A 72,089-nucleotide genomic window follows, 5' to 3' on the forward strand; every position below is an offset into this window, starting at 1 on the left:
TAATGTACTACAACTTACCTCATTGTTTTGACTTTCCCTATTATTGGGCATTTAGGTGGTTGAATTTCTGTTACTATAGAGAATGCTCTGGTGAAGAGCCTCATACCTAGGGATTGCCTTCCTTGTGAATTAGCTCCTCCACCTAAATCACAATGAATGAAATTATTAGGTCAAGGTGTGGACAGTTTTAGAGTTCTTAGCACATAGTATCAAGTTCCTGTTTTATATCCACTGTCAGAAAGGTATGAGCACATCAGTTTAATTGCAAACTCTGGCACCAGTATCACTATTACCTTCTTTGCCAAGTTAATAGATATAAAAATATATCTCATTGTTTATTTGAGTTTTGTTATGTCCTGAATATTTTCCCATTTGCTCATTACCAGCATTTCATTCTATTTGTGTCACTTGCTCATAGGGCAAATTTATGATATTTTTATATATCAGAGTAAACTCTTATATATTATGCATAATAATCCATTTCTGGGGACACCTGGGTGGCTCAGCGGTTGAGCATCTTGCCTTCGGCTCAAGGCGTGATCCTGGGGTCCAGGATCCAGTCCCATATCGGGCTCCCTGCGGGAAGCCTGCTTCTCCCTCTGCCTGTGTCTCTGCCTCTCTCTCTCTGTCTCTCATGAATAAATAAATAAAATCTTTAAAAAATAATAATCCGGGTGCCTGAGTTTTGAACTGCTCTGCTGAGTGTAGGGTACGCGTCCTCTGCGAGGTCGCCTGGATGCAGCTCGCCATGGCCATACCCTCCCTTGAGGAGCTTGACTCCTTCAAGTATAGCAACCTGCAGAACTTGGCCAAGAGTCTGGGCCTCCGGGCTGACCTGAGGGCAGACAAGTTGTTAAAAGCCTTGAAAGCCTACCTTAAAGACGAGCAAAAAAACTGAGAGTCAGAATGGAAGTCCAACTTCTGCATCCTCTTGGGATGCGACTGAGATGCAGATCAGCAGCCAGGAACAAGCTAAGAGGGAGCCAGTTGGCCACATCACCAAAACAAGGAGAAGGTGCAAGAACCCTGACTCCCAGCAGGATCGTTCAGAGATGAAAATAAGTGATCACACTGAATTCCAAAATCAAGAGAAGCAGGAAAACCAGGATCTCAGAACTGTTGGAGAAGTTCGTTCACCACTAGATGAGAACCAAGGAGAGGAGAATGCAGTTTCCACAGGAAAAAGAAGAATAAATGATAATAAAGATTCAAAGGTACCTGCAGAAAGAAAGAAGCCTCTCTACGCAGATAGGTTTTCCAAACCTGGAAAAAGTAAAAGAACTATAAGCACTACTCCAAACTTTAAGAAGCTTCATGAGGCTCGTTTTAAGGAAATGAAGACCATTGATCAATATATTGAGAGGAAAAAGAAACATTTTGAAGAACACAACTCATTTAATGAACTGAAGAAGCAGCTGGTCACCAAAGAAGTGGTGATGACTCCAGTTCCTCTCCCTGGAAGGCTCCCTGAGGCTCGAACTCCCTCCAGCCAGCGCTGCTCACAGGGCCAGCCCCTGGGCCCTACAGGCCAGAGCACCTTGTGTGGGAAAAGGTCCGCCAAGTGTTCCATTCTATTGGCAACTAAAATGAATGTCAGGTTTTCAGCTGCTACCAAAGATAATGAACATAAGCGTTCACTGACCAAGACTCCAGCCAGAAAGTCTCCACATGTGACCGCATGTGGGAGTACTCCAAAAGGCCAGGCTGTGCTGGGAACATGCAAGTTAAAGACAGCAAAGGGGAATTCTGCTTCTGTTGTTACCCCATTCAGGCCAACAACGGAGGCAGCACAGACTCCAGTCTCCAACAAGAAACTGGTGTTTGATCTCAAAGCAAGCCTGTCTTGTCCCCTCAACCATGAGCCACACAAAGGCAAACTGAAACTATGGGGTCAACCTAAAGAAAATAATTCTCTCAAGCAACATGTCAACAGAGTTAGCTTCCACAAGAAAACTTACAAACAAACTCCTCTCCAGACGGGGAGGAACAACGGAAGCAAGATGAACAAAGACGAAAGGAGAAGAAAGCAAAGGTTTTGGGAGCTCGAAGAGGCCTCATTATGGCTGAAGATTAATTTTTTAGCATCCCGTAAATATTACTTCATTCTGAACCCTTTCTTTAATGTAAATATTTTTCTGTCTTCCTCACTTGAGTCAAGACTTCCTTCTGCTGTTTGTTGTTCACTATGTAGTTGGTGGGTTCTTCACATGCTGCATCTCTGAAAAGCCTTTATTAACCTTAACGCTCACAAATCCTTTGAAATGGTTTTTATGTAAGTGTCTGTACAATTCAGTTTTCTGAGACTCATCCTATATATAACCTTGACCTAGATTTTTAATGTCCAGTTTCCTCTGCTGAATCCTCTTCTAGACAGACAGAAGCATTTACCTGACGGTAGGTAATTCTACAAGCTTTAGTAGAACTTGGACCAATAAAAAGCTGAGACAGCCCCCCCTTCCTCCTCTAGAGAACCACGTAGTCTTACTGAAATGGGGAGCCATACACGTTGGTACTGGCATATTCTACCTATGTGATGTGTTTTATTACCTATGCAGGTCTGCTCAGATCACTTGATGTAATCGCCATCTATCACTCAATACATTCTTAAAAACTCAAATAATAATAATAATAATCCACTTCTCTAACATTTAAAACAAATATTTTTCCTGCTTTTTAAAATTTGACTGTGACTAGTTTGTTCTTATATAGAAGTTAGGTATGAGCTTTCCATTCATGAATTTTCAAAGATTCATTCAGATACTATATCTAAACCTGTAAAAACTCTCAATTTACTTCGTAAAGTATATGACCACTGAGTTATATAATAAAGTTGTAATTTTTAAGTATACATCTTGAGTATAACTTGATGTTTCCCCAAACTGGTAACCCTGTGGCAGTTTAGGAATCTATATGTGAGAGATTTGCAGAGCAGTGTTGTTCAAAGGGAAGACAGGCTCCTTGTCTTGAAACTGTTGTGCTCAAGATTGCGAATCCGAGAAACCTCCAAGGAGCCGACACCAGTGCAAACACACGAGGGTTTATTTACAAGCTCGAGCTTGGGTCCAAGTATACCCAGCATAGCAGAGCAGGGACTTGGACCCCGAGGTGGGTTTCAGCTTAGTTTTAAGGACTGGTCTAGGGGACCTCCAGAAGGGGTGGAGCAATTCCTCAAGTTCTGTTTACATTTTGATATGGGGCCTTCAAGGACATTGAGCTCTGTTCTCATTCTAATAGGGGCTTCCTGCCCTTGGCTTGGGCTGTTTTTATTCTAATATGGGGCTTTCTAGGACGTTAAGCTGTAAACTGTTTTCTTCCTGTAACTGAAGTAAGGTAAAGTTCAGCTCTTATTCACGGGCCTGGGATGGCTGTACTTGTGATAACGCTGAACTTAAAGTGGAATGGCCTTAATTTTCTCAGCCTCCACAAAACTACATTGCAGCATTATAGCAAGCACATTGTTTGGCTTTTTAACTGTTATTCAAGTATAATTAACACACAGTGTTATATTAGTTTCAGGTGTACAAGATGACTAACAATTCCATACATTCTCAGTGCTCATCAAGGGAAGTGTACACTTAATCCCTTTTTTCGGGCAGCCTGGGTTGCCCAGCGGTTTAGCGTGGCCTTCAGCCCAGGGCGTGATCCTGGAGACCAGGAATCGAGTCCCACATTGGGTTCCCAGCATGAAGCCTGCTTCTCTCTCTGCCTATGTCTCTGCCTCTCTGTGTGTATGTGTCTCTCACGAATAAATAAATAAAATCTTAAGAAAAAAAATCCCTTTTTTCTTTTTCACCCATCCCCCTATCCATCTCCCCTCTAGCAACCACAATTTGTTCTTTAGAGTCTGGCTTTTTTTGTTTGTCTGTTTTTTTCTGTCTATTCATTTGGTTTATTAAGTTCCACACCTGAGTTAAATCATGTGATACTTGTCTTTCTCAGACTGATTTATTTCACTTAGCAAAATACCCTCTAGATCCATCCAATTGTTGCAAATGGCAAGATTTCATTCTCTGTTATGGCCAGGTCATATTCCATTGTGTATATATACCACATCTTCTTTATCCATTCATGTCTCAGTGGGCACTTAGGTTGCTTCCATATCTTGGCTATTGTACATAATGCTGCAATAAACATAGAGGTGCATAAAGCTCTTCAAATTAGTGTTTTCATATCCTTTATGTAAATACCCAGTAGTGGACTTACTGGATCATATGATAGTTCTATTTTTAATTTTTGAGGAACCTCCATACACTTTTCCACAGTGACTGCACCATATTGCATTCCCACCAACAGTGCATGAAGGTTTCTTTTTCTCCTCACCAACACTTGTTTCTCATTTTTGTCATTCTGTCAGGTGTAAAGTGATATCTCCTTGTGGTTTTAATTTGCATTTCCCTGATAGTGATGTTGAGCATCTTTTCATGTGTCTAGCCATTTGCATGTCTTCTTTGTAAAAATGCCTATTTAGGCCTTCTGTCTATTTTTAATTGGATTATTTGTGTCTTTGGTGTTGAATTATATAAGTTCTTTTTATATTTTGGATATTACCACCATATCAAATATGTCTTCTCCACTTTAGGTTGCGTTTTTGTTTTGTTAATGATTTCTTTCACTGTGCAAAAGTTTTCTATTTTGATGTAGTCTCCACAGCTTAATTTTGCTTTTGTTTCCCTTGACAGAGGGGAACATATCTAGAAAAATGTTTTCATGGCCAATGTCAAAGAAATTACCACCTATGTGTTCTAAGAATTTTATGGTTTCAGGCCTCACATCTAGGTCTTTAATTCATTTTGAGTTTATTTTTGTACATGGTGAAAGTGGTCCCATTTCATTCTTTGCAGTAGCTGTCCAGTTTTCCCAACACCATTTGTTGAAGAGATTGTCTTTTTTCCCACTGCATATTCTTGCTTCCTTTCTTGTAGATGAATTGACCCTAAAAGTAGGGGTTTATTTCTGGGTTCTCTATTCTGTTCCATTGATTCATCTGTCTATTTTTGTGCCAGGACCATGCTGTTTTGATTAATACAGCTTTGTGGTATATCTTGAAATCTGGAATTGTGATACCTCTAAGCTTTGTTTTTCTTTTTCAAGATTTCTTTGGCTGTTCAGGGTCTTAAGTGTACCATTTGATGAGTTTTGACAAACACGTACACCTATGAAACATAAATTTCTATCAAGACACAGGACATCACCATTATGCCAAAATGTTGCTTCATGCCTCTTTCCATCAAACCCTGTCCCTAAAACCTGCCCTCATCCCAAAGGCAACTGCTGTTTTCAGTCTTTTATTTTTTTTTTAATTTTTATTTATTTATGATAGAGAGAGAGAGAGAGAGAGAGAGGCAGAGACACAGGCAGAGGGAGAAGCAGGCTCCATGCACCGGGAGCCCGATGTGGGATTCGATCCCAGGTCTCCAGGATCGCGCCCTGGGCCAAAGGCAGGCACCAAACCGCTGCGCCACCCAGGGATCCCTCTTCTCCCTTTTATTGCTGAGCTGTATCCCATGGCATGAATATACCACAGGTGTTTATTGATTCTCCTGTTGATAGACACCTGAGCTGTGTTCAGCTGTCTTTTCTGAGCAAAGTTGCTATGAATTCAGAGTTGTTTTATTTTGCTTTTATTATAAAGAATAAGGCTATGCACTTTCATTCTTTAACAGTTGTTAATTCATTTTTAATGACATATATTTACACATGCCCTTTGTTTAATAATTTCTTATAATTTCTAACTTTTTAAAAACATTTAAAAAAATTTTAAAGAGTAAAAGTTTTCTTTATAACATTCTTACTTGTAGTTTGGCATTAAACTATTTTCATAATTTTTATTTTGGCAGTGCTGGCCAATCCTTACAAAACTAGTTTAAAATAGAGGTTCTAGGGACGCCTGGGTGACTCAGTGGCTTAGCACCTGCCTTCAGCCCAGGGCCTGATCCTGGAGTCCCACCCACATTGGGCTCCCTGCAATGGAGCCTGCCTCTCTCTCTCTGTCTGTGTCTCTCATGAATAAATAAATAAAATCTTTTAAAAAAATAAAATAAAAAATAAAGGTTCTATTTTATAATATATTCTAAAATAATCTGAAAGGGCTAATGATATCTATTTTAAGCAAATTTTGTTCTATTTGGAAATTTAACATCATTATCACAGGAACACACAAACACACAACTTGATAGAGACAAAATAAGTGGTTTAACTTTGATTTGATTTAATTTTTCTTAAAGAGTTTATTTATTGATTCACGAGAGACATACAGAGAGAGGCAGAGACATAGGCAGGGGGAGAAGCAGGCTCCCTATAGGGAGCCTGATGTGAGACTCGATCCCAGGACCCCGGGATCACAACCTGAGCCAAAGGCAGACACTAAACCACTGAGCCACCCAGGTGTCCCTTAATTTTTATTTTATTTTTTTTATTTTTTATTTTTTTTAAGATTTTATTTATTTATTCATGATAGACATAGAGAGAGAGAGAGGCAGAGACAGAAGCAGACTCCATGCCGGGAGCGCAATGCAGGACTCGATCCCAGGACTCCAGGATCACACCCTGGGCCAAAGGCAGGCGCCAAACCACTGAGCCACTCAGGATCCCCTAATTTTTTTTTAAAGGTTTTATTTATTCATGATAGACATAGAGAGAGAGAGGCAGAGACACAGGCAGAGGGAGAAGCAGGCTCCATGCAAGGAGCCCGATGTGGGACTCAATCCCAGAACCCCAGGATCGCACCCTGAGCCAAAGGCAGGCACCAAACCGCTGAGCCACCGAGGGATCCCCAGGACCCCCTAATTTTGATTTTAAATTTATGTATAAGTTCTAGGCAATCGCTAGGTTCATAGCTAAGAGCCTTTTATGAAATTCTAAATTTGAGTAAAATATCAAGTAGGCAAAAATACATGTTTTTTAAAGATTTTTATTTTATTTATTCATGAGAGAGACATAGACATAGAAAAGCATCAGGGAGCCTGATGTGAGATTCATCCCTGGACCACGATCATGCCCTGAGCCAAAAGGCAGACACTCTACCGCTGAGCCACCCAGGTGTTCCAAAAATACATTTTTTTCAAAGTTTCATTTCCCCTAAGATAATAGTCAGTGAAATATTATATTTCAGAGCTCAGGTTAAAATACTGCTTTGGGATCATCTCACATGTGAGCAAGACAATATTTTTCTAAACCTGGCCCTTTCTCTATCTTGGCAGGATTTGAAGAGCTCTAATTAACTGAAGCATTCTAAACTATACAGAGATTATAGTTTTGGGAGGATAGAGCCAAAAGCCTTCTATCAAAGGCCCTATTCAGAAGGAAAGTAGAAAGAAAATGAAATGGTTGCTAGTCTGTTGTATATTAGGGTATGATCAGAGAGAAATGTGGCAGTTGTCCTCCAGAAGACAACAAATCCAGACTCCAGGTAGCAGGGTATCCATGTGGGAACTCTTAGTAATCCGGCAGCGTGTTAGGAAAAAATCCAGTTTTCCTCATGCATCTCTTTTTTTTTTTTTTTTTTGGTATTTTTTTAATTGGAGCTTGATTTGCCAACATATTCATGCATCTCCTTTACTCTCACACTACTACCACACTCAAAACACTTCTGACATCAGCTGTGTGAGGGTTTTCCCCCACCAAACTATTATCTGCAACACCAGCTGGGTGGCCTACAATTTAGTTCTGATGCTACCTACCTGAAGATAGTGTCTGAGCACCCAGGTTAAGGGCTTAGTCCCATAAGAGTGCATGGGCCTCCACTCTGGAAACCCATCACAAGTTCTAGATCCTTAGCTTACCCACAATTTCTGTCTGACTTGGCTACAAATCAGTCTCATCAGGATCCTCTCCTCAGCTTCAATTAGTTAGCTAGTGTGGTTCACAGAACTCAGGGAAACCTACTTACCATTTTATGAAAAGAGATGATAAAGGAACCAGATAAAGAGCCATATGAAAAGATACCTAAACCGAGGAAAAAATAATAAAGCCCCTTCCCTTCCACCAAGGCAGTTGTTGTGCAAGACAACACTGATTCTCCTCAGAACCCAACCCTACCTCCCCTCTTTGCTTCCAGGCCTCTAACTAGACTCAAGTTCTAGCAGATCCTGAAAAGTGAGGTACAAAGTATGACCCAGGGGCAGGTGCACTACACTCCAAAAGAATTACTTGAGTTTTCTAATTTATACAAGCAGAATATGTGCGGGAATGGATATTAAGAGTGTGAGATAAGAATGGAAGGAGCAGGGGCAGCCCTGATGGCTCAGTGGGTTTAGTGCCACCTTCAGTCCAGGGTGTGATCCTGGAGACCCGGGATCGAGTCCCACATCAGGCTCCCTGCATGGAGCCTGCTTCTCCCTCTGCCTGTGTCTCTGCCTCTCTCTCTCTCTCTCTTTCTGTGACTATCATAAATAAATAAATTTAAAAAAAAATTTTTTTTTAAAGGCTCTAATAGTTTGTTTAGTTGGCTGAGACACAGGCCAAAAGATCATCCATCATGAGTGAACTGGAAATGTTTGACCTCCCTTGCTTTAATGCAGTGTAAGGAATTCCAGAGGCTTAAGGGAATTGGAATGCTAGAGTGAATTGGTCATTTAAAACAACCTCAGTCAGTCAGTTATGTCCAGATGACATAACTTTCACCAACATTGTGAGAAATTAATTCCTAGGGAGGCCTAGCATCCTTGAAGAGCTCTGTGGTTGTTCTTCTCTGTAGGCCAGACCTTACTGTGGAACTGCAGTCACTCAATTGAGAAACCTAAATGTGGGGAAGGTGATTGGATCACAGGGTGACAGGAGCCATGTGATGGCACTCACCACCCCAAACAAAGTGCATATGGTTACTATAATGGACAACAGAGTCAAAGCAGCAATCAAAATAGTCTGACTTACTCAGACTTATGGCATTACTTAGTTTATCATGGAATTCCTGGAAGCAGGAGATAGGAAGCCTACCAAACTCTTACTTGATCTGGATAAGCAGAAAAGTTTTAGATCATGTTAACATAAATCTAATTTGAGTAATGAAAATAGAATCATGGACCCTCAATCAATTTCAATCATTTCTCAGAGTTGAGACAGTTTAGGGACCAAGAACCCTTTGAATGAAAGTCCTTGAGGAAGGACTGTGGTACACTACCAAAAATTCATACTGCTAATCTTTTTCCAGCCTTCCTCAAGAGACCTACATACAGCCTTTTACCAGCATAGCTGTACATTGAAGAAAAAGAAATAATCTGATCTTTTAGAGACTCCTGGATACTGGCTCCAACTGACTCCAAATCCAGGGGACCTGGAATGTCACTGTGGCCCTGCAGTCAGTATAGGCTTGTAGAGGTCAGGTGATCAATGGAGTTTTAGCTCAGGTCCATTTAAAATGGGTCCAGTGAGTCTCTGAACCCATTCTGTGGTTATTTCCCCATTTCCAGAGCTTATAATTGGAGTAGACATACTTAGACCTAGCAGAATCCCCACCTTGGTTTCTTGAATTGCGGAGTAAGGACTACTATAATAGGAAAGGCCAAGTGAAAATCATCAGAACAGCCTCTACCTAGAAAAATAATAAATCAAATGCAATACTGCATCCTTGGAGGGATTATGGAGACTAGTGCCACCATCAAGGACTTGAAAGATACAAGACTGGTGATGTCACACATCCCTATTCAGTTTTCCTATTTGGATGGTATAGAAAACACATGGTCTTAGAGAATGACAGTGGATTACAATAATCTTAACCAGCCAGTGACTCCAACTGTTGTTGCTGCACCATCTACTCATGCTCTCTGACACAGATAATCCTGTTCTTGGACTTTGGACTCAGACTTATACCACCAGATTGCCAGTTCCTCAGGGCTTCAGACCCAAATTAAATTATATCACCAGCTTTCCTGGTTCCCCAGTGTGCAGAGAATACATCATGGGTCTTCTCAGCCTCCATAATCACATAACTCAATTCCTATAATACATCTCCTCTTATAATTACACATCTCTATATTTTTGTCTCTATCTCTAAATCTAAATCCTACTGGTCCTGTTTCCCTGGAGAACCCTGACTAATAAGCTTAATAATTCTACATTCGGAAATCTACACAAAGAAAATTATCCCAAACATAGAGAACCAGTATGAAGGAAGATATTCATCATAGTATTTATATAGCTTTACCACAGGGACATTTTGGAAACTTGACTATAAACCTAATTCTCGATTGTGTTCTAAAGATAGCAACACATAAATACAATGCCCACAAGCTAAAACTTGAGACCAAAAATGAGATACTTACATTCTTTGAATTGTTAAACTTTAAAGAATGGATTGTTATACCCATTTTCCTTTTTCTTCCCACCTGGCACTCAATGTCCCACAGAAGATCAGTAAGTTGAGTAGAATTTCAGTAAAACTTGCAATGAACATAATCCTGGGGAATAAGTCCCTGGGAATAAACTAGTTCTATACCCCAGATTTCAGTTTTTGACCTTCAACACTGGTCATACTTCTTGTGGTATATACCTGCTTACAGAACTTTTCTTTACTTCAGAAAACTGTCATGGGCTATCTATTTGTGATTATTTGACTGATGTTTGCATTTTTCTAATAGACTGTAAATCCCAGGAAGGTGGGGGCCATGACTGATTCTGTTCACTGTTACATCCCTAGCAACTAATCTAGTAGGTGCTAAATAATTTTGTGATGAATAACAGAAGGAACATATGGCAAGTCCAGAGACCAGATTTCTGGTTGTGTTGGTGTTGTCTTGTATGACCTTGAATAGAACATTACACTTCCTCTGAGTCTCAGATACCATATTTGGAAGAGGGTCCTCAATAAAATGGTCATAAAGGATTCTTCCACTTTAGACTTCTAGTCTATTTAAATATAAGAAAAGAAGAGAAGATGTCAAGATTAGAGGATGGTTCAGAAGGGAGCTGGAGGAGACACAGTGTCAGGGGTGGTCAGCTAAGCATCCCCAGGACCTGGCAGGAATGATTCCTGGGAGAACTGTGATCTCTCCACAGCTGTCTAGACTTTGGGAATATTGTGAAAGGAAGAAGTTTCCCATTCCTGTTTCTACATACCACTTCGTCATTGAAACCATCATTTGTGGACTCTACTTCCCAGGGTCAGGACTAGGGTGAGGCAGGTGAGGCATTTTCTTTGGGAGCAAAATTTAAGGGAGCACCAAAAAAGCTCCATAATCAAGAAAATACTTTAAAGTAACACTTCAAAATCTAAATTAATGCAAAAAGTCCATGACAAACAAGATATCAAAATTTTGGCTCATTCATTAGAGGATGCAACTCTTGATCTTGGGGTCATGAAATTTGAGCCCAAGGTTGGGTATAGAGTTTGCATTTTAAAAAAAGAAAGAGAGAGAGGAGCACCTAGGTGGCTTAGTGATTGAGTGTCTGCCTTTGGCTCAGGGGTCCTGGGATCCTGGGATCAAGTCCCACATCAGGCTACCTGCATGGAGCCTGCTTCTCCCTTTCCCTGTGTTTCTGCCTCTCTTTGTGTGTCTCTCATGAATAAATAAATAATTAAAAAAAAAAAAAAACAGAGAGAGACATCAAATTTTGAAACTCAAGGTCAGTATCTTCTTTGGCCTCAGATTCCAATATGGCTCACCCCATCAGTACTTCCTCTGACTCTCACTCCTTCCCGTTTTGATAAAACACAGGTGTTAGTGCACATACTGGAATGTGCAGAAAAAACACATTTGTGCTGGTTGCCAACACTGTACACCAGGGGAAACACATCAGGTGAGAAGCCAGGACTCAGGCCAGAGTTGTAGCCATCCAAGAACTGGCAGGGAGCCCTCAAGATAGTCATCTGGCACTGTCCTCAGAATGAGCCCTGGAGGGACTGTTTCCAAAGGCCAAGAAAGAGGCTCTTGCTCCAGCAAAGCAACACTGTCCTCTCTTGAGGCGGTTACTGTTCCATGCACAGAAGTGTCAGAGCTGCATACTGGGTTTTCACATTTCCCCAGGCATCCATTCAATCCTGCAAACTAAAGATGGAATCCCTGCCATGAAACAATAGAATCTTTATTTTCTGTCCCACCCAACATCCTTGTCATTAAAAAAAAAAAAAAAAAAAAAAAAACATAGACAAACTTTATTGATCATTTTCAATCACTCAAGGAGAAAATGCAGGGAGGAACAAAGTGAGCTATTTTTCTCTGCTGAGCAGTCAGAAAACATGATAAATGGTGACAAGGAAGGATCTATGTTCTGAGGGACGTTTAATGATTCCTGAGGACCACCCCCCTCTACCATTACTATCTCCCAAGAGGTGTGTGGGTGAAGGAGGAAGCATCTCATTAGTGCTGTTAGCCTGTCAGACTGCTGTCAGGATTCCAGTTATCGGCTGCGAATATAACAGGAGAATGCCAAAGAAGAAATGCTTCTTACTTTAGGTGAATGGAAAGTTATTTTTGAAATGAAGGTTAATACTTTAAAAAAATAAATGATGTGAAGGGACTATTCTTTAACTAACTACCTATACTGTGTAATAGTTGTAGCCAGCCCAGACACTGCACCCCTGATGTTGAGAGAAGCAGGCAGGGCTGATGTCAGTCATCCTGCAGGTGATATTCCACTGCTGCTGATGCCCTGGCATCACAGTATACCCCTCCTGCAGTCCCAACGCCCATCTTTAGTCACCTTCATTGGCTTTTGGTAAGACATTGAGGATAAAGTTTAGCAATGATCTCCCCCCACCCTCCATTTCACTAGAAGATTCTTGATTACTAAGAATTTTAAGTAATCTCTAAATAATATATCAGGCATTTGTAATAGGCAATTGGTAAATAATCGGTGGCTGGAGATCCTATGAAACACCCATTTCAAAAACAATTTTTTAAGGTTATCTATGTGAGAGAGAGAGAATACGACCAGGGGGGAGGCACAAAGAAGGAGAAACAGACTCTCCACTGAGCAGCGAGCCCAATGCAGGGCTCGATCCCAGGACCCTGAGATCATGACCTGAGGCAAAATCAAGAGTCAGATGCTCAATTGACTGAGCCACCCAGGTGCCCCAAAATACCTCATTTCAATATGTAGATATTCCATACCTGGAGATCCTTCAAAATAGATCTTCAGACCCTAGGGATACCCACATATCAATCAGTGAGCTCAAATCAAAACAATTAGGATACCAAGTAGTTGGCTTTATCTCCATGTATTTGCATAAGAAATACAGAAGTGAGAAATTGGAAATACTCTGAGGATAGGGCTTGCTTCATATATGAGGACATGTACTATTTTTTTTTTTTAAGGTTTTATTCCTTTATTCATAAGAGACGGAGAGAGACAGAGAGAGAGAGAGAGAGAGGCAGAGGGAGAAGCAGGCTCCCTGCAAGGAGCTGGATGCGGGACTGGATCCCAGATTCCGGAATCACACCCTGAGCCAAAGGCAGATGCTCAACCGCTGAGCCACCCAAGTGTCCCAAAGACATGTACTCTTGATATTCTCTTTGGAAGATTTCCCCCCAGATTTCCCTAAGGCTTGCCTCCTGTGGTAAGCAGAATGCTCCTTCCCCCTCATATGGCCACAACCTATGGATAAGGTTAGGTTTCATGGCAAGGGGGAATAAGGTTGCAGATGGAAATAAGGTTGCTTAACAGGTGACTGTGGGATGGAAAGATTACCTGGATTTTCCAGAAAGGCTCGATACAACCACAAGAGTCTTTATAAGTAGAAGAGGAAGGCAGAAGGGAATCAGATCCAATGTGAAGACAGCCTGATGTTGCTGGCTTTGAAGATGGAAGAATGGGGAAACAAATCAAAGAAAGTGGAGCAGTTGGAAAAGGAAGGAAACTGGTTTGTAGAGCCTCTAGAAGGAATGCAGCCATATGAACACCTAGTATTTAGCCCAGGAAGACCCATTTTGGACTTCTGAGTTCAAAAACTGTAAAATTGTAAATTTTTGTGTGTACATTTTAAGCCACTGTCTGTGGTAATTTGTTATAGCCAGCAGCAGGAAACTAATACACCTCTTTATCATGTGATCTAAGCTCAAATGTCATTTTCTTGGAGACACTTCTTGACATCTCTCACCCACTAAAGTATCTTACCATATACTCATTTCATTTGATCATAATTATCTAAAACTATTTTGTTTATTCCTCTTCCTTTTTACAAGAATGTAAATTCTAGGAGGGTGGAGATTTTTTTGCCTTTCACCTATGTATCTCCATTGCTTAGAATACCACCACATGACAGACATCCAATAAGTATTTGTCTTGTCGTATCAATGAGCTTTAAGCTAAAGAGGACAACACTCTTGCCACTGCTAATCACAGCTAAAGGGTAGCTGTTAGAATGAGTCCCATGCCTGGGTAGATCCTATTTTGCAAGGAACTGCTCAATAGTAAACAGGAATAGGAACAAATACAACATGGGAATTCCCAAATAAGCAATCAGGTAATTTAACAAGCTTGAATAGTAAGTACTGATGTGATTTGGAGTAGTGTGGTTGGGGTCTGGAGCCCAGCCAAGAACCCTGGGATTGTGAGGAGCAACTGATTATATACATGGTTGGGGGAAGTTACAGGTAGGGAAGTTCCAAAAGGATATTCATATGCTAAAGAAGACTCACAGGATACCTGAGGCCTTGCTATTGTCAAACCTCTAGCAAGGCATTAACATTAAGGCAATTGGGAACTTCCTAGAGGAATGTTGTACTTCCCCGCCTCAGGTATTTGTCCTTGGGCTGCAGGTTAGAAGGACATTTAATTTTATCAGCACTTCCTTCTGCCTTTGTTTCCCACATCATTCCCCTGTGAACAACTCTGACCCTTAAATCTTTAAGGTTGTAGAGGGTGAAAGGTCATATCTTCTGTAATTTCTTCCTGCTGAACAGGCACAGAGATGTCCTTACCTGTGGGTCAACATTGGTCAGTTACCAAAGGCAGAAGCAGTCAATCCAAGGTAAACAACATATATGAACCTCCTTGAGTAGAAAGGGTCATCTGTCAGCTGGAAACTATGGCAGTGAAGGAGGCTTGGAATCAAGCAGGGAGACACCAGAAAAGACAACAAAAGAAGGTCAGTATTATGATAAGAAAAACTCTTAATAAAAAGACCCTTGATAGTTAACTAAAATTTTCCTCCAGGCTTCCAGTCCTTTATTGTCATTTGAAGAGGAATTTGAAGTCTTCCATGGGTTCACAGGAATAAGAAGGCATGTTAGTTTGCTCATTGGCTTCCTGTGAAGGAGATGCAGTTTTTATTCTAGATATATGGGTCCATGAAGAGTAGGCTTCTAATTGTATTGCAGGGGGAATACAAAATAACACCGGGTAGGGGCCTTTCCATTTTGCAGTTAAATCCCCTCCTGGATTGGACTTCCAATCCTTTAAATAAACCATTCTCTATGGTTTATATGGGGTGGGTTGCCAGTGACTATGAGATCAGGTTTAAGAAGGATATGGTTTACATATTCATTTAGATTTATGAATTAACCTGGCCTCCAGTGAATAATTTAACAAAGCATTATAGTCTCCATCTATTGATAGGTCTACAGTGAGAAAAGGTTTTCTATATAGTAACTTAAAGGGCTTCGGACCTCACCTATATTCCAAAACTTCATCAATTTGAGTGTTAGAACTTTCAGTCCTGTCCCCTGGAGCTCCAGGAAGTGGAGTTGGGTTAAAACTGAATCAGTGATGGCCAATGATTTACTCAATCATGCTTATATAATGAGGCTTCTGTGAAAACTCAAAAAGAGTTCAGGAATCTCCAGGCTGATGAGCTTGTGTGCAGGGAGAGTACCACCTGGACAGGGCATGGAGCCTCCCAACTCCCTATGCATGCATTCCTTCCATCTGGCTGTTCCTGAGTTACATCCTGTTATAATAACCAGTAATCTATTAAGTACAATGTTTCTCTGACTTTGTAAGCCACTCTCAAATTAATCAAACCAAAGGAAGCAATTATTGGAACTTCTGACTTATGACTGGTGGGTCAGAAGTTCAGGTGACAGTGATGAGGGAGCAGAAGGCTAGCTGAGAATAAAGAACAAGCTGATACCCTGCAACCTCCCAGCCTCCCACTCCTGGATAGGATATGTGACATTCCTCCAGGAAGCTACCAACTGTCTTAATGCTAAGGCCTTGCTAGAGAGGAAAACAACTTTAATTTCAAAATGGCAAGGCCTCCATTGTATCTTGTAGGTCCTCTTTAGCATGTGAAAGTTCTTTTGAAAATCTCGTTTTCCTGACCTCCCTCAATTCCCAAGTATATAAATCAGTCACTCCTCACAATCCCAGTGCAGCCACTCTTCCTGCCCATGGGTCCTGTCCCCGTGCTTTAAGAATAAAACTACCATTTTGCACCAAAGACATCTTAAGAATTCTTTCTTGGTTGTCGGCTCTGGACCTCACCTATATTCTAAAACCTCATCAGAGATAGCCAAATTAGGAGTAATTCTTTGTAAAACAAGTCTAATTTTAACAAAGTTGGCCTAATGATTTACATAAGCTCAGCAAGAGTAGTGATTGATCATATAGATATTTTAGAATCTGCTTTGCTGGAACTTTTTATAAGGAATCTCTAGACTGAACTTGTTAGTACCCTCTCCAGGCCAGAAGTCAAGCCAAGTGTTTGCCATCAGAAATACCTGGAATTGAGGGAACCTGGGTGTCTCAATGGTTGAGTGTCTGCCTTCCTCCCAGGACATGATCCTGGGATCTAGTCCCACATCAGGCTCCCCAAGGGAGCCTGCTTCTCCCTTTGCCTATGTCTCTGCGTCTCTCATGAATACATAAAATCTTAAAAAAACAAAAAACAAAACAAAACAAAAACACCTGGAATTACCTGTAGATTTGGGCAAATTTGTCTTCTGGAGGACCTCAGAGTATCCTGAGATTCCTGCATCTGCCAGGAACTGACATTCTTTACTCACTTGGTAAGACTGCTGGGAACTCTGTATCAGGCTAAACATTTCCAAAGGGCTTTAGTGGATTCATGCTTCATAAAGTCAACCTTAGTTCCTCAAGGCTGTGTGGTCATATCCGAGTCTATGTATGTCTCTAATATGGCATTCTAGTCAAAGCCTTGGTAAAATAACCAATGTTTCCAATGGTGTCCTGTTACAAGGAGAACACACTCTTTTTGAATTTATGCAAATGACTGCAATTGCCATGAAATAAATGATATTTATGGAGAACTTTTGAATTTCAAGAGGGTTCAGGTAGAAAAATGAGTCTTCAATTTGTTCTCATCGGAATATTTTATCTTATTTTCTATATCATAGCTATCTTAAGAGAAAGTTTCCTTAGTCTGGAAGAGCAAATATTAGAGAACCAGCAGTGTTTTTGTGGAGGCCGAGAAAAATTAAGGCCATCCCATCTAAAGTTTAGCATTAGCACAAGTACAGCCATCTTAGGCCTCTGTGAATAAGAGCTGAACTTTATGGGAAAAACTTCAGAATGTCCTCAATGTCCTTGGCAGGGAATCCCATATCAGAAAGACAACAGAGCCCACGCCCATGGTAGAAAGTCCCATATTAGAATGAGAACAGAGCTCAATGCCCTTAAGCCCCATATCAGAATGTAAACAGAACTTGAGAAATTCCTCCACCCCTTCTGAAAATCCCCTAGACCAGTCTATAAAAAACCCAGCTGTAACCCGCTTCAGGGTGCAAGTCCCTGCTCCGCTGTGTCGGGTATACTTGGACCCAAGCTCGAGCTTGCTAATAAACCCTCGTGCGCTTGCATCGGTGTCAGCTCCTTGGTGGTTTCTCAGATTCGCAATCTTGGGCACAACATCTTAAACAAGAGTCACAAAAACTATCAGTTCTTTAGTTTAGTTCTGGAAATTCTTACCAGTTTTAGTTTTAGGATTTTAAAGATATAAAAACTGTATTTGTCAAAAGTCTTTTTAAAATCTGGAAGATAGGGGATCCCTGGATGGCTCAGCGGTTTAGCGCCTGCCTTTGGCCCAGGGCGTGATCCTGGAGTCCCGGGATGGAGTCCCATGTTGGGCTCCCGGCATGGAGCCTGCTTCTCCCTCCTCCTGTGTCTCTGCCTCTCTCTCTCTATGCCTCATAAATAAATAAATAAATCTTAAAAAAAAATAAAATAAAATCTGGAAGATGAAAAAATTAAAAATAAAAAAAATCTGGAAGATGAAACAGGTTTTGCAAGAGAATATGAACAATAATTACATAAATAAGTAACAAAAAGACTCAAAAATGGACATAAAGGTCTGATGAGAGGTTATAATAGAGCTGACAAGGAAATCTGGTTATTTATGTGACATGTCACACTTCAAAAAACAGAATTTTAAGTGATGGCCTTATATCAGAACATGTTAAAACTTTAGGAACTGCGTATCATCTCTAGAATAGTTACAGCATTTACCCAAGCAATATAACCTAAGGCTTATCTTATTATTTAACGGTGCTTCCAGAGTAACTTAACATACCAAATAAAAAGGCCTTAAGATTCAGAGACTTCATTTACAATTTAAATCTTTCGAAGTTGTTTTTTTTTTTTTTTTTTTAAGATTTTATTTATTCATGAGAGGCACAGAAAGAGAAAGGCCGAGACAGGCAGAGGGGAAAAGCAGGCTCCCTGTAGGGGGCCTGACACGGGACTTGACCCCGGGTCTCCAGGATTACATCCCGGACCAAGGCGGCGCTAAACCGCTGAGCTACCCGGGCTGCCCATCTTTGGAAGTTTAAAAAAAAAGAAAAAAGAAAACCCTCAAAGTTATAACATGTGCCTGAATAGGATTACAGATAATTACTGTCAGGTTTAATCTGATCGGCAGTGAAATGGAATAGAGAGGCCGGGCAAAAGTTGGTGGAAACAGGCTTTTATTGGGACGCCCTCCCGGGGGAGGTTCCGCAGTCGCAGGGGAGGGAGAGAGGGGAGAAATCGCTCCCAGGCAAACCTTAGGGGTAAAGTTTTCCGCGGGAAGATGGGGGCAGGGCGGCATTCCGATTAGGGCAAGGGTTACACGTCTTTGTGTGCTAAATTAGGGTAGGGCGGCAAGGCGGCCTTATTGGGAGGTTGCTAGCCTGGGGTCTGCCCTTTTGAGGTCCCAGTCTCGCCAGCCCAACAATTACAAAACTTCTTTATTTAACCAAGGTGACAATAAGAGATTCCAAAGGCAAATATGTAGTGTTATATAGTTGTTAGTAAAACTTAGCTCCTTTAATATTGAGAAGATTTAACCAAGTGATCAAAGACTTGATAAAGATAAAACCTAAAACCTGCCTGGTTTTCCAGGCAGACAAAAGAAAAATATTTGTTTATATTTTCTTATCAAGTACAGACCAACAATTCCAAAAAACTTTATAGTCTTTTTAACAGAGAGAAAAGCAGAATTTTTTACCCATCCATTTCAACTTGAGTCCTGACCCACATATAAAATTCCTTTCCAAAGATTTTCCTTTGTAAACTTATAATTTTTTCATTCAAAGTTGCTTCCCTTATTCCCATCAGTCTTATATTTAGCAGAATTTCAACTCTTCAGGGTGCTGAGCAGTTGAGTGTCTGCCTTCGGATCAGGGCATGATCCAGAATCTGGGATCAGGTCCCGCATCGGGCTCGCTGCAAGGAGCCTGCTTCTCCCTCTGCCTGTGTCTCTGCCTCTCTCTCTCTGTGTCTCTCATGAATAAATAAATAAATATTTAAAAACATTTTTTTCTACTCTTTGAAACCTCAGTATCCAGTGAAAACTAAGTTGTAACCAATTATGAACTGTCAAGAATTCTTTAGATGGCAAAATTATGAATCAGTTAAGTACAAAGAATGTTTTCAAACAGATACAGAAATCCTTAGTTTCTTTGCAATAAGAAGTCTAAAGCACAAACCTACACCAGCAATCAATGTGTTAGTATTTTATCACATTTGGGAAAACTCTAGATGTCCAAGAATTCAGTCCCATTTATTATCTAAGGAAGACTTTAATGTTTCAGGTTACCAAACACTTTGAACATTATCTTTAACAATTACCCATGAAAACTTAAGACAGACAAAATTAACTATCATTTTAAGTCATCTTTTTGCTAACAAATTGCAACAGAGATAACATGAGCTTATTTGACTTTTAGTAAATCTTGGTAGAATAAAGTTTCAATTAGCTTAAATACCGAATTATGTTCCACCTGGACTCACTTTAAAGTCAATTAATTTGATCCCCTTTGTCAGTTTTTACCGGCAACCCTGGTGGGGAAATCTGAAGTTAGTTAGTGTTAAGTCTGAGGGGGTTCTCTCTACTTCTGGACAGTGAGGGTAGGAGGGGGAGCAATGGTGCAGAAACAGGAGGTGAGGACAGGAGAGATCAAATGCCTCAAGTAAGGCCAAAGGCAGATAAAAGCCTAGAGTGCAGAGGTAGAGGTCCTAAAATCTGTCAGCTCAGATGAGCAGATACAGATTCTCTTTCCTTAAATGTTGCTACTGAACTGTTTCCAGTGGGTTAAAAGTCATCCAAGTAAAAGTCCTTGGGGACTGAAGAGAAATGGTCCATTCCCCCCAACTCTCAGAAGTGCACCTAACAGGATGGATCAGGGGTTCCCGGTGTCAAAGGGACCCAAGACATCCCTCAAATGAAATCACTAGGATCACAGCCTGTGTAAAGGCCCAGCAGGAGGGAGGCCTCTGCCCTACTCTCAGCTTTTCTGTCACATTTTAGACTACAGTGGGTGCTGGCATATGGACCGAGTTTGCCTTGCTGTGAAGGCCACAAAGAACTAGCCATTTTTGACCCATGGAAAACACTAGAAAAGTTTTACAAGAGGAACCTGCCCAATTTTGTAACTTAAGTAGTTAGTAGAGGACATTGGGAGAAAATAGTAGAAGTCCATCGTGATATAAGTGACATTCCAACACATATAGTCTTTATAGCCAACTTTGTTAGGAAACAATCCCCAGGCAAGTTGTTTTTTTAAAGATTTATTTATTCATGAAAGACACAAAAAGGCAGAGACATAGGCAGAGGGAGAAGCAGGCTCCCTGAGAGGAGGCCCGATGCAGGACTCGATCCCAGTCCCCTGAGATCACCACCGAGCCACTCAGCCCCCTTCCCCCATTTTTTTTTTCCCCAGTTGGGTTTTAACTCAATCAGGTTCTGGTTTCTGCGGGCTCCCAGGGAAGGTCTCACAGCCAGAAGCGGCTAGACCAGAGAAGCAGAGGGGGGAATCACATTAGACCAATGCGGAGGAAACCTCACATGGGAGTCTTAGGATTAGTAGTCATCTGGGTGACTTAAGTGGCTGTCCCATGCCCAAGGCAGACAAGTTTGTATAAGGACAGGAAAAGAGAGGACATCAGGTTTCTGGATCCTTTTTTTTTTTTTTTTTTTAAGATTTTATTTATTCATGAGAGACACAGAGAGAGAGAGGCAGAGACACAGGCAGAAGGAGAAGCAGGCTCCACACAGGGAGCCGGACGTGGGACTCCATCCAGGGTCTCCAGGATCACGCCCTGGGCCAAGGGCGGCACCAAACCGCAGAGCCACTCAGGCTGCCCAGGTTTCTGGATCTTACTACTATTCAGGCCATGGTACTACCTGCCAGAAGGCAGACATTTTCTGTCCCCATAGAGTAGCCACAAGCTAGAGGATGGCAGCCTGAACAACTGACATGAAAGTGTTCTGATAAAATTGTCCTTTGGAAAGCCCTGGAATGAAAGTAAAGGGAGAGGAAGTACTCACCAAGTTGCAATGTGGCTCAGAGTCCAGATGAAAAGACTCAAGCCCCACAGGCCAGCGCCAAGTGATATTTTTGGAGTAGCATTGTTGGGAGTCTGGAGCCAATAGCCAAGAAAGAATCCTTGAGACATTTTTGGTGCAAAAAAGTGGTTTTACTAAAGCAGGAGGATAAGGCGCATGGGTAGAAAAGAGCTGTTGCCCCAGAATTGTGAGGAGCAACTGACTATATACTTTGGGGCTGGGGGTAGCAACGGGAAAGGAAGTTCCAAAAGGATTTTCATATGCTGAAGAAGACTCACAGGATACCCGAGGCTTGCTATTGTCAAGCCAGGGTTATTTTTCCCCTCTGATACGGGAGAGCTTGGTTCTTGTCTCACAGAGTCGAAGAATGAATCGAGGCCACAGGAGAGTGAGTAAAGGGACAGATGTTTATTAAGTAAAGATACAGAGAAAGCTTTCAGAAGTGAGAGTGGTCCCGACAGGGATGCCACCGAGGGCTTGTAGGGTTGATCTTTTATTGGAAGCCTAATCAGGGAACCTAAATCCTTTTAACATTATCTATTGGCATCACCATTGAGTAAGGACTATTGATAACATCTTTAATGGCTTACTCTTCTTTGGGGCCTGGTTATTCTTTATTGGTCACAAGTAGCTGTTATAACAAGACACCCTCCCCACCCACATCTTAGGGCACGGTGGTCTGACTTGTTCCTTTATCTCTAGTTTCCTTACACCTCAGCATTTTGGGGATTTTTGTGAGCCTGCTTTTGTGGCTCCCTACCTAGCCCTGCCTAGCCCTATCTCTAACTCACGTTCAGCAAGGCATTAAGATAGTGAGGAACTTTCTGAAGGAAGGTTATACTTCGCTTGCCTATGTAACCTATGAATTGCATCATCACAGTTCTTAGGGGATCACATACAAAAATGCCTCATAATGACCAAGGAACAAATGAGTAAAACAGGAAAATATTTTCTTTTAGTATGATGAGTCAGGTCTCAAGCATTTTTTTTAAGGATTTTATTTATTTATTTATTCATGAGAGACACAGAGAGAGATGTAGAGACACAGGCAGAGGGAGAAGCAGGCTCCATGCAGGGAGCCCGGCGGGACTCGATCCCAGGACCCCAGGATCATGACCTGAGCCAAAGGCAACAACCCCTGAGTCACCCCAGGCGCTCCTCAATCATTAATTCTAAAGATTATCAGGTTTAGCTCAAGACTGAGTTCTGATCATGTTTGCAGTGTTTTCACTCCTAAATAGCTCATTTAAGAGTTTCTTATGTAATAGTTCCTAAAAAGCCACCCTCAGAAAGGGCTGGCCAGGGAAGCAGGAGCCTCCCGGGTCACTGAGGGAGGTGATGCCCACGCGTTCCTCAGGCCAGGCCCCGGGGTCCACACCCTGGAAAGGGGCCACCCCCACTGTCGAGTTCGCCCGGAGCCACGCCCAGATCCAAAGGGTGGCCGCCGCCTCTGCGCCACAGACTCTGAGCCCGGCGGAGCCGGAGTAACTGCCCGGGGCGGCCGGCTGATGGCCAGGGGCGTGGCCGGGGGCGGGCGGCCGGTGGCCAGGGGCGGGGCAGGGGGCGGCTGGCCGACGGCCAGGGGGCGGGGCCGGAGCTGGCCGGCCGATGGCCGGGGGCGGGGCCGGGCGGCCGATGGCCAGGGGCGGGGCCGGGGGGCGGCCGACCAATGGCCAGGGGCGGGGCCGGGGCGGCCGACCAATGGCCAGGGGCGGGGCCGGGGGCGGGGCCGGGGCGGCGGGCCTGGGGCGAGCGCGCTGCTCGGCGGCGGGGTTGGCGGCCCCGGCCCGCGGCCCTGCCATGCGGGGCCCCCCGGGCGCTGAGGCGTACGCCGCGGGGCTCGGAGCCGCGCTCTTTCTGCTGCTCTTCGTGCTGGGGGTCCGCCAGCTGCTGAAGCAGAGGCGGCCGGCCGGCTTCCCCCCCGGGCCGTCGGGGCTGCCATTTATCGGCAACATCTACTCGCTGGCGGCCTCGGGCGAGCTCGCCCACATCTACATGAGAAAGCAGAGCCGGGTGTACGGCGAGGTACAGCCCGGCGGGCTGCGGGCTGCGGGCGGGGGGCCCCGGGCCTTCCTCCGGGGTGGGCTGCGCGGCCGCCGCCGGGCCCGAGCCGTCGAGACGCCCCTTCCGGCGTTCTAGCGACTTGGAGGGAAACCGGCTTCCCGAGTCGGGGCGGGGGTGGGTGTAGACTTGCCGGAGGCCGCGCCCCGCCGGGGAAGCCCCGCCCCGCAGGGCCGCCCGCTGCCGCCGCCTAGCGCTATCCCGCGGGACCCTCCGGGCTGCTGAGGGCGCCGAGGTGCTGCGCCTGCGCCGTGGGACCCGCCGCTCCGAGAGCGCCCAGGCTGTGCTCCGCGCAGGCGCAGTGTTGGGTTTTTGCCCCCCGCCCTTTTTTTTTTTTGTCAGCCCGTGGGAGGTAGACGTGTGTGCGGATCTACCTGTGGCTTCTGGCGAAAATGAGGCATCCAAACCCTAGGTCCAGATTAACGTTTAATGGGACATTCCTAAATGTTTGCATCTAAGGATGGCTCGTCTAGGCGTCTACTGGAGGGAACAGAAAGCGCAGGTGGAGGGCCTGGCCGGGAGGGGCTCTGGGAAATAGTCATGGAAGAACGAAGGAGTTAGGGACTAAATACGGGTGCGGAGGCCCACAGCGCAGGGAGCAGGGGCGGCCGAGGCTCACCTGTCCTCTCCCTGCCGACCCGCCGACCTGCTACTTGCAGTCTTTCCTGGTGAGGTTTTGGTATATAGGTGAGGTTGGGTGGGGTGAGGCCCGGAGCCCACCACCAAGAAAGAATTCTTGAGACCCCTTTGGTGCAGAATGGTGGTTTTATTAAAGCACAGGGACAGGACCCGTGGGCAGGAATTGCTACTGCCCCAGGCCTGTGACGTGTGGCTGATTATATACCTGGGAGCTGGGAGGCTTTGAGGGGAGGTACTGTCCAAGGAATTTTGGAAGCAAGGTTTCCAGGACCTTGAGGGGGCTTGCTTTTGTTGGGAAAAGGTCACCTATTATGTCTGATAAACCCCGAGTCCTGAGACCCTTCAAATGTCTTTCAGTGGGCCATGTGCTTGGAGGATGATTGCCAACATGTATCTTGGGGGTTTAGAGATAAAGGGAAAATTCCTTCTTTTTTATTTTTATTTTTATTTATTCATGGGAGATACAGAAAGAGAGGCAGAGACACAGGCAGAGGGAGAAGTAAGCTCCATGCGGATAGCCGGACTTGGGACTCATCCCAGGTCTCCAGGGTCATGCCCTGGGCTGCAGGCAGATGCTCAGCCACTGAGCCACCCGGGCTGCCCAAAGGGAAAATTCTTTTTATTTTTTTATTTATTTTTTATTTTTTATTGGTGTTCAGTTTGCCAACATATAGAATAACACCCAGTGCTCATCCCATCAAGTGCCCCCCTCAGTGCCCATCACCCAGTCACCCTTACCCCTCGACCACCTCCCCTTCCACCACCCCTTGTTCGTTTCCCAGAGTTAGGAGTCTCTCATGTTCTGTCTCCCTTTCTGATATTTCCCACTCATTTTTTCTCCTTTCTCCTTTATTCCTTTACACTATTTTTTATATTCCCCCAAATGAATGAGACCATATAATGTTTGTCCTTCTCCAATTGACTTATTTCACTCAGCATAATACCCTCCAGTTCCATCCACGTTGAAGCAAATGGTGGGTATTTGTCGTTTCTAATGGCTGAGGAATATTCCATTGTATACATAGACCACATCTTCTTTATCCATTCATCTTTCGATGGACACTGAGGCTCCTTCCACAGTTTGGCTATTGTGGACATTGCTGCTAGAAACATCGAGGTGCAGGTGTCCCGGTATTTGACTGCATCTGTATCTTTGGGGAAATCCCCAGCAGAGCAATTGCTGGGTCATAGGGTAGGTCTGTTTTTAACTCTTTGAGGAACCTCCACACAGTTTTCCAGAGTGGCTGCACCAGTTCACATTCCCACCAACGTGCAAGAGGGTTCCCCTTTCTCCACATCCTCTCCAACATTTGTGGTTTCCTGCCTTGTTAATTTTCCCCATTCTCACTGGTGTGAGGTGGGATCTCATTGTGGTTTTGATTTGTATTTCCCTGATGGCAAGTGATGTGAAGCATTTTCTCATGTGCATGTTGGCCATGTCTATGTCTTCCTCTGTGAGATTTCTGTTCATGTCTTTTGCCCATTTCATGATTGGATTGTTTCTTTGCTGTTGAGTTTAATAAGTTCTTTATAGATCTTGGATACTAGTCCTTTATCTGATATGTCATTTGCAAATATCTTCTCCCATTCTGAAGGTTGTCTTTTAGTTTTGTTGACTGTTTCTTTAAAGGAATTTGTATATGTTAAAGTAGGCTTACAGGATCCTGGGGGTCAGGCTGAGATTGCCTTCTGCCCTTAGCAAAGTATGAACATCTAGCAGTTGAGTCTGTAGAGGAATGTCACTTCCCCTGTTTCAAGGACTTGTCAGTGTGCTTTGTCCTCAGCCAGTCCTGTGTTCCCCCATCATTTCCCACTGTGCAGAGATGGAAAGCACAGCCCAGAAATGCTGAGGGACTTGCACACAGTCACACCGCTGCTCCCTGCGGGGGAAGGAAGGGGGTGTGCAGTACTGAAGCGTGTGATTGCAAGGGTGTCCAGACCTCAGATGGAGGCAGACTTCCCAGGGCACTGGCCAAGCTCACCTGTTTTGCTTTGAATCCATTCATTCCTGTGCAGCCACAAGCCAGGCCCTGCAAGGTGCTGAGGATGAGATGAGGAAGGCAGACACTGCCTGATTTTAGGGAATTAGAGCCCAGTGAGAGAGAGCAAATCTAAATATCGGCCACAAATTGTGAGTGCTTTGAAGGAATAAGATAGCGTTGCTGTTTGGAAATTGTGGTATTTCAGGTGAAGGCTTAAATCTTTATTTGAACCAGAGTTTACAAGAATTATCCTGGGTTTTTGCACATGTCTCATGTTTGACGTTAAACGGAAAGTGAACTTAGGTAAAGCGAATGTATATAATTCTTATATTTTATTGTCAACCTTCCAGTTCTCCAGGAATTGAGTGTGTTTCTATGATTTCCGTTGAACATGTATGACTTCTGGCATGTTGGTACCATGATATTCTAGAGAAATCCTAAGATGTGGAAGTATGAGATTAGAAGTTGAGTCCTCTTTTGTCAGATAAAACTCGATTTTTCTCTGAATGTTAGTTTTTCCTCATGTGTAATGATAATAACTAGAAACAAACTGCTACTCAAATGTTCTTGGTTATTAATTGGAAACAATTTATTAGGCCTATAACATAAAAAGTATCTTTAAATCAATTATGTGAAATGCCGTCTTGAATAGGAAGTTGTTTTTCATACACAAATATTTGAACTGATAGGAGCACTGTATTTACAAGGAACATTCTTTTTCCAGAAGGGAGTGATCTGAGTTTCCTATCAAAATAGATTTTTTTTTTTAAGATTTTTTTTATTTATTCATGAGAGACACAGAGAGAGGGGCAGAGACACAGGCAGAGGGAGATGCAGGCTTCATTCAGGGAGCCTGATGTGGGACTCGATCCTGGGATTCCAGGATCATGCCCTGGGCTGAAGGCAGACGCTCAACCCTGAGCCACCCAGGCGTCCCTCCTATCAAAATAGATACAAATTATGATAAGACTGTCATTTTGATTCATGGATTTAAGAATTTGGTATCAGTAATTACTTGCATTGCTGTTGTAACTATTTGAGGTGATTGTCATTCTTTACAAAGAGTACTCTTTACTGGAAGTGGAAAAATCAGTAGTACTAGTAAGTACAGGAGAAACAGAGGAAAGATGAGCAAAAATGAAAAGGATGTATGCATTGAAGAGTAGATAATTGTTTGACTGACTCTGCCTTACACTTAAGCTGAAAACCACCTAGCATATTGAAACCACTTAACATCTTAATTAAGTCATTGACAGCATTTGATCTTTTGTTTAATTGAAGTATAGTTGAGGCACGTGTTACATTAGTTTTAGGTGTAAAGCAGTGATTTAACAACTCTGCACTATTTTAGGCTCACCGCAGGGTGGCCTGCCACCATACAATGCTATCACAGTAACATTTCCCTGTGCTGTATCTTTCATTTCCCTGATTTACATGTTCCATAACTGGAAACTTTTTTTTTAAGATTTTATTTTATTTATTCAGAGAGAGAAAGAGAGAGAGAGAGAGAGGCAGAGACACAGGTAGAGGGAGAAGCAGGCTTCGTGCAGGGAGCCTGACATGGGACTCGATCCCGGGTCTCCAGGATCACGCCCTGGGCTGAGGGCAGCGCTAAACCGCTGCGCCACAGGGGCTGCCCATAACTGGAAACTTTTATCTCCCACTTGCCTTCATCCATTTTGTCCATCCACCCAGTCCCCCTCTGGCTGCCTCCAGTTTTCTGTATTTATGCATCTGTTTCTGCTTTTGTTTGTTTTGTTTTTAGATTCTACATAAAAGCGAAATTATATGGTAATTGTCTTTTCTGTAGGACTTATTTCACTTAGCATAATAACCTCTGTGTCTGTTTATGTTGTCACCGTTGGCAAGATCTCGTCTTTTTATAGCTGAGTAATACTCCAGTATATATCCATTGTATATGTATTCATTATATCACATCTTATTCATACATTCTTTTATTGGTGGACATTTAGATTGCTCCCATATCTTGGCTATTGTGAATAATGCTGTAGTAAATGTAGCAGTGCATCTATCTTTTTGAAATCGTGTTTTCAGTTTCTTTGGACAAATAACAGTAGAATTACTGAATTGTATGTTGTTTTTTCTCTTAAGATTTATTTGAGAGAGAATCCATACATGGGTGAGAGGAGGGGCAGAGGGAGTGGGGAAGCAGACTCCCTGCTGAGTGCAGAGCTGGCCTCAGGACTCCATCCCGAGACCTTAAGATCACAACCTGAGCCAAAACCAGAAGTCCAACACTTAAACATCTGAGCCACCCAGGCACCTTGTATGCTATAAGTAATTTTAATTTTTTGATGAACCATACTGTTTCGGAGTGGCTGTGCCAATTTACATTCCCACCAACATTGTGCAAGGGTTCCCTTTTCTCCACATCCTTGACAACACTTGTTATTTCTTGTTGGTTTTTTTTTTATGCTAGCCATCCTTTATTTTTATTTATTTATTTATTTATTTATTTATTTATTTATTTATTTATTATTTATTTATTTAACGTAGGCTCCATGCCCAGTGTGGAGCTCAACTTGGGGCTTGAACTCACAGCCTTGAAATCAAGACCTAAACTGAGATCAAGAGACAGGACTTTTAATCGACAGAGCCACCCAGGCACCCCAGATACTAGCCATTCTGACAGGTAAAATGTGATATCTCATCGTATATTTGATGTACATTTCCCTGATGATTAGTGATATTGATAATCTTTTCATATGGTTTGTGACATGTGTTTGTCTTCTTTGGAAAAATGCCTAGTCAAGTCCTCAGCTAACTTTTATTTTTATTTATTTTTTTTAAAGATTTTATTTATTCATTCATTCAGAGGGTGAAGAGAGAGGCAGAGACACAGGCAGAGGGAGAAGCAGGCTCCATGCAGGAAGCCCGATGTGGGACTTGATCCCTGGTCTCCAGGATCACGCCTGGGCTGAAGGCAGCGCGAAACCGCTGCGCCACCGGGGCTGCCCCTCAGCTAATTTTTAACTGGCATTTTCTGGTGTTGAATTATATAATTTCTTTATATATTTTGTATGTCAAACCCTTTTTGGCTATATCATTTGCAGATACCTTCTCCCATTCAGTAAGTTGCCTTTTCAGTTTTTATTTTGGTTTGCTTTGTTTTTTCAATGGTTTTCTTTACTGTATAAAAGTTTTTCTTTTGGTGTAATCCCAATAGCTTATTTTATATATATATATATATATTTATTTATTTATTTATATATTTATATTTATATATATTATATATATATTTATTATATATATTTATATTTATATATTTATATATATATTATTTATATATATATATATATTTTTGCTTCTGTTTCCTTTGCCTGAGGAAATCTATCTAAATAAATTGCTAAGGGAAATGAACAGGAGATTACTCCCTATATTCTCTTCTAGTATTTTTATGGTTTCAGGACTTATATTTAGGTCTTTAATCCATTATGAGTTTATTTTTGTATATGGTGTGAGAAAGTGGTCCAGTTTTATTCTTTGCATGTATTGGTCCAGTGTTGCCAGCACCATTTGTTGAAGAGGCTGTCTTTTCTTCATTGCATATTTTTGCCTGCTCTGTTGTAGATTAATTGACTGTATAATCGTGGGTTTATTTCTAGGCTCTCTTTTCCGTTCCGTTAATCTATGTGTCTGTTTTTGTGCCAGGATCATAGTATTTTGATTATTGTATCTTTGTACTATATCTTGAAATCTGGGATTGTAATACCTCCACTTTTTTTCTTCTTCAAGATTGCTTAGGCTGTTTGGGATCTTTTGTGATTCCATACAAATTTTAGGATTGTTTGTTCTAGGATTTCTAGTTCTATGAAAAATGCTCTGTATATTTTGATGGGGATTATGTTAAATCTTTAGATTGCTTTGGACAGTATGGACATTTTAACAATACTGATCTTCCAATCCATGGGCATGGAATATCTTTCCATTTGTGTCATCTTCAATTTTTTTTTATCAAGTGTTTTATAGATCTCAGAGTGTAGGCTTTTCACCTCCTTGGTTAAATTTATTCCTAGGTATTTTATTATTTTTGGTGCAATTATAAATGGAATTGTTTTATTAATTTCTTTTTTTTGCTACTTCGTTATTAGTTATGACAGTGGAGTAGATTTCTGTATATTGACTTTGTAATCTATGACTCATTTGTTTGTTATTTCTAAGAGTGTTTTGGTGGAGTCTTTAGGGATTTCTATGTATAGTATAATGTCATCTACAAATAGTTTTACTTCTTCCTTATCAATTTTGGTGCCTTTTATAATTTTCTTCCAGTACTGTGAAACTGTGGCTAGGACTTCCAGTACTATATTGAATAAAAGTGGTAAGAGCGGACATCCTTATCTTGTTCCTGATCTTAAAGGAAAAACTCTTAATTTTTCACCATTGTGTATGATGTTGGCTATAGGTTTGTCATACATGGTCTGTATTATGTTGAGGTGAACTCCCTCTAAACCCACTTTGTTTTGAGTTTTCATTATGAATAGATGTTGAATTTTTTCTTTTTTTTTTTTGATGTTGAATTTTTTCAAATGCTTTTTCTGCATTTATTGAAATGGTTGTGTCTTTTTTTTTTTTTGCATCCTGGTGATCACATTTATTGAGTTGGAAAAAAATTAAAATGCCCTTTAGCTTAAGAATTTTTGAGTTATCTGCAAATCAACTCATTTCAGGAGTGGAAGAATCCTTGGTCATTTCTTAATATCAAAATGAACGCAGGTTTCTCTTTTGGATGTCTTCTACATTTAAAGAGGCAATCATACAAAATCTCCTATATTCCATACACGATAAATTCTTTGTTTCAGCCAACTCTTAATGGAGGAGCAACTAGTACAACACCATCTCCCTGGATAAAAAGCATCAGAATATTCTGTTTTGTTGATTTATATATCTCTTCATATGTTTCTTCATCAATTTCTATAGTAGTCACAGTTTCTTCCACATCTCCCAATATCATATTTAAATGCTGATCATATGCATGTAATCTGCCTCGAAGCTCTCGGTCATTTCTCATTTTCACATAAATTCGCTCATCCAGGCTGAGCCTGATGAGATCCAGGGGCTCTTCTACGGTGTTGGTAGTTTGTTGCTGGTCCACATCGTCTGCCATCTTTCAAACCCTGCGCCCTTTCCCGGGTTGTGTTATTTTAATCCTTCATTTTGTTAATGTGGTGTGTCATTTGGATTGATTTTCAAAAATTGAAACAGCCTTGCATCCCCAGAATAAGTCCCACTTGATCATGGTGAATGAACAATTTAATTAATTTTTTAATTTTGTTTACTAATATTTTATTGACAATTTCTGGTTCTGTCCATCAAGGATATTGGCCTATAGTTTGGGATTTTTGTGTGTGTGTGTCTGTGAGTGTTTGTAGTGCTTCTTTGTTAGTATTAAGGTAATGCTGGCCTTGTAAATGTATTTGGAAACTTTCCCTCTTCTTCTGTTTTTTTTGGAATAGTTTGAGGAAACTATTAACTCTTAAGTATTTGGTAGAATTCACTTGTGAAGCCATCAGATCCTCTTATTTGTTGGGAGTTTTTTATTAGTCATTCAGTGTCATTACTAGAAATCAGCCTGTTCAGATTTGCTGTTTCTTCCTGATTCAGTTTTGGAAGATTGTATGCTTCTAGGAATCTATTTCAACTAGGTTGTCCAATATGTTAATATATAATTTTTCTTAGTGGTCTCTTACAATCCTTTGTATTTCTGTGGAGTGGGTTATTACTTCTTTTGTTTCTGATTTGATTAATTTGGGTGCCCTTTCCATTTTTCTTCATTAGTCTAGCTAAAAGTTTGTCAATTTTTTTGATCTTTTCGAAGAACCAGCTCTTGGTTCATTAATCTGTTCTACTGTTTTAATTTTTTTTAAGATTTTATTTATTTATTTATTTATTCATTCATTCATTCATTCATTCATTCATGAGAGACAGAGAGAGAGAGAGAGGCAGAGAACACAGCAGAGAAAGCAGGCTCCTTGCAGGGAGCCCGATGTGGGACTCGTTTCTTGACCCCGGGATCACACCCTGAGCCAAAGGCTCAACCACTGAGCCACCCAGGCGTCCCTTCCCAGCTCATTTAGTATGAGGCTAGGTTGAGATTTTTCTTGCTTCTTGAGGCACGTCTATATTGTTATAATCTTCACTCTTAGAACAGCTTCTACTGCATCCCAAAGATTTTTGCCCATTATGTTTTCATTTTCATTGGTCTCTATGTATTTTTTTATTTCCTCTTTGATTTACTGCTTGACCCATTCATTGTTTGGTAGGATGTTATTTAACCTCCAAGTATTTGTGTTCTTTCCAGATTTTTTTCTTGTGGTTGGTTTCTTAGCATTGTGGCTGGAAGAGATGCATGTTATAATTTCAATTTTTCAATTTTTTAACTTTTTTTTTGCCCTAACATGTGATCTATTCTGGAGAATGTCCCATGTGCACTTGAAAAGTTTAATTCCACTGTTTTAGGATGGAATGCTCTGAATATATCTGCCAGATCCACTTGGTCCAGTGTGTCATTCAAAGCCATTGTTTCTTTGTTGATTTTCTGCTCAGATAATCTATCCATTGATGTAAGTGGAGTGTTAAAGTCCTCTATCATGGGCTTGAGTTGGGTCAGACCAGGTATTTGGCAGAGCCATGGTCCCACCAGACTCCCGGGGGCCCTCCCTATTTTGTTCCCTAAAAGACTTTCATTGGTGGGTGTGGGCTGCAAGCTGACCTGATGTCTACCACCCCTCCTTCCCCCGCCGCCCACTCCGGGGCTACAGTGGAACTGGGGTGTGTGGTTATCTTCCCCTCACCCGGACAGGAGCCCCTTTGGAGTGTTGCTGGCCCCCAACAGGGCTGCTTGCACAGTGCCAGGCTTGTGGTGCTGATTTGGATGGACTCCTGCTGAGGGCGGATTGGAGGAGTGGGTCCCAAAAGAGCACAGGGCTGGGTGTGCTTTCCACAGGCTAGGTCCAGAGTATTTCCACTGTACTGGTTCCCCCAGGCATCTGTGTTATTTAGGTGAGAGGCAGAATGGTGGCTGCTAGCTCTTTTGTTTTTTGAGAAGTTTCCTAATGGTCCCTACCCCTCCAGCATAGGTTCTGAGATTAGTAAATAAATCTTTCCATATCCCCTAGGCATTTTTCGAATTGCTCTTTCTACCTGTATCTCAGCAGTGCTGTTTATTATGCTATCTCTTTAAGGGTGGGGATTCAGTTTCCTATCACCCTCCAGCTCTCCCAAGAGCTTACCCCCCCCCCTTTTAAAGTTCCAGGTATTAAGCCTCATTAATTGTGAAAATTCACGATAGTAAGTCTCTCTGTTTTCAAAGCCAAATGTTCTTTGGATTTTTCTTGGTGCAGGGGCCCGTATCTGTGGTGCCTAGTGTGGGATCTGCTCCGTGCTTACAGGGGCCCTCCCTCCCCATGGGACAGGTTTCCTAATGAAGTCACCCTTCCTATCATTTTCAGTGTGGACTCTTTTCTCTACATTTAGCTGTGGAGAGTCTGTTCTGGCAGTCTTTGGGTCGTTGTCTGGGTTATTTACTCTGATATGGGTGTTATCTAGGTATAGCCATGGGACAAGGAGATTTTGAGATCCTCCTATTTCACCACCTTCCCCAGAAATCAAACCTGCTTTGAACTCTATCAGGTAGATTGGTTATCTCCATTTTTTTTTTAGTTCTTTTCTCACATTTTGTCTTAGTCTTTCATTTGGAACATATTCTCCTGTCTTCTCATTTTGCTTGACTTTCTGTGTTTGTTTTTATGAATTAAATGAATTTGTACTTCTAAACATTAGCGGTCTTGTGTATGGTCATTCCTTGGTTGACTGTGCCTGGTGACTGACTGACTGGCTGGAGCTGTGGCTTATGTGGGCTAGAGGTCCTGGACACTCTGCTGGAGCCCCTCTGGTGGGATGGCTGGAGCTGAAGTAGGCATGGACCAGGGTAATCCAGGGGTCTTCACACAGAGGGTGCCCTGGCAGACAGCCTAAGCTGAAGTGGTTGTAAACCAAGTGGTCTTGGGGCTTTCCACACAGAGAGCACCCTGGCAGGATAGCTGAAGGTAAAGTAGGTGCAAGAGGGGGAGTCCCAGTGTACTCCAAGCAGAGGATGCCCTGGCACAGAGTCTGGAGCTGAAATTGACATGGGGTCCCAGGGCCCTCTAAGCAGGGGGTGCCCTGGCAGGGTGACTAAAGCCAAGGCAAGGCATACGGCTAGGAGTTCCTTGGGCCCTCTACACTGGGGGTACCCTGGCAAGTCATCTGGAACTGAAGTGGTATGGGCCTGGAGTATTCCAGGGTGCTTTGCCCGTGTCACATTGGTGAGACAGCTGGAATTGTGTGTGCTGTGCTGGGGCCTTCTGATCGGGATGGCTTGGACTGGTGTGGGGTAGGGGCCCAGTGCACTGAGGATGCAGGTGGCTTTGGTGCCTACCCCCTGCTTCTTTCTGTGCTGTCATGGTGGAAGAGATATGTAAACCATGCATTTGCCAGTCCTGGCTTCCTGGCTTCCAGTAGCTCCCCTGCCCTTTGGCAGGGTTCTAAGGGCTAACTTTTTTATATTCTAGTTGCTCTTTCTTTTTTTTAAGATTATTTATTTATTAGAGAAAGCAAGAGAGTACAAGCAGGGGAGCCACAGAAGGAGAGAAAGAAGCAGGCTCCCCACTGAGCAGGGAGCTTGATGTGGGGCTTGATCCCAGCTAAAGGCAGACACTTAACCAACTGAGCCACCCAGGCACTCTGCCCTTTTTTCTTTTCTTTTTTTTTTTAAATAGGCTCTACACCCACTGTGAAGCCCAACATGGGACTTGAACTCATGACCCTGAGCTCAAGACCCAAGCTGAGATCAAGAGTTGGGTGCTCAGGGCGCCTGGGTGTCCATCGGTTTAGCATCTGCCTTCATCTCAGGTTGTGATCCCAGGGTCCTGGGATCAGGCCCCACATAGGGCTCCGTGCTCAGCAGAGAGTCTGCTTCTCCCTTTCCCTCTGCCCCTCCACCCCGCTCTTGCTCTCCCTCTCCCTCTCTCTCTCTCTCTTTCTCTCAAATAAATAAAATCTTAAAAAAAAAAAACTCAACTGATTGAGCCACCCAGGTACCCCAATATATTCTAGTTACCCTTTTAAACCATGGCTTTTTTCCTGTGCACCAAGGCAGGTGAATCTCATCTCAGTCCCTCAGTGCTGTCCCTCCCCACTGCAGTTCAAGCACTGGGGGTGGGGTTCCCTTTGTTACCATAGTCTCCATTTTCTCTTGTCATTCTTTATGTGGCCTATCTTTTGTTCTATAGAAGCTGTTCAGGTAGCCCTCATTCCTTCAGGAAGAATTGCTTTATAAATAGGTATAGATTTGGTGTGTCAGTGGAGGAGGTGAGTTCCAAGTCTTTCTATATCTCCATTTTGGACCCTTCTCCCTGGCAACATTTGATCTTTATCTTAGTTGGGAAGCAGTAAAGGTATCTCATTGCTTTTGAGGTATTTTGCAATTCTGCTAAAGTCTCACAGTTAGTATAAGTTGTTAAAATACTATACTTTTTTTGGAAGTAGGAAGAGACTGTTACCTCTTATACTTCTGAAAGGTTATAGAAAGTTGTTTATAGGGCTTATTAGTAAATGGAATTTTATTTTTCTATTATCTTCTTCACTGGAAATGTAGGCTCACAGGAAAAACCTGGACTTGAAAATTGCTTGTGAGAAATGGCGGTCACTTTAAGTGTCACTTAATTTTATGAAGTCTGTGACTTCAGTTCTTTTTTTTATAATTCTTGAAAACAACCAGACCTTGGGGCTCATACATTAATTTTAAAGGTAATCTTAGATAGAAATATACCACATCAAGAAGTATCATTTCCTTGGAGATTCACTCTGAATGTGTAAGCTTCTGCAATGACTTTAATCTGAATCCAAATTTTGAGTAGCATTTCCTAGCTAGCAAAGGGAGTAAAAGTGTTTTTTACAGATTATTTTCAGGTAATGCCTGTAAGGACAATAAAGCAATTCCTTTACTTTAAGGCAAGTGGATCTGGCAACTTATTAATTTATTTATACAGGAAGCATTTATTTAGATCTTTATGCAAGGCACTAGGTGTGATTTTATGGAAGGTTCAGAAGATGAAAGAGATGAAATCACTGATTCTGTGGAGTTTATAATTTAGCAACCAAGCAGAAGACAAGAGTATTCCTGGCTTCCGGTGCAAGGTAGTATTAAATGAGTGCCATGGGAGTATCTAAGCTTGTGCTGTGGTGGTTCAAAGGAGAGAGAGAGAAGGAGAATGCACCAAGAAAGGCTTTATAGAGGATGTTCCCTAAAGACTTGGTATAGTTTGGAGAGTATGACAGTCAAGGGAGGCATTTCAAAATGAGAAAACAGCCCACACAAAGGTTGAAAAGTGGGAAGCAGTTGGTTGTTTTCATCAATGGCACTTTTCACATCCCTCTGTTACTAGCCCTTCACCTATGGTGTTGTATAAATAGTGTACTTAAATGTGTGTCTTCACCACTATTCAATAATTCAGCATATACTTACTGGTTGTCAGCATCTGTTAGGCACTGTCCCAGGTGTGAAGATACCTGTTTGGTAGTAAACCAAACAGTGGTAAAAATCCCTGTCCTCATATAGCTTACATACCCTTGGGGGCTGAGGTGGTGGTGGGGGAGACGGACAATATAAATACAATAAGTAAACGATACAGTACATCAAAGTACAGAGTGTGAAGTCAGTTAAGTTAGGGATAGAATTTTAACTGAGTTAGAACAGGCCTCACTGCAAAGACATTTGAACAAAGGCTTAAAGGAAATCAAGGACAAAACTAGGCAAAACTGGAGGAAGAACATTCCAGGCCAAGAGAACACGTACAAAGGCCATGTAGCAGGAGTATGCCATGTGGAGAACCACCTATCAAGACACAAGTTGAGAGGCTATTGTGATAACATGGGAGAAAATGAAGGTGGTTTGGATCAGTGTCAGGGATGGAAGGGTAAGAAATAGCCATCTCCTGTTTACATTCTGAAAATCAATCAACACTCTAGGCAGTAATGTCGGGCTGGGAAGAAAAACAGAGCCAACACAGGCAGTTTAGGTCCTCAACAGCTCGAAGAATGAAACCTTCCTGAAAGTCCTTGAAAACAGCATAATACCAGAATAGATGCTAGGTCAAATGATAATTTCCCCAGGTTTACTCTCAAATAGGGGTCCACATTTTTTAGTAAAGGTGGATTGTGTAACAGCTTTCTCAAGCCATGGTCTTTGTAATCCATAGTGTCCACACCTGACAGCTTTACCCTGCAATATGATGCTCCTGTTTGTTCTCTATCCGTATTACCACAGCTTGCAGCCCCAAAGTCTCCTTCTACCATCCTTGTGAAACCATCATTCTGTTTTTTTTTTTTTTTCCCTGCATCAGAACAAGTGCCTGTTCACTAATGCCTTCCCTTCCTGCTTTGATACTGTGATTTATAATAAGAAATCCATATTTGGTCTTTGTCTCTTTCCTGGAATATACTTCCTAATGTCCTTGGAATTTCCTAAGTGTTAAAAGTGATACAGGTGTTTTTTTAATTCATGACAAGCCTCTTTCAACTATACCTGAGTTTATGCTAATGAGATAATTTTTGGAGCATCTCTAAAGTGGGAGTTTATTGCCAGGAGAACCAGTCATGATTAGATGGTGGAACTTCCCATCATACCCCTGCTACCTCTGGGGAAGGGAGAGGGGCTGGAATTTGAATCAGTCACTAGTGACCCATGATATAATTAAACATGCCTAGGTAATAAGCTCCATAACAATCCCTGAATTCCAGGGTTCAGAGAGTGTCCATTGTTGGTAAACAGGTGGAGGTGAGCAGAGACTAGATAGCATGCCTGGGGAGAGCATGGAAGCTTTGTTCCCCTTTCCCCATACCTTCCCTATGCATATCTTCTGTATGGCTGTTCCTGAGTTATATCCTTCTATGATAAACTGTGAATCTAGTAAGTAAAATGTTTTCCTGAGTTCTATGAACCACTCTAGCCCACTAATCGAACCCAAGGAGGAGGTCGTGGGAACCTCTGATTTATAGCCTGTTGGTCAGAAGAACCCGAACTTGGCGATTGGCATCTGAAGTAGAGATAGGGAGCAGTCTTATGGGACTGAGCCCTTAACTTGTGGGATCTGAAACTATGTCCAGGTAGGTAGTGTCAAAATTGAGTTAAATTCTAGGACACCCAGCTGGTATCCTAGAATTGCTGAGGGGTGGAAAATCATACAGCTGGTGTCAGTTTAGAGTAGAGTACTGAGATGAGAGGAGACACACGAGAAGGAGGCATTTTCCCTTTATATCTGATACAATTACACTTCTAGGGCTCGACTTTAAAACAATTTCATTACTGCTTTGGGAACTGAAAGAGTCCCACATTTGCCAGCTGGAAGCCATTCTCTTGGCACTGAAACTCTTCCACTGCTGCTCTTGACTACTACCACTGCTTGTCGCGCATAGTTGATGCTACCTCCCCAAGGTTCTGGGGGTTCCTGCTGCTCGGTTGGCAGAGCCAAAACTGTGCCAAAGCCTCCATTGTTCAGTTGGTTGCTTCTGCTACTACTTGGAGGTCTTCATCACATTTTTTCCTGTAATTACTACTGCTGAACTTCTGTTCTTCATTAAACCTATTTGTTGTTGGGTTGTTTTTTTTTTTTTTTTTCCCTCTAAAGTAGTATAAATGGTTAAATTTGCTCTACTTATTTGCACAGAATGAGGCTTGATTCAGTATTTTGGCCCTAAAAATTAGCTCTCAGCCAAGCCCTGACAGGTTGAAGATAAGCAATCTTTGCACACCACTGATAGTTCTCTCACTGCATTAGCCTCTTATTTTGGACTAGCTAGAGTAGACTACAGGAGGTGTTCTGTTGTAAGTGAACCTGAGGTGAATGAAGCACAGGCATAGGATGGATATTCATTCTGTCTTGCCTTTCCCTTAGCTGAGGGCACCCACCTGTGCCTATGTGGTAAGTGCCTTTTCTCCAAAGTCAGATTCCCTTTGGTACCCTCTTTGTTAACTTGGAATTCAGAGACCCAAATACAAATGAGGCTAGTTGTAATATGTTTATACATCAAAGTTCTTTCTCAGGCAATCCCCTCCCTATATAAGCCTGGAAATAATTGTGCTGCTTCCTCATTTATCTTGGAAATAAAAAGAGATTCCTAGATCTTACTGAAGGCATTGAGTTGGAATGAATCTTAAAGGAGCATCTGAATCAAGTATCATATTTTCTGGGGCAACCCTGAAGCCCAAAAAGGTTAAAGGTTCTGTCCAGGGTCCTCTATTTGTTTAATGACAAAGCTTAAACTAGAACCCAGGCCTCATGAGCCCAGTACTGTCTTCCTTATACCTTTATAAGATTATGTCTTCAGGCACTGACTAGGTAATGAAATTGTAGTGTTTGCTATGCCTTGTGGAGAGAAGGCACTCAAAACATTGTCAGTTACAGAATAAATCCTTACATTTTCAGGGAAGTAACAAATAATGGGAGAACCGGGCTTAGCACATTTGGATTTCCATAGTTAATATTTCTGTTTTGTCATTTACATTTTTTTTTCTTAAAGATCTTCAGTTTAGATCTTGGAGGTATATCAGCTGTGGTTTTAAATGGCTATGATGTAGTAAAGGAATGCCTTGTTCATCAAAGTGAGATTTTTGCAGACAGACCATGCCTTCCTTTATTCATGAAGATGACAAAAATGGGAGGTATGTTTATTTTCAACTATTTAGTGAAATAGTGATTTACTATTTTATTTATTTACTATTATAAATTACACTCCTTATTTTATGTAATTTTAGTATATAGAGTTTAGGTTCTATTGTACTGATTAGCAGGAAAGAATTAATTAATTTAGATTACAGAACTTAATATTTGAAGACCTTTCAGGCTGCATTACACTCATATTTTAGACCAGTACTTGCTAATTCTGCTGTTGTAATTCTGTCTTATAAATATTGTAAATAATATTTTAAAGAATTAGCATTTAATAATACCTGCAAGTTTTGTGAAGCAAGCTAGGAGAACACATACATGATCATGCACACTTGAATCAAAAGTGGTTTTCAAAGCTAGTCTTGAGTACCTGATGACATTTTCACTATCAAAATAGAATGTGAAGAAGACTTTCTTAACTACTAACCAGTATGACATATGCTAGAACACAGATGGTTTTATCCAAAGATACCAAAAGCTATAGCAACAGAGGGCAGCCCGGGTGGCTCAGGGGTTTGACACCTGCCTTCAGCCCAGGGCGTGATCCTGGAGTCCTGGAATTGAGTCCCACATTGGGCTCCTTGCATGGAGCCTGCTTCTCCCTCTGCCTATGTCTCTGCCTCTCTCTGTCTCCCTCATGAATAAATAAATAAAATCTTAAAAAAAAAAAAAAAAAAGGAGAAAGGCTGAAGGTTAACAGAATTGGTGAGCAGAAGGCCCAAACTAGAGTGTTGAAATCAGATGTAGTGGTTTTAATACTTAATAGTGTAAGAATTTTACAATAATGGTGTCCAAAGCTCTCTAATGAGAGCTACACACTTATTTTCAAAGAAAAATGTAACAAAATTTGGTTTCCATAGACTAAAAATAAAGATATTGAAAGGAAAATAAAATTAACCATTTATTAAATCACAAAGCAAACTGACTAGTGCAAAGAAAACACCAGTTTTAAAGGACAAATTCTCAGGCTAGAGTATAATGATACTTGGAAACAATAAAATAAATAAAACAAAAATTTCCAACCTCTTACTCTTCTTAATAATAATTAGGCCAAAGAAGAAATTATACCACAATTATAATAGAAAACCTTTAAAGAAATGGTGAAAATGAAAGATGATGTTATCAGAGTAATATTTGGGATAAAGTATATACTATATATTTTTTAAAGCTACAGTTTTGTAGTTTCAACTATTTTTATCATAAAGTAAGCATTTGGTATTTTCAAAAAACAGTAAGAGAAAAAGAAGTAGAAAATTTTGTGTTATTGTAAATACTTATGCTCTGAACTTGCAACTGAGAAATCATAGCCACTATTAGCTCACTCTTTGGGTAATAGTTGCCCTATAGGTGGGCTCAGCCCATGTTTGGCCAGCATAGAGTTATCACAAAGCTCCTCTGTACCCTCTTGTACATGTATCCCATATACATACATTGCTCTAGGGCTTGCTGTCATCCCAGTGCCTTTGCACTAGCTTTTCCCTGTATAGCAGGAATCTTTCCTGAATATCTGCTAGACTCACTCTCCTGTCCTATATCTTTACTTATGTCACTTTCTCAGTGAGATTTTCCCTGACTACCCTATATTTCCTTCCTGGCTGTATAATTTATTTGTCTCTTCTCCCTAGCATGTAAGGTCCAAGAGAATAGGGATCTTTGCCTCTTTTGTTTACTGATATATCTGTGACACTTAGAATGCTTCCTGGAACACAGTAAGCATTCCATAAATACGTATTGAGTATTTGTTGAATGGTCATCTGGGAGTATAGAAAAGACAATGGACTATAGGAACATAAGATGGCTGCATAGCACCAAAGACCCCCTTATGTATGGTTAGCTTTATCATAAGCTCCAAATTTATTTATTTTTTTATAAGCTCCAAATTTAAAAACTGTTACACAAAAGTTGCTGAAATGTAAATTTTATAGGTACCTCGTGTACACAAGAGAACGTGACATTTTTCATCATAGGTACATGTATGTACCAATTGTGAGTGAAGTTTTGAGTAAAGTACATATTATATATATATGTGCTAAGGATGTTGTTTTTCTCTTTAAAAAAAAAGATTGATTTAGAGAGAAAGCATGACAGAGAGGAGAAGAGGGAAAGGGAGAGAGAATCTTAAGCAGACTCCACACTGAGTGCAGAGCCTGATGACAGGGCTCAATCTCATGACCTTGAGATCATGACCTGAGCCAAAATCAAGGGTCGGATGCTTAACCAACTGAGCCACCCAGGTGACCCTGTTTTTCCCTTAATAGGTAATTTGTTTCTTTTTAATTTTTTGCAAATCTCTTTCTTAATTCAAGTATAATTAAACTACAGTGTCCTATTAGTTTCAGATATACAATGTAATGATTCAACAACTCCATACATTACTCAGTGCTCATCATGATAAGGGTACTCTTAATCTCCTTCACCTATTTCACTCATCTTCCCGCATACCTCCCCTCTGGTGACTACCAGTTTGTTCTCTATATTTTAGAGTCTGTTTTATTTTATTTATTTATTTATTTATTATTATTATTTTTTTTTTTTTTTTTTTTTTTATGATAGTCACACAGAGAGAGAGGCAGAGACACAGGCAGAGGGAGAAGCAGGCCCATGCACCGGGAGCCCGACGTGGGATTCGATCCTGGGTCTCCAGGATCGCGCCCTGGGCCAAAGGCAGGCGCTAAACCACTGCGCCACCCAGGGATCCCTAGAGTCTGTTTTATTGATTGTCTCTTTTTTTCTTTGTTTTGTTTCTTAAATTCCACATATGAGTAAAATCATATGGTATTTGTTTTTCTCTTATTCCACTGAAAGTTATATTCTTTTTTTTTTTTAATTTTTATTTATTTATTTATTTATGACAGTCACACACAGAGAGAGAGAGAGGCAGAGACACAGGCAGAGAGAGAAGCAGGCTCCATGCACCGGGAGCCCAACGTGGGATTCGATCCCGGGTCTCCAGGATCGCGCCCTGGGCCAAAGGCAGGTGCTAAACCGCTGCGCCACCCAGGGATCCCTGAAAGTTATATTCTTTAGATCCATCCATGCTTTTGCAAATGGCAAGATTTCATTCTTTTATTAGGGCTGAGTTCTCTATTCCATTTTGTGTGTGTGTGTGTGTGTGTATACATATATGTGTATATATATATATATGTGTGTGTGTGTATATATATACATATATATATATATATCTCCCACATCTTCTTTACCCATTTGTCTATCAATGAACACTTGGGTTGCTTCCATATCTTGGCTATTGTAAATAATTCTGCAATAAACATAAGGGTGAGGATGCCTGGGTGGCTCAGTGGTTGGTGTCTGCCTTTGGCTCAGGGCGTGATCCCAGAGTCCTGGGATCGAGTACCGCATCGGGCTCTCTGCATGGAGCCTGCTTCTCCTCCCTCTTTCTATGTCTCTGCCTTTCTATGTCTCTCGTGAATAAATAAATAAAATCTTTAAAAAATAAAATAAACATAAGGGTGCATCTTGATAATTAATTTAAAAGGAATATATTCGACATCAGAAGAGCATACATAGTATACTGTGGAGACTCTGAAATTTTATGGCAACAATATCAACATGAGAAGTTTTGAGTTTCATATTTGCCCTGTGTCTTCATTTGGGCTGCTTTAGTAAAAATACCATAGACTTAGTGCCTTAAACAACAATCATTTATTCTCACAGATCTGGAAGTTGGAAAATCAAGATCAAGGGGCCAGGAGATCTGGTGTCTGGTACTTTCTCCATTGATTCCAACTTCTTGGCCTTCTTCCTGTATCCTCACATAGCTGAGAATAGTCATCTCCTGTGTTTCTTATTACGGGCACCAGTCTAGCTCATGAAGCTCTACCCTCATGACCTAATTACCACCTCAAAGGCCCCACTTCCTAATTTAATACCATCACTTTGGGGATTAGGCTTCAACATACGAATTTTGTGGGGACACAAACACTCAATCCATAGTATCCTCCTTTTGGCTTGAATATTTCCACCACATTGACACCTCCTTTCAGGCTTCCTTATTAGCCTTTTCCATAGTTATCTTGTTAGGGAACATTTGCTTTTAATAGGAGAAAAATCTGTATTCTAAAATCTAGAAACAGAAACACAGAAAATAAAAAAAAAAAAAAGAAACACAGAAAATTTTTAATCCTACAAGCATGATTTTCAGTTGTTTGCTTTAGTCCAATATAAAATTTACCCATAGAACATGAAATAATTTTGTCTTTTGTAGATGAGGCTTATAGTAATAGGTAAAATTATATAAGACTGTTCAGTTTCTTATGCTGGAAGAATTACAGGTCTTTTCTGCCTGTCCCCACATAAAAAGTAGACAAGCTTTATCTGTTGACAGTATTCTGTGGCTAATGAGTAGCAAAGAACAAGGCTTAACCACTAGGTCTAGTTTTAGAGTTATAGAAAGATAATTTGGAAAAGAATGGCTAACCATCTTTCTTTACTCCATAGCATTTTCAAGGTGTTAGAAACAGGAAATGTAGGAATGATAAAGCTTTTTTTAAGACTTTTTTTTTTTTCCAGGCTTACTCAATTCCAGATATGGCCGAGGATGGGTTGATCACAGAAAATTAGCTGTAAATAGCTTTCGCTGTTTTGGATATGGCCAAAAGTCTTTTGAATCTAAAATCTTAGAAGAAACCAATTTTTTTATTGATGCTATTGAAACATACAAAGGTAGACCTTTTGACCTTAAACAATTAATAACAAATGCTGTTTCAAACATAACCAATCTGATCATTTTTGGAGAACGCTTTACTTATGAAGACACGGATTTTCAGCACATGATTGAGTTATTTAGTGAAAATGTGGAACTAGCAGCCAGTGCCTCAGTCTTCCTGTATAATGCCTTTCCATGGATTGGTATCATACCTTTTGGAAAACATCAGCAGCTATTTAGAAATGCAGCTGTAGTCTATGATTTTCTCTCCAGGCTTATTGAAAAAGCTTCCATCAACAGAAAGCCTCAGTCACCCCAGCATTTTGTTGATGCTTACTTAAATGAGATGGATCAAGGTAAAAATGACCCATCATGTACTTTCTCCAAAGAAAACCTCATTTTTTCCGTGGGTGAACTCATCATTGCTGGAACTGAAACTACAACCAATGTGCTTCGGTGGGCAATTCTTTTCATGGCCCTTTATCCTAATATACAAGGTGAGGATCCTCTTGATGTCAGGGCTGTCCCTACATTTAGGACTTAACACATGTTTTAGAGTCTTTGGGTATGTACAAAGCATTTTATTTAGGAATTTATGCTGTGCTAGCCAAGAAGAAAAATATTTCATAGTTATAAAGAGTTTCACATATGTTACCTCCAGTCATGTAAAAACGTCAGAGATGGGTCTCATTATGCCCGTTTTCTCCAGCTAAATGGCTGACTTGCCCAATCTCAGCCACTGGAAGTGGCAGAGCTGGGACCTGAACTCTGTTTTGTTTTCTTTATTTTTTTTTAATTTTTTTTGTTAACTTTTTTATTTATTTATGATAGTCACAGAGAGAGAGAGAGAGAGAGGTAGAGACATAGGCAGAGGGAGAAGTAGGCTCCATCTGGGAGCCCGACGTGGGATTCGATCCCGGGTCTCCAGGATCGCGCCCTGGGCCAAAGGCAGGCGCTAAACCGCTGCGCCACCCAGGGATCCCTGTTTTGTTTTCTTTAATCCAAGTTTTATGTTTCACTATTTCCCTTGCTGAGAGTGATGTTATTACAATTATTTTTACTACTTTTCGTGTGTTTTTCACAACAGAGTTACTTTGGTTTCTGGTGGCACACAATATATGGCCTATGTTTAAAAAGAACTCCCAGATAATGAAAAATCTGAATCTGGTACTCGTACCTTGTTGACTTATTATAGGTTATCCAAAGGGAAATTACTTTGGATGTAATTCTAAGAATTGCATAATAACTTGAACACTTTTTCTCTAACAGGACAAGTTCAGAAAGAGATCGATTTAATTATGGGACCCACTGGGAAGCCCTCTTGGGATGACAAATGCAAAATGCCTTATACTGAGGCAGTCTTGCATGAAGTTTTAAGATTCTGTAATATAGTGCCATTAGGAATTTTCCATGCAACCTCTGAAGATGCAGTTGTACGTGGTTATTCTATTCCTAAAGGCACAACAGTAATTACAAATCTTTATTCTGTACATTTTGATGAAAAGTACTGGAGAAACCCAGAAATATTCTATCCTGAGCGATTTCTGGACAGCAGTGGATATTTTGCCAAGAAGGAGGCTTTGGTTCCTTTTTCCCTAGGTAAGAAAACTTTCACAAGGACACAACTTTAGGACAGAGCATAATGATGATTGATCATGTATGACATCTTAATCTGAAACATTCTGTTGTAGAATTAAAGACTCCAACTCTGAAAATACAGCATTGAATCTTACAGGAGAGATTGGTTTAATTAGAGGTCATTAACACCTGTTTGTACTCAACACTTAGAAATTGTTGAGAAGCTGTGGCTTCTTCTGAAACTTTTTTGCTTGTGGATTTGGGTTTGGATCAAAACTTGAAGGGCTAGAAGTCAGTAGGAACAGGTAGCTTGAGAAACTGAGACCCAGGGGAGGAAATGACATAATTTGAAGTGAAATTGAAACAAAGCTCTCTTGGCTTCTTCTTCATTGTACCTCATCTGTAAAATTATTGCATTTGCTGTAAAAAAGTACACAGACCACAAGACCAATGGAAGATGGATTAGAAGCTCTTCTTTCATTGGGGAAGGGTTCACATTCAGGCATTTGAATTGAAACGAACTTCTCATGGATCTATAGAACAAAATGGCATACCTGAAATTTGATCTTTCATGGCATATCTTGGGCTGTGTTGCAAAGTGCAAGGGAAGTGCAGAAGGGGATTAATAAGCTTACAGAAGTCCATGATCTGACAAGAGAAGGTAAAGAAATGGGCTCTAGGAACTGAAGTGCCAGCTGTTATTTTTAATAAACATAACTGCCTCTTTCTTTAAATAACAGACTTAGTGAATGGTATCCATATACTAGATATGAATTTTAGTAAATATTGTGGATTCTAAAAGATCATGCTGTTCTTTTTTGTTTAGGGAAAAGACATTGCCTTGGAGAACAGCTGGCTCGGATGGAGATGTTCCTGTTTTTCACAGCATTGCTCCAGCGGTTTCACTTGCATTTCCCCCATGGGCTGGTTCCAGATCTGAAGCCCCGATTAGGCATGACATTGCAACCCCAGCCCTACCTCATCTGTGCAGAAAGACGCTGAAAGTACATGGATGTTTTGTGGGAAAAGGCTATCTGGTTGCCTTTTATCCCTGAACCTTGTTTATCTAATCAGTGTATGTGTTTGGGCAGAAATCACAGCATGATACAGCCAAATGAACACGGGCATGTCTTTGAAAGCATTGCTAAAGTAATAATAAGCATTAGCTATGGTTTTTTCCAAGCTTTCATGGCTCCTAAGGTGGGATTATCTGTGGAGGAAAACAAAGGTGCAAATGACAAGTTTTGCTTAAGTAAGAAGGGCCGTGGATGCCCTTGGCAGAGCCCGACTTTTCACCCTCTTCTTGAGCACCAGGTACCCTCTTCCTTTCTTGACTCCATCTTGCTCCTTTCCTGGGGGGTTTGCTTCCAAATGCAAGTGGCATTTCCCTTCTGATCAGGTATCATTAATGGATAGTATGGTAGGGAGTCAACTTTAATAGAGGAATAAAGAAATTAGAACCTAAATAAATGAATTTGGAGTACAGAGGTATTTTAGACACAGTGGCAGATAATAGAAGAAATATCTATGTATTTTAGAACCTGCCAGTGCTTTCAAATCTTGCTCCCTGTGATGTTTTCATAAGAATTACATTGTTCTTGGGCAGCCTGGGTGGCTCAGCGGTTTAGCGCCGCCGTCAGCCCAGGGCCTGATCCTGGGACCCAGGATCGAGTCCTGCGTCGGGTTCCCTGCATGGAGCCTGCCTCTCCCTCTGCCTGTGTCTCTGCCTCTCTCTCTCTCTCCCTGTTTCTCATTAATAAATAAATAAAATCTTTTTAAAAAATAATTACATTGTTCTTACAAATGAAGGTCCCTAACCCCTGAATATTCATTGCCATAGCACCAGTTCAGTAAAAGGAAATTACAAGAATGTAATTATAATAAAAATGACCTCCTAAAAGTGATTATTAATTCTTTATGGGCAGAGACATTTTTCCTAGTACTGCTTTTTTCTTAACCAATCTCAGGTCTTTTTTTTTCTTTTAAAGATTTTTATTGATTTATTCATGAGAAACACAGAGGGAGAAGCAGGCTCCTTGCAGGAAGCCTGATGTGGGACTCGATCCTGGGACTCCATGATCATGCCCTGAGCCAAAGGCAGGTGCTCAACTGTTGAGCCACCCAGGCATCCCCCAATCTCAGGTTTTAAAGATGGAATTGTTTTACCTTTTAGAGCTCTCCAGGCATTTCCATGGATTGCTGTTATTTTTCTGAAGATAACACTATACAAATAAAAAAAAAAAAACATGCTTTAGAGCCAGGGTAAATGTGTATGTTGGGACACTTGAGAATGATGAGTGTCTAGTAGTAATGATGCCAGGAAAATAAGTGTGAACTATGACTGTCCTATCAAACTGGTATGTATATTATTCACCCACTTACAGTTTTTTTTAACATGATTTCTTCCAAGGTTGTACATCAAGAGTTTCTACTCTTGTAACGTAGCTCATGAATAATTGTAGCCTTAAAGCAAATGCACATAATAACGACTTCTATTAAGAATATGAATTTAACCTTAATAACCTTATCTGTTGAATATTTTCAAGTTTCTGTGTGATGAATTAGGAGTCTTTGCATCTCTGATATATTGAGAATTTGTGGTTGCAAGAGGAAAAAGTCCTGGACAAATTTACATAACTAATAAAGGAGAAATTTGGTGGTATTTTGGCAGTTTTAGGGTAGGTATGACCTACATGTTCCATGGTATAATCAAATAAATGTCTGTTTGCATTTCTCAGTTTTGCCTCCCAGATGGTATCAGCTTTAATCTTAAGACTTACTCATGGAAGTACATGTGCTTTGCCTCCTTGTTGAGACAGTGAGCGTGGGTTGTTTCTGGGGAAGTTAGGGAGCTTTTCAGGTATTCTCCCCAAACTATTCTTTGTGTCCTAAGTTATGTGCCCATTTTTTAAAACTATGTCTTTTTAATAAATAAATAAATAAATAAATAAATAAATAAATAAATAAATAAAACTATGTCTTTTGAGTGGGATTATGGTTCACTGAGGCCTGACTACTAGAGTCAGTGATGGAGTTGGTTTCCTCCAAAGAACATGTGCTACATTGGGGTAGTATAGTTACCTAAACAAAAATAAAGAGAGTTATGAAGAGAAGAGGAACTCTGGACTAGCAGATTAATTACAATATCTGCCTCACTGCCCTCTAACTGCTTCCTAAGCTAAGCAACTCTTCCACCTGCTTCCCTGACTCTTGACAGATCTGTTAATTCAGGTTACTTTTTGATTTTTGCTTTTCCTTTGACACAATGAGTCTCTCATCCCTGGCCTCCTACTTGCTGTCATATCTCATATAAATGCCTAGGTGGAGCTCTACAGACTGGGAATTCTGGAATCTTGGTAGACTTAGCAAAGAAATTTAGTGAACTGGAGCAGGTTATAATCAAAATTAAGGAGGCTTCATTTTGCTCTTGAATACCATCATTATTCAAGGATGATTAAGACCTTCATAAATCTACAGAGAATAAAAGAACATGCTATTTATTTTCTTTACCTTGTATCTAAAGAAATGTTATATATTTTTTTTTCTTGCTGAAGTTAATGCCAATGTGACAAAAATCATTTAAAAATGTAGATTTAGGGCAGCCCGGGTGGCTCAGTGGTTTAGCACCACCTTCAGCCCAGGGCCTGATCCTGGAGACCTGAGATCGAGTCCCACGTCGGGCTCCGTGCATGGAGCCCGCTTCTCCCTCTGCCTGTGTCTCTGCCTCTCTCTCTGTGTCTCTCATGAGTAAATAAATAAAATCTTAAAAAAAAAAAAATTGGGGCAGCCTGGGTGACTCAGTAGTTTGGTGCTGCCTTCAGCCCAGGACCTGATCCTGGGTACTTGGGATCGAGTCCCACATCAGGCTTCTTGCATGGAGCCTGCTTCTCCCTCTGCCAGTGTCTCTGCCTTTCTCTCTGTGTCTCTCATGAATAAATAAATAAAATCTTTTTAAAAAATTGTAGATTTATGAGACACCTGAGTGGCCCAGGTTTAGCGTCTGCCTTTGGCTCAGGGCATGATCCCAGTTTAGGGATCAAGTCCCACATCAGGATCCCTGTGAGGAGCCTGCATCTCCCTCGGCCTATGTCTCTGCCTCTCTCTATATCTCTCGTGAATAACTAAATAAAATCGGTTTTTTTAAATGTAGATTTATAACTTTTAAAAGGTAAAAGAGCTTTACTCTCACTTAATGTGCTCATGTTATAGCCAAATAAATAGGGGTTCAAACAGGAAATGATTCCTCTAGTTCATAGCAGAGGCATGTGTTTCATCCCATACTCTTTTTACTCCTAATAATTTATACCATGCTTTACAGTTAATTATAAAGTGATTTTTTTATATAGTTTGGAGCCAAGTAATAACTGTGGTAAAAATAAAATATTGCATTTTTGGAAAAATATAAATTAACAGGAATTAGTAAGAAATCCATAATGGAAAATATATTTTTTTAAAAGATTCTATTTATTTATTCATGAGAGACAGAGAGAGAGAGAGAGTGAGAGGCAGAGACACAGGCAGTGAGAGAAGCAGGCTCCATGCAGGGAGCCTGATGTGGGATTCAATCCCAGGACTCCAGGATCACACCCTGGGCAGAAGGCAGGCACTAAACCACTGAGCCACCCAGGCATCCCAAGTATCTTGAAATTTAAAAAAAAAAAAATTACCAATGAAAATTAATTTATTAAAAAAATAAAATAAAATAAAATTATAAACTTTGGGCAAAGGGGAAAGACAAACCAAAATTGAAGAATTTCTAGAAAATGATAAAAACACCGAATATCAGGGGATGCCTGGGTGGCTCAGTGGTTGGGTATCTGCCTTTGGCCCAGGGTGTGATCCCGGGATGCTGGATTGAATCCCACATCTGGCTCCTTGCAGGGACTCTGCTTCTCCCTCTGCCTGTGTCTCTGCCTCTTTCTGTTTCTCATGAATGAATAAATAAAATCTTTAAAAAACAAACAAACAAAAACTCTGAACATCAGGATCTATGGATACAGCTAAAGTAGTCCTCAGAAGAAAACTCATAGCCCTAAGTGCTTATTTCAGTGAAAAATGTTGAAAATGAGGGCATCTGGGTGGCTCAGTGGTTGAGTGTCTGCCTTTGGCTCAGGGCATGATCCTGGGGTCCTGGGATCAAGTCTTACATCAGGCTCCTCACATAAGAGCCTGCTTCTCCCTTTGCCTGTGTTTCTGCCTCTTTCTCTATGTTTCATGAGTAAATAAATAAAATCTTTTTTTAAATAAATAAAATATTTTTTAAAATGTTGAAAATGAATTAAGCATGCTTTGTTTTTAAAAGTAGAAAATCGGGGATCCCTGGGTGGCGCAGCGGTTTGGTGCCTGCCTTTGGCCCAGGGCATGATCCTGGAGACCCGGGATCGAATCCCACGTCGGGCTCCCGGTGCATGGAGCCTGCTTCTCCCTCTGCCTGTGTCTCTGCCTCTCTCTCTCTCTCTCTCTGTGTGACTATCATGAATAAATTTAAAAAATTAAAAAATAAAAAATAAAAGTAGAAAATCAACCAAAGGAAAGCATAAGAAAGGAATTATAAGTTCCTGACGGACCAGAATTAATGAGTTAGATAATAGAGAAATAGAACTAATAAGTTGGATCTTTTTTTTATTTTTAGATTTAAGTTGAGAGAGAGCATGAGCATAGGGGAGGGGCAGAAGGAGAAGCAGACTCTCCATTGAGCAGGGAATACAACTCAGGGCTTGATCCAGGACCCAGGGATCATGATTGCCACACAGAGACCTCCAGATGTTTTGTTTTATTTTATTTTATTTTATTTTATTTTATTTTATTTTATTTTATTTTATTTTATTATTTATTTTGGTCAATACATTAGATTAAGGGTCAGTATATTAGACCCTACAATCAAAATTTGGCTCACTATCAGTTTTGGTATGGCGTCCAAGCTAAGAATGATATTTACATTGAAAAAAAAAATACTTTGTGACACGACAATTTTCTGAATTTCAAATTGAGTGTTTATAGTTACACTAGAACACAGAGACTCTTTTTTTTTTTCAGACACTCTTTTTAAAAAATATGTTGCCTACAGCTGCTTTTTTGCAATGATGTCTGCAGAGTTGAGTAGTTGTGACAAAGTATATGTGGCACTCTCTCTTCACTTTGCATCTGCTTGACACACTGCAAATCAGTGATATGGTTAGAACATGACAGCATTTCCAGCTCCATGCATATCTCCATGTTATAGCATTTTATTTAAAAACCTTAAGCTTTAATTTTTTTTTAACAAGTGCATACACATCAGATCAAACAAAAACAAGAAGAGAAAGAAAAGTGAATTTTGAATGTCACACTCTTCAGGCACAGGGGCAAAACATTGTGTTTATTATAGAATAACACTGTAGCTCTGCCCATAAAAGCACAGTATGTACTCTCAGTATGCTTTGGCACTACCACACTGATGACAATATTCCTCACATAGGAAAGCATTGGTCAAAAATATGAGATATTTTTTAATTAGTGATATCTAACAATTCTAACAATCTACCATTCTAACAATTTCTTCAGGAAAAATGAAAATGAAGCTGCAACCAAAGTAAGTTTCTAAGTAGCTCATTTGTTATCCAAACAGTGAAAGCCATTTATTACTTGTGAATTAATTGTGTTTAATTGAAGCAGCCAAAGAAATGGGTCCAGAAAATAAACTTGTTTAAGATTAATAGTCTTTCAGTGAGAACAGTTGCTCGGAGTTGAGGGCATTGGAGCAATGTCGATAGTCATTTAAAAACAATGCAGATGATTTTGAGTGATTTTCCTTGGCTCTTAATGAGTAAACAGATGTTATCCATCCTGTTCAGTTGCTGTTTATTCAAGATATCAATGCCAAATTTGATTGAAAATTTAGCTTCTTTTTACTAGTCTTCATGAAACATCCACAGGATATTTTCAAAGATGGGAAAACACTAATTCAGTACAACTTGAGATGGAATCAGCTAAGATATGTTACAACCAATAGCAAAAACACATGTGGAACATAAAAAGGCGTAGACAGATTGTGATTCATCAGCAGGCACTTTGCACAAAATACTTGAATTTATCATGCATTACAAAACTGGTGTTGTCAACAGTGAACTTCATTTAGTCCCATGAACTTAACCATCGTTAGTTTTGTGAATTTTTGTCACAAATAGAAGCTGAATAATATCCGACTGGCTGTATCAAGTCACAGTTCAATGACTTAGTAGTGATAACATTTTATTGAAAATTTTTTAGGTCAGGACCAAAATTGAAATTTTTCTGAATAAAACAACCACTATTGATCACTGTTACCAAGTACTGAATGGCTTTCGACACCAGCTTTTACAGCAGACTTAATCGTTCTTAGTTTAACCTAAAATTATATGGTAAAACAGTGCTTATATGGGAAACATACTGAAGTGAAGTTGTTTCAACAACCCAACACTTTGAAGCAAAGTATAGTTGACCCTTGAACAACACAAGAGTTAGGGACACCAACCCCTGTGCAGTTGAAAATTTGGGTATAACTTTGGACTTTCCAAAAACTTAACTACTAATAGCCTACTGTTGCCTGGAAGCCTTACTGATAACATAAATAGTCAACGTATATTTTGTATGTTCTATATATTCCGTATTCTTAAATCAGAGAAAAGAAAATGTTATTAAAATCAGAAGAGGGGTGACGCCTGGGTGGCTCAGCCATTGTCTGCCTTTGGCCCAGGGCATGATCCTGGAATCGATTCCCCATCAGGCTCCTTGCAGGGAGCCTGCTTCTCCTTCAGCCTGTGTCTCTGCCTCTCTGTGTCTCTCATGAATAAATAAATAAAATCTTAAAAAAAAAAAAAAATATCAGAAGAGAGGCACTTGGGCGGCTCAGTTGGTTAAGTGTCCGACTTTTACTTTTGGCTCAGGTCATGATGTCAGGGTTGTAAGATCAACCCCCAACACACACTGGGTATGGAACCTGCTTAATATTCTGTCTTTTTCTCCCTCTGCCTCCCCCAACAAACCCCTTGCTTGCATGCATGCACTCTTAAAAGCACACACACAAACACAAGAAAATACATTCACAGTACTGTACTGTAAAAAACCTACCTATAAGTGGATCTGTTCAGTTCAAGCCTGTGTTGTTCAAGTGTCAGTTGTAATATCAAACTACTTCATGTACTTGTGCTGTTAAAAGTTAAATTAGGCCTCCATTCCCACACATCTTTCCAGTAGATATGTTTGTGAACTCACACTAAAGTTCCAACACCACCTTTTCAGACTTGAATGCAAGTGCAAAGGAAATTTCCATATTTCAGAATTTATTTAACTATGCGATCAAAGAGCTTCCATCTAACTTGCAATTGTAAGTGATTAGTCTGCAAAGTAATGACATGCTAAAAGGCAAATATTGAAGAATTTAATAGAATTCAATAAATGCCATCCCAGTAATTAATATACTCAATTAAAATGAGATGCTCATGGGTTGATATCAGTATTTGACAGTACCCATCTTTGTGAAAAGGCACGTTCAAATATGAAATATGTAAATCTCATTACAGAACAGCATTAACAGATGAACATTTGTAATGTTTTGATGATAGGTTCAAACATGAACTTTGCTGATAGGCTCAAACACAAACTTTGAATCTCAATTCAGCAAAATTTTATCTCCCAGCAAAGAATTCCTTTTTTCTCATTAGTGGATCAATATTATTTTTGAGTACTTAATTATATTTTGAATATCAATAGAAATTTTGTAGAAAATTTTCACTCCTATAAGTACCTACATAATATTCTTGGCCTGAAAGACCCTGGATATTTACTGTCCACCCCTATATGACAAAGTTTGCTGACTCTGGAATTAGACAAGCAAACTAGACACTAGATAACTTGATTAATTAAAGGGGGACAGAATAAATACTTAAGGGAGAATAATCCCAGAAACCGAATTTTAATAATGTGTAGAAAATTAAAAAATTAATTTATATAACTCAATGCAAAGAAGTTTGAAGATACGAATGAAATCGGATGAAAATAGAATTTACCAATATTAGGCACAGTTAATAGTCTGACTCTTGATTTCGGCTCAGAGTCATGAAATCAAGCCCCACATCAGGCTCTGTGCTCAGCATGGAGTCCACTTGAGGTTCTCTCTCAAATCTTTTTTTTTTTTTTTAAGATTTTATTTATTCATAAGAGACACAGAGAGAGAGAGAGAGAGGCAGAGACACAGGCAGAGAAAGAAGCAGACTCCATGCAGGGAGCCCGAAGTGGGACTCATCCTAGGACTCCAGGATTATGCCCTGGGCAGAAGGCTGGTGCTCAACTGCTGAGGCACCCAGGCGTCCCCCAAATAAATAAATCTTTTTTAAAAAAATGAATTTACCAATATTGACCCCAAAGGAAATAGATTCAACAGACCGCAGTTTTCATTAAAGTTGCTAAGAGTGTATCCCTCAAAAAACTGTTTGAGCTAATACACTAATAATGAACTAGGAGGAAAAAAAATTAGAGAAATAATCCTATTTACAATTGCACCAAAAATAATAAAATACCTAGAGATAAATTTAAGCATGGAGGTGAAAGACCTGTACTCTGAAAACTATAGGACATTGATGAAAGAAATTGAAGATGACACAAACAAATGGAAAGATACTTCATGCTCATGAAGTATCAAAAGAACAAATATTGTTAAAATGTCCATACCACCCAAAGCAATTTACAGATTCAATGCAACCCATATCAAAATACCAACAGTATTTTTCACAGAACTAGAACAAATAATCCTAAAATTTGTGTAGAACCGCAAAAGACCCTGAATAACCAAAGTGATCTTAGAAAAGAAAAAACAGACCTGGAGGTATCACAATCCCAGACTTCAAGATATACTACAAGATTACCACAAGCAGGGACACCTGGGTGGCTCAACGGTTGAGTGCCTGCCTTCGGCCCAGGGCATGATCCCGGGGTCCTGGGATCAAGTCCCACATATGGCTTTCTGCATGGAGCCTGCTTCTCTCTCTGCCTGTGCCTCTGCCACTCTGTGTCTGTCATGAATAAATAAATAAAATCTTTGTTTAAAAAAAAGATTACCACAAGTAATCAAAACAGTATGGTGCCAGCACAAAAATAAACATGTAATCAATGAATGGTACAGAATAGAGCCCAGAAATAAGCCCACCCTTTTATAGTCAATCTATAAGAGGCAAGAATATGCAATGGGAGAAAAACAGTCTGTTAAACAAATAGTTGGGAAAACTGGACCACTTTCGTACACATACACAAAAATAAACTCAAAATGGGTGAAAGCCCTAAATGTGAAACTCGTGGGCTTCCAGAAGAGAATCCAAAATCCCAGAAGATACCATAGGCAATAATTTCTCTGACATTGGTCAAAACATTTTTTAAAGCTATGCCTTCTGAGGCAAGGGAAACAAAAGCAAAAATAAACTATTGGAACTACGTCAAAATAAAAAGTTCCTGCACAGCAAAGGAAACAGTTAGCAAAAAGATGACCTACTGAATGGGAGAAGATATATGCGCATGATCTATCTTGAAAAAGGGCTAATAGCCAAAATAAATAAAGAACTTAACAACTCAACACCAAAAAAAAAAAAAAAAAAACAACCAAAAAATTCAATTTAAAGATGGGCAGAAGACATGAACAGACATTTTCCCAAAGAAGATCTAAAGATGGCCAGATCTTTAGAAGATCTAAAGATGACACGAAAAGATGCTTAACATCACTTATCATCAGGGAAATGCAAACCAAAAGTCACAATCAGATATCACGTCACACCTGTCAGAACAGCTGAAAACAAAAACAGGAGTTGGCAAGGACTTGGAAAAAATGTACACTCATACACTATTGGTCAGAATGCAAACAGGTGCAGCCACTATGGAAAATAGAATAGAGGTTTCTCAGAAAATTAAAAATTGATTTAGCATATGATCCAGTAATTCCACTAGTGTGTCTTTACCCAAGGAATATGAAAATACTAATTCGGGGATCCCTGGGTGGCGCAGCAGTTTGGCGCCTGCCTTTGGCCCAGGGCGCGATCCTGGAGACCCAGGATCGAATCCCACGTCGGGCTCCCGGTGCATGGAGCCTGCTTCTCCCTCTGCCTGTGTCTCTGCCTCTCTCTCTCTCTCTCTCTCTCTCTCTCTGTGTGTGTGACTATCATAAATAAATAAAAATTAAAAAAAAAAGAAAATACTAACTCAAAAAGCTACACGGACCCGTATGTTTATTGCAGTGTTATTTAAAATAGCCAAGATATGGAAGGAACCCAAGTATCCATTGATAGATGAACAGATAAAGAAGATTGGTATGCATATACACAATGGAATATTACTTAGCCATAAAAAAGAATGAAATCTTCCCATTTGCAGCAACATGGATATATCTAAAGGGTATAATGCTAAGTAAAATGACTCTGAGAAGAACAAATATCACATGGTTTCATTCATACATGAAATATAAGAAACAAACAAAAAGACAAAAACTAAACTCTTAAATAAATATAGAGAACAAACGAGTGGTTGCCAGAGAAGAGGCAAAAGGGGATGGGTGAAATAAGTGAAAGGAATTAAAAGTACACTTATGATGAGTATTATATTGTATACCTGAAATTAATATGACACTGTTAATTATACTGGAATTAAATATGATAAAAATAAAATGTAAAAAAAAAATCCTATATGAACTGTTCCATAGCATAAAAACAAAAAGGAAATTCTTAAATGCTTTTTTGGAATCAAATTTTATTATTTTAATACAATTTATTTTAAATTCTTAAAAAATAAAAATAAAAATAAATAAATTCTTAAGACCCACCACTGCATCTAAAACTTAATGCATGTGACCCTGGCTGACTCAGTGGTTGAGCATCTATCTTTGGCTCAGGTCATGATCCTGGGGTCCTGGGATTGAGTCCCACATCGGGCTTTCTGCATGGAGCCTGCTTCTCCCTCTGCCTGTGTCTCTGCCTCTCTCTCTCTGTCTTTCATGAATAAATAAATAAAATCTTAAAAAAATAATAAAATAAAAAATAAAAATTAATGCATATGATCAAATAGAGTTTACTCCGGGAACATAGGAATGGTTCAACATTAGGAATATTAATCATATACAAAGAATTGAGGTAGATATCTTCATAGATGCTGAAAAGTCATTTGATGAAATTTAACACTCAGTAAAATACAAATTGACAGTGAATACATACATATGTACACCTATTTAAAAAGGATATGTTTATTTGCAAATATATGTATATAAAGGATATATACACATTCCAAATTTGAAGTGGAAATATTGGAGGTCTTCCTTTAATATTAACAAGAACATTAGTCCACTATCACCACTACTGTTTTCACATTGTATTAGCTAACATTCAATTATTAGCTTTCAATCTAACAATTAGACAACATTAGGTTGAAAAAATCGGGGGAAAAAGAGTAAAAGTATTTCTATTTGCAGACAGCATGACTATATCCCACAATCTATGAGAAAAGATAGAAAGGTAATTCAATAAAGTAATGATATAAAATTGAAATGCAAAAAAATCAGTAGCTATTATATATACAGCAACCATTAGATGTATGAAAAAAGGTACTGTTTTTCAGTATTGATAAAAATAAAATACTAACAATAAGTCTAACAAGAATATGTAAAAGATGAGTGGGAAAAACAACACTCTTGAAAGCCTAAAGGAGACTTGTACAAAGGGATAGACACTATATTCTTTTTTTTAATAACATTTTTTTAAAAAAAGATTTTATTTATTTACTCATAGAGACAGAGAGAATGAGAGGCTGAGACACAGGCAGAGGGAGAAGCCGGCTCCACCCAGAGATCCCATAGGACTCGATTCAGGGTCTCTAGGATCAAGCTCCGGGCTGCAGGTGGCGCTAAACCGCTGCGCCCCTGGGGCTGCCCCTAGACACTATATTCTTGGATAAGAAGACCACATAAAGATGCCTGTTCTTCATAAGTTAATGCATACATTACATATGGTCATGTGTTTTGTTTTTTAAGTAGAACTAGACAAACTTTCTAAACAGCTGTTTCTAGTATAAAGTTTGTATAATAAGATAGCATAATAGAGGTGCCTGGCTGGCTTAGTCGATGGATCATGCAACTCAATCTCAGAGTTGTGAGTTCAGGCCCCATGTTGGGTGTAGAAATTATTTAAAAATAAAATCTTTAACACAATTTTTATTTATTTATTTTAAAGACTTTATTCATGAGAGACACAGAGAGAGGGGCAGAGACATAGGCAGAGGGAGGAGCAGGCTCCATGCAAGGAGCTGGATAAGCGACTCGATCCTGGATCCTGGGATCATGCCCTGAGCCAAAGGCAGACACCCAATCGCTGAGCCACCCAGGCGTACCTTTAAAATATATTTTTTTATTTTTTTAAATGATTTTTTAATTAAATAGTGTAATAATGATATGAATAAGTAGAATAATAGCAAAGATAGAAAGAAATCCAAATACATTTTAAAAATCAAAACAGTTAAACAAAGATGAGTTTTTAGTGAATGTTTTTGTTATTCAGAGTACTCTGGTGATTTGGAAAAGCTAAAAATTTGAATTTGTATTTCATAGCATATGCCTTGAAATACTACATATGACTCAAACGTTTAAATGTATAAAACAAAGCCATAAAAATGCTAGAAAACACAGGTGAATCCCTTAACTGAGGAATGAGAATGCCTTTATAATTACAACTCAAAATCCAAATGTGATAAAATAAGGCATTTTTGGAAACTGGGTCCACATTCTGTAGGCTGGTTTTCCTGTTGTTTTGTTTGACATGATTTATCCTGGTGATGTCTCCGTATCACTACATAGAAATGATCCCCACCAAATAGAACTTTGTGAACCAGGGTTGGTGCATGTAACCAGTAGGATGTGATGGAAGTGATAATGTGTGACTTCCAAGGCTTGTCTAAACGCATCGCAGTTTTTCACCTTGGTCTCTGAGCTCTCATTCTGTGGGAAGCTGGCCATCATGTCATGAGGATACTCAAGCAGTCCTGTGGAAAGGCCCCACATACAGAGAAACTGAGGACCTCCCATCATGTTAGTGAGCCACCTTGGAAATAGATCCTCCTCAAGCCTTCAGATGACTACAGACCCAGCTAGTATCTGACTGTGATCTTAGGAGAGATACTGAGCCAGAACTGCTCAGGCAGCCATTTCCTGACTCACAAAAGCTACAATAGATTATTATTATTACCAGTATATTTTGGGGTGATTTCTTAGAGAGCATTAGCTAATGAATACAAAGAACAATGTATAAAATATGTCCCCTTTTTGTATGAAATGGAGAATAGAAGTGTGTGTGTGTGTGCACATTTGTATTTGTATTTGAATAAAAAGCACTAGATGGATTAATACAAACTAGTGAAAATGGTCATTCCTAAGAAACTGAGAGAAAAGAATAGATGAAGATGGGATGGAAGTGAGACATTTTAGCGTGTTCATCTTTTATTGATTAAATTTTTGATTATCAGTAATTGCATTTATTATATATAATACAAATGCATAGTGAATATGTAAATATAAATGGATAGAATTGAAACCACAAAAGAGTACAAAAGTATTTGATGAAATTAAAATTCATCTTTAAAAAAAAAGAAAAGATTTTATTTATTTATTCATGAGAGACACAGAGAGAGAAAGAGAGAGGCAGAGACACAGGCAGAGGGAGAAGCAGGCTCCATGCAGGGAACCCGACGTGGGACTCGATCCTGGGTCTCCAGGATCACGCCTGGGCTGAAGGCGGCGCTAAACCACTGAGCCATCCAGGCTGCCCAAAATTCATCTTTTTTTACAAAGTACAAATACCCAGATTAAATTGGAAGTTCTAAGGACAGAAATTAGGCGTGTATATTTTCAAAGGTCCCAAGTGATTTTAATGTGCAGCTTATATATAAACACTGTCCTTGGAGAAGCTCTTCTTCAACTTTCCACAACTGACAGGAACAGTAATGGAAAATCTAAACAGTGCTCTAACTAATAAATTGAATTCATAATTTTTTAAAATGTCTATAAAGAAAATTTTAGATCTAAATGAATTACCAGTGAATTTTTTTTTTTAAGATTTTATTTATTTATTTGACAGAGACAAGGAGAAAGAAAACAAACGGGGAGTGGCAGGCAGAGGTAGAGGGAGACGCAGGCTCCTCGCTGAGCAAGGAGTCTGATCATGACCTGAGCTGAAGCCAGACACTTAACCAACTGAGCCACTCAGTGAATTCTAATGACAATCTTCTACAAATACTTCTAGAGAATAGGAAATGAAGGCACACTGCCCAATTAATGTTTTTCCCATGCTAGGAAAACTTTGATACCAAATCATGTCTATATAAAGAAAGAGAAATTATAAGCCAATCTTATGAAAGATGCAAAGAAATACATATGTGTAAATGACCCACATAACCAATGGTCTTCTTAGAAGGACACCCTTCAGGTCTGATTAGGGCCTCCAAAATAGCCTCATTTTAACATAATTGCCTCTGTATAGGTCCTGTCTCAAATTACAGTCACATCCTGAGGCACTAGGGGGTTAAGACTTAAACATGGATTTGTGAGTATTACAATTAAGCTCATAACAAGGTAATGAGGAATTCTGGGCCCAAGATCTAAACAAAAGAGGAAATCTTGAGAAGTGAGCTTGGACTGTGTCACACTCATTTTCTTCTAGAGTTGAGAACCAATCTGGGAGAGGCAACTCACAGGCTGAGGAGTTAAACACAGTTCTTAATGGATTCACAGAGCTAGGGGCCAAAAACTTGGAGAATATAGCCTACCAACGGACCCTAAAAAGCTATACTTTCAGAGTAAGAGTGAAAAAATGGGCTACCCTGAAGTCGAAGGCCAGCTTTGGTTGGACTAAGGTGATTCAGGATTATCAATACTCATGCCCCAGCATCCTGCCAGAGGCAAATAGATCCTCTCTGGAGGAAGATAAAAATTCTAGGCCTCAACTGTTTCTTCAATTTTTTCATATACATTGTTGGCACTCAATGATAACTAGCATGTAAGGAGACAAGACATCGATTGAACCCAAAAGAAACAACAGAAAGCTCTTTAACAGATCCAGATAATAGAATTATCAACTATGAACTTTACAATAAACATCCTTAGAACATTTGTAGTGGACACTCTTAAGTCCTCTACCATGATTTATTTACTGGGTGGATTTACTCACTTCGCCTATGCCCCCACCCCTACCCTCAAGTGTAAGCTGCTCATACTCTTTCCTAGAAGAACTATCGCCAATTGATGGGGTCATCTCTCCTGGAATTCCCTAGGAGGTTAGCCTGAACCACCACCACCACCCCCTCTACCACCCAGCTCTACCCTGGAAGGCAGTAACTGACTAAACCAGGAGTATTCAAGTTATACACACACACTACTTGTCACAAAGAGGACAACCGCGTGATGTTATTGGTGCTTCAGCACTCCATCCTATGGGATCAGGCTGAGGACTTCAGCCCCATCAACGTCTTGGGCTTCTTCCCATGCCTTATCCTGCTCCCTTCATAAGTTTTTCCTCAATATATCAGACACACAAGAATCCCTAGCTCAGGCTCTGCTTCTGGAAACCTACCAAAATGTTAAAGAAGGAAAAATTCATCAGAGAATTAAAAACCATAAAATAGAATTTCTAAAACTGAACCAAAAATTTCTAAAACTGTACCAAAAATTAGCTAAATTATAAGAACTCTAAGATATAGTAGATATGTATGTATGATATACATATCAGTAGTAGACTGATATGTAGTGAAGAAGGCACAATAAGATAAAGGGATGGAAAATGAAAAAAGTGTAAGAGATATAGGGATATAACAACATCTAACATTTGTGTACTTAAGGGATCCCTGGGTGGCGCAGCGGTTTGGCGCCTGCCTTTGGCCCAGGGCGCGATCCTGGAGACTGGGGATCGAATCCCACTTCGGGCTCCCAGTGCATGGAGCCTGCTTCTCCCTCTGCCTATGTCTCTGCCTCTCTCTCTCTCTCTCTGTGTGACTATCATAAAAAACAAAACAAAAAATTGTGTACTTAAAAACCTAGAGGAGGAGAAGAGAAAGAATGGGACAGAAGTAATACTTGAAGGGACGCCCCGCTGGCTCAGCAGTTGAGCATCTGGCTTTGGCTCAGGGCATGATCCTGGAGGCCCAGGATGGAGTCCCACACTGGGCTCCCTGCAGGGAGCCTGCTTCTCCCTCTGCCTGTGTCTCTGCCTCTCTCTCTCTCTGAGTCTTTCCTGAATAAATAAATAAAATCTTAGAAAAACAAAGAAGAAGTAATACTTGAAGATCTAATGGCTAAGAATTTTCCAAAACTGATCAAAGACTTTGAGCCAGAGATTCAAGAAGCCCTATGAACACCATACTGGATAAATAGAAGAACAAAACAAAAACCAAAAGACTTCAAAGAAACAATAAAACTGATAGCTAACTTCATAATGGAAACAATGCCAAAGGGGATCCCTGGGTGGCTCAGCGGTTTAGCTCCGCCTTTCAGCAAGGGTGTGATCCTGGAGTTCCAGGATCTAGTCCCACATCAGGCTCCCGGCATGGAGCCTGCTTCTCCTTGTGTGTCTGCCTCTCTGTCTCTCATGAATAAATAAATAAAATCTTAAAAAAAAAAAAAAAGTGCCAAAGACCAAGGCATGCTATCTTTAAAGGCTGCAAGAAAATAGTTAATCTAGAATATTACACTCAGCCTTGATAACCTTCAACAAAAGGTGAAAGACGCTTCAAAGAGAAGTCAGGTGAGTCAGGTGAGTGATTGTCCTTAGCAAGGAGAAGCAGGGATTGAGATCTGGGGGAGACAGCAATGTTTGCTGCATAATGGTGCTCATAGTGTCTTAGTTTGCTGCGTGTATGTGTATTTCACAAAAACCTTTAAAAATGTTACCCATTGTACTCATTTTTAAAAAGATTTTATTTGAGAGAGTGTGCATTTGAGCAGGAGGAGGGGCAGAGGGAGGACAGAGGGACAGGGAGACTCCTCACTGAGCCTGACTCAGGGCCTGCTCTCATGGCCCCATGATCACCCCCAGATCTCATGACCTAAGCCCCAGTCAGGAGTCTATTGCTCAAGTGACTGAGCCACTCAGATGCCTCCCATTATATTCATTTTTAATATTAAAACTTTTCATTTATAAATTCTAAAGCAGATGAGTCTGTATACTGAATGAAAAATATTGAAACAATTTCAAATGTATATAGTTATGTTTAATAAGAGGTTTGCAATGTTGAGATAAGACATATATCTGGCCACTCATACAACCAAAATATATTTCTCATATATATTTGGTCTTCCTTTTTTTTTTTTTGGTATATTTTTGTATTTGGTCTTCCTTCATAGTTCCTGGCTCACAGCTCCCCAAATCCTTGGAATTTCCTAAGTGATAAGAGCGATGAGAACATCTTTTGCTATAATGTTTGGTCTCCTGTTTTCAATTTCTAAATAAGTGCTTCAGATCCCTAAAGGTGAAATGGGTGTCTTATTAGTCATAAAAGCCCCTTTGCAGCACAGCTGGGTTTATGTCACTGCAGTGACTTTGGGGAAATGTTGAAGTGTGAGGACTGGTTGTGAGGGGAACCAATCCTGATCAAAGGGTTGGACTTTTCAGTCCCACCCCCTGATTTCTGGGGAGGAGACAGGTGTTGCAGGTTGAATCAATTATCAATAGTAAATGATTTAATTGACCATGCCTGTGTAAAAAAGCCTCCATAAAAATCCCAAAAGGAAGTGGTCTGGAGAGCGTCCAAGTTGGTGAACCAGAAAGCTTTCATGTGCTGTTTGTTGTGCTGGGTCCCAAACTCCATAAGGACGGAAGCTCCTCGTTTGGGAACTTCACTTCTGTATCTCTTCATCTGGCCTTAAATATCCTCTGTAATAAACTGGCAGCTCGTGAGTAGATAGATATTTTGAAGTTCAGTGAATGACTCTAGCAAATTAATGGAACCCTAGGAGGGGGTTGTGGGAACCTCCCGTCTGTAGCAAGTCAGTCTGGGTCAGTGATTGGTGTCTGAAGCCGAGGACAGTCTTGTGGGACTGAGCCCTCAACCTGTGGAATGTGATGCCATCTCTGTCAACAGTCTCAGAGTTGACTTGAATTACAGGACACACAGCTGGTGTTGGAGAATTAATTACTTGGTGGTGATGTGAGGAAACCGCATCCCCACATTAGAACTGGTTCTAGAAACTTTAGGTTTAATTTTAAAATAACACTTAAAAATGGAGATTTCTTTTAAAAATATGTATTCTTAGCCTTTTCTTTAAAAGTGAAGTTCTAGCAGAGCTGGGCTGCCATTTTAAATGGCAAAAATCAGAGCTTTGTTGTGGCTTTTTGCATGTTATATACATACTAACTGCACCAAGTCCACGCTATTAATTGATCATTTCTCTCTGGTCTTGTAGATGTTTAAATATGTGGCCTTCACTTCAAACATTCGAAGAAAGCTCTCTCTTGCTTTCCACCATGAATCTGCTTCTATAGGCTAATGATTCTAGGATTGTGATCTGGTCATGATCACTCTTCTGGACCTTTCCTGGACCTTTCCTACTTACCAGTGTTTTTTTTAAAACATATCATCTGGCTATTTCAGAATGGAGTGGATGCAGACATTGGATCCACTTAAACCATGGACACAGTTTAAGACACCCCCCCCACCCACCCCCCACCCCCGCCCTTGGCAGGTAATCAACAGCTCCCTGTGCTTTTATTAGGAGAGGTCTTATTTAACCAGCCCTTCATTTATCCTTTACTAACAGCAGTTATTTGAACTTAAATGCAAGGAATTCTGTTTATTCTTCTGGAATTTCATCAGCTTAACAGTGGATTTTCCTATCTTTATTGATCTTCTGTGTCTTCATTTCAGGCCAATAATACTAAAACACTATTAAGGGAAAATAAAGACAAAGCTTCAGCAAACAGATCCCCACTTAATTGTTTTCCTGATGAAATTAACTGTGAATATTCTCATTAAAATCTTTCCCTAAAATAACCTAGGAAACCTCAAATGGGAATTTTGACTACGTGAAGTGTTTTCAAGAGAATTAAAATGTGGCTAAGACCCTAAGCTTGGGGACCATTTCCAAACTGAAATTGGTAACAGCAGAATTTGAGACTCTTCTATAAAAATGCACTAGAGATTTATACACTGATAGCCCATGAAAATAATCCTAAACTTTCAATTAATTTGAAAAATTTTAAGATTTATTTGAGGGAGAGCATATGAGAGAGACAGACAAACAGCATGCACATGAGAGAGCACCAGCAGAGGGAGAAGCAAACTCCTTGAAGTGGAACTAGATCCTGGGATTCTGGGATCATGACCTGAGCTGAAGGCAGAGGCCCAACCAAGGGAGCCACCTAGGCACCCCCAGCTGAGAAATTTTAATCCTGTGTCTCAATTCTTTGGGATTTTCCCTTAAACAATTACATCATTTATAAATAATGACAGTTTTAGGTCTTCCTTTCCAAATATTATGGCTTTTTTTTCCTTTTTCTTACTAAAGAATCTCTGGTACAATGTTGATGAAAGTGAGGATAGTGAGCATTCTGATCAATTTAAAGGAATGACTAGGGCAGCCCCGGTGGCTCCGCGGTTTAGTGCCACCTTCAGTCCAGGGCGTGATCCTGGAGATCAGGAATCGAGTCCCACGTTGGGCTCCCTGCATGGAGCCTGCTTCTCCCCTGCCTGTGTCTCTGCCTCTCTGTGTGTGTGTGTCTCATGAATAAATAAAATCTTTTCAAAAATAAAGGAATGACTAACATTTCACCATTAATACATTGACCCTAGAATCAGTTCATGCCCCTAGAATCAGTTTGCTTCTATTCTAGGTTTGTCTTTCCCCCCCTTCCTTCCTTCTTTCATTCTTCTTTCCTTGTCCCCTAAATGATAAAAGGGTGAATTATTTATCTTATCTACTGATGATTTTTTTCTTTAATTGGCTAATGTGTTTGATTACATTAACTACCTTATTATTTAAAGATTTTATTCATGAGAGAGACAGAGAGAGAGAGACGGAGACCTAGGCAGAGGGAGAAGCGGGCTCCCTGATGGGGGACTTGATCCCAGGACCCTTTGAATCACAACCCAAGCTAAAGACAGATGCTCAACCCTGAGCCACCCAGGTGCCCTAATTACCTTTTAAAATGAAATATAGTTGACCTACAATATTATACTCGTTTCAAGTGTACCACAGTGATTCAACATTTATACTGGGAACGCTTCCCTTGGTGTTTACCATCCGTACTGTACAATGGTATTATGTTATTATCGACAGTACTCCCTGAGCTATTCTTCACATCCACATGACTGATGTATTTAATAACTGGACGTTTGTACCTATGGACGCCCTTTACCTATTTCCCCCATCCTTCCAACCCTCTTCTCTGGCAACCACCAGGTTAGTATCTGTATTTATGAATCTGTATTTATTTTTGTTCACTTGTTTTGTTTTTAGTGCTCACTTCAGCAACACATATACTAAAAATGTTTTTAGATTCCACATACTAGGCCGATTGTATGGTGTTTCTCTTGGACTTATCTCACTTGGTTAGCTTAAGGACATCAAGGTCCATCCATGTGGTCACAAATGGCAAGATTTTTCTTTTTTATGGATGAATAATATTCTGTTTGGCATCTATGCCACATTTTCTTTGTAAGATTTCATTTATTTGGGATGCCTGGGTGGCTCAGCGGTTTAGCGCTGCCTTCAGGCCAGGGCATGATCCTGGAGACCTGGGATCGAGTCCTGCGTTAGGCTCCCTGCGTGGAGCCTGCTTCTCCCTCTGCCTGTGTCTCTGCCTCTGTGTGTGTGTGTGTGTGTGTGTGTGTGTGTGTTTGTCTCATGAATAAATAAAATCTTTAAAAAAAAAAGATGTTATTTTTTTTTTAAGTTTTTTTTTAAAGATTTAAAGACACACACCACACGTACCTCTTGGCCATTGGGTTCCACTTCTCTGGAAAAAGGTCCATTCAGATCCTCTGCCCATCTTTTATTTTTTTATTTTTTTTTCTGCCCATCTTTTAAATTGGATCAGGTTTTGGTTTTTGTTGGGTGTACTTTTTTGCTATTGAGGTGTAGGAGTGCTTCGTGTGTTTTGGATATGAACGCCTTATCAGATGGGTCCTTTACAAGTATCTTCTCCCATTTAGTGGGCTGCCCTTTTGTTTTGTCGATGGTTTCCTTCATGGTGCAGGAGCTTTTCAGTTAGATGTGGTTCCAGTTATTGGTTTTTTGCTTGTAGTGGAAAAAAAAAATCAATGTCAAGGAGGTAATGCCTGTTTTCTTTGTGTTTTAAGGTTTCAGGTCTCACATGTAAGTCTTTAATCCATTGTGAGTGTATTTTGTATATGATGTGAGAAAATGGTCTGGTTTAATTCTTTTTCAGTTTTCCCAGCACCGTTTATCAAAAAGGCTGTCCTTTCAGCATTGTATGTCCTCAGCTTCTTCCTCATACACTGACCATACATGTGGATTTATTTCTGGGCTCTCTCTTCTGTTCCTTTGATCCATGTCTGTTTTTATCTCTTTTCTATTGTTTTGGTAACTAAAACTTTACAATAAAGGTTAAAATCAGGAAGCATGATGTCTTCAGGTTTTTTTTTTTTTTTAAGATTTATTTATTTATTAGGGAGAACCTAAGCAGGAAGAGGGGTGGGTGGGGGTACCTGGGGGTGCTGGGGAGAAAGCAGATTCCCGGCTGATCACACAGCCTGATGTGGGGGCTTGATCTCACCATCCCAAGATCATGACCTGAGCTTAAATCAAGAGTTGGATGGATGGCTGAGCCACTCAGGAGTCCCTAGTTTTGCTCTTTTTTTCTTATGATTTCTTTGACTGTGTCTTGCGGTTCTATACAAATTTGTCAATTGTATCTCAATCTTTAAAATGTCACTGGAATTTTGGTAGGGATTGCGTTGAGGCTGTAGATTGGGTGGGTGGTAAGTACATTTTAACAGTATTCTTTCAACCATGAGCACTGAAATTGGCATTTATTCAGTTTTCTTCAATGTGTTACTTTTTTAGTGTATATGTTGTTCAACTTAAATTATTTATTTTTGAGACAATGTGCACAAGCATGGAAGGGAAGGGGGAGAGGGAGAAAGAATCCAAGTGGACTCCATTCTAAGCACAGAGCTGGTGGCTAGACTCAATCTCATAACCCTGAGATCATGACCTTACCTGAAACCAAGAGTCAAACACTTAACCATCCAGGCGCCCCTATGTTGTTCACTTATTCTTAGTTGTATTTATATGCATTTTCTTTTTGAAATTGTAAAGGAGATTTTTTTTGTATGTTTTTTTTTAATTGGAGTTCAATTTGCCAACATATAGCATAACACCCAGTGCTCATCCCCGTCAAGTGCCCCCCTCAGTGCCCGTCACACAGTCACGCCAACCCTCCACCCACTGTAAATGAGATTCTTAATTTCTCAGATATTTCATTGGTTTATAGAAACACAAGAAATTTATTTATTTATTAAAATTTTATTTGCTGAGAGTTTATTTACTTATTCATGGGAGGCACAGAGAGAGAGAGGGAGGGAGGCAGAGACACAAGCAGAGGGAGAAGGAGGCTCCATGCAGGGAGCCCATCATGGGACTTGATTCCGGGTCTCCAGGATCATGCTCTGGGCTGCAGGCGGCGCTAAACCGCTGAGCCACCAGGACTGCCCATCCATATAGGGTTTTATGTCGTTTCTTCCATTACCCATTTTGTTGAGAGATTTTATCATAAACAGATGGTGAATTTTGTCAAATGTTTTTTCTGCTCTTTGGAGATCATGAGTTTTAGCCTTCATTTTGTTAATGTTCTGTATCTATGTCTGTTCTTTTTCTAACTTAAGTTGGATCCTTAGCTCATTAACTTACCAGCCTTTCCTTTTTTCTAATATAAACCTCGAATGCCCTAAGTTTCTCTTCAAGTCTCATTTTTACTACATCTCAACTTTTGGAAAGTAGTATAGGTATTTTATTTGTTCACTTCTACTTGTTTAAATGAGCATTATGATTTATTTAGGAGCAATTTCTATAATCTATCAAGCATACATAGAGATAAATAATAAAAAATAACTGGAGACTAATGGTCTTGTGGTCAGAGAACATGGTTTGTAGGATACATATTCTCAAACTTGTTGGGACTTGCTTTATACATTGCATGTAGTCAACTTCTATAAATATTTGGATTTCTTTTTTTTAATGTTTTAAATATTTGGATTTTTAAGAACAAAATTTTAATTGTTGGGTTTTATGTTCTGTGTATGTCTAATAAGACTGTTCACTGTGCTGTTTTATATTTTCTTGACTTCAGTCTGATTAACTTACTGAGTATGTTAAATCTCCTATCCACATTGCAGAAACAGTATTTTTCTGTTCTACCAACTTTTGACTTATGCATCTTTGAGACTATTAGGTAAGTACATGTATTTTATGTACCTGGTAAACTTCTTTTGCAAAACAGATATAATAATATAGTATCTACCTTTAAAGGGTAGTGATAATATAAATTAATATCCAACCACAAATCACTAAGTACAATGTTTAACATTAGTACATTGTAAGTACTACCTATATACTGGCTTTATTTTTTTTTAATTTTATTTTATTTATTTATGATAGGCACACAGTGAGAGAGAGAGAGAGGCAGAGACACAGGCAGAGGGAGAAGCAGGCTCCATGCACCGGGAGCCTGACGTGGGATTCGATCCTGAGTCTCCAGGATCGCGCCCTGGGCCAAAGGCAGGCGCCAAACCGCTGCGCCACCCAGGTATCCCTATATACTGGCTTTAAAAAAAAAAAAATCCTGGGGATGCCTGGGTGGCTCAGTGGTTGAAGGTCTCCCTTCAGCTCAGGGCGTGATCCCAGGGTCCTGGGATCGAGTACCACATCAGGTTCCCGGCATGGAGCCTGCTTCTCCCTCTGCCTGTGTCTCTGCCTCTCTCTCTCTCTTTGTGTCTCATGTATAAATAAATAAAATGTTAAAAAAAAAAAAAAGACTAGATGTGCCAATCTAAAATAGTGGCTATTTACATTTCTTGTGTGTACTGGTATTTTAAATTCAAACCTTTTTTTAAAAAATATTTTTTATTGATTTATTTGAGAGAGAGCAATCATGAATGGGGCAAGGGGCAGAAGGAGAAGCAGATTCCCAGGTGAGCAGGGAGCCCGACATGGGCCTCGATCCCAAGACCCTGGGATCATGACCTGAACTGAAGGCAGATTCTTCACCATCTGAGCCACCCAGGTGCCCCAAATTTATACCTTCTTTTTCCCCCTATTTGTCCTATTGTTTGTTTTCTCATTTACAACTTTTTTTTTTTTATCTATTCAGGTTTTAATTCCCCTACCACTACCAGTTTAGAAATTACACTTTTTAAAACTTAAGTAGTTGCCCTTAATTTTAGCATATATACCTAATTTAACAAAGTTAATATCTTAATTCCCATTTTGAAACTATATAAGACCCTTCACTTTAATTATCTCTTGATTGACAGGCTATCCAGGATTTTAAGGCCCACAAAATTTTTTAGTTCATATAAATAATGATTTAAGACTTACTAAACATGTTATTAATCTGTTTACTTCTCCTTCTTACATTGCCTATCTCCCTCTGGGTCATTTTTCTTCTTTTCTAAAGTATATACTTTAGGGTCGCCTGGGTGGCTCAGTGGGTAAAGAATCTGCCTCCCACGGGGAGCCCACTTCTCCCTCTGCCTATGTCTCTGCCTCTCTGTCTCTCATGTTATTCAAGATT

At 40.2% G+C, this 72,089-nt stretch overlaps 3 protein-coding genes across 4 annotated transcripts; 2 read left to right on the plus strand and 1 right to left on the minus strand.

The window, feature by feature from the left end:
• The first annotated feature begins 748 nt into the window (after positions 1 to 748).
• Positions 749 to 2,074, plus strand: LOC121476677 (nucleolar and spindle-associated protein 1-like). Its single transcript, XM_041730816.1, is given in 3 exon segments — positions 749 to 885; positions 887 to 1,977; positions 1,980 to 2,074. Coding segments are annotated over 3 exon segments (1,323 nt in total).
• Positions 2,075 to 23,384: 21,310 nt separating this feature from the next.
• Positions 23,385 to 49,841, plus strand: LOC121476561 (vitamin D 25-hydroxylase). Of its 2 annotated transcripts, none has more exons than XM_041730656.1 (5): positions 23,385 to 23,683; positions 39,919 to 40,060; positions 44,598 to 45,230; positions 46,003 to 46,332; positions 47,138 to 49,838. In XM_041730656.1, exons 1-5 carry the CDS (start codon positions 23,459 to 23,461, stop codon positions 47,311 to 47,313), a joined length of 1,506 nt encoding a protein of 501 aa, XP_041586590.1. In that variant the 5' UTR covers positions 23,385 to 23,458; the 3' UTR covers positions 47,314 to 49,838. The 2 variants fall into 2 exon arrangements, with proteins under 2 accessions (XP_041586590.1, XP_041586591.1); XM_041730657.1 differs by lacking the exon at positions 23,385 to 23,683 and adding an exon at positions 28,927 to 28,993 and having other exon boundaries at positions 47,138 to 49,841.
• On the minus strand, positions 31,011 to 31,476 carry LOC121476563 (U6 snRNA-associated Sm-like protein LSm3). Its single transcript, XM_041730658.1, has one exon. The coding sequence runs from the start codon at positions 31,463 to 31,465 to the stop codon at positions 31,157 to 31,159; it is 309 nt and encodes a 102-aa protein (XP_041586592.1). The 5' UTR covers positions 31,466 to 31,476; the 3' UTR covers positions 31,011 to 31,156.
• Positions 49,842 to 72,089: the final 22,248 nt, after the last annotated feature.

This window comes from Vulpes lagopus, chromosome 15 (assembly GCF_018345385.1).
Source record: "Vulpes lagopus strain Blue_001 chromosome 15, ASM1834538v1, whole genome shotgun sequence".
NCBI classification, from domain to species: Eukaryota; Metazoa; Chordata; class Mammalia; order Carnivora; family Canidae; genus Vulpes; species Vulpes lagopus.

What these genes read in the sequence shown, in the direction of transcription:
- LOC121476561 (XM_041730656.1), top strand. Translation starts at nt 23,459, where the DNA reads ATGCGGGGCCCCCCGGGCGCTGAGGCGTACGCCGCGGGGCTCGGAGCC. An exon ending in AGAGCCGGGTGTACGGCGAG is followed by an intron (nt 23,684 to 39,918) that starts GTACAGCCCGGC and finishes TTTTTCTTAAAG; the next exon opens with ATCTTCAGTTTAGATCTTGG. An exon ending in TTTGGTTCCTTTTTCCCTAG is followed by an intron (nt 46,333 to 47,137) that starts GTAAGAAAACTT and finishes TTTTTTGTTTAG; the next exon opens with GGAAAAGACATTGCCTTGGA.
- LOC121476563 (XM_041730658.1), bottom strand. Translation starts at nt 31,465, where the DNA reads ATGGCAGACGATGTGGACCAGCAACAAACTACCAACACCGTAGAAGAG.